General features: G+C 36.4%; 2 protein-coding genes across 5 annotated transcripts; both read right to left on the reverse strand.

The window, feature by feature from the left end:
- Nucleotides 1–2290: 2290 nt before the first annotated feature.
- PHLDA1 (pleckstrin homology like domain family A member 1) lies at nucleotides 2291–8944 on the reverse strand. Its single transcript, XM_081311517.1, has 2 exons — nucleotides 7003–8944; nucleotides 2291–6599 (listed from the first exon to the last, which is right to left on the reverse strand). Exon 1 carries the CDS (start codon nucleotides 8187–8189, stop codon nucleotides 7029–7031), a length of 1161 nt encoding a protein of 386 aa, XP_081167643.1. The 5' UTR covers nucleotides 8190–8944; the 3' UTR covers nucleotides 2291–6599; nucleotides 7003–7028.
- An 11759-nt stretch (nucleotides 8945–20703) lies between these two features.
- NAP1L1 (nucleosome assembly protein 1 like 1) lies at nucleotides 20704–53548 on the reverse strand. 4 transcript variants are annotated; one of them, XM_081311222.1, is made up of 16 exons: nucleotides 53396–53548; nucleotides 43546–43582; nucleotides 38769–38854; nucleotides 37245–37347; nucleotides 30319–30460; nucleotides 29988–30068; nucleotides 28740–28868; nucleotides 27817–27888; nucleotides 26735–26874; nucleotides 25776–25921; nucleotides 25661–25680; nucleotides 24012–24134; nucleotides 23254–23283; nucleotides 22696–22746; nucleotides 21657–21700; nucleotides 20704–20966 (listed from the first exon to the last, which is right to left on the reverse strand). In XM_081311222.1, the coding sequence occupies exons 2-15, from the start codon at nucleotides 43560–43562 to the stop codon at nucleotides 21665–21667; spliced, it is 1176 nt and encodes a 391-aa protein (XP_081167348.1). In that variant the 5' UTR covers nucleotides 43563–43582; nucleotides 53396–53548; the 3' UTR covers nucleotides 20704–20966; nucleotides 21657–21664. The 4 variants fall into 4 exon arrangements, with proteins under 4 accessions (XP_081167348.1, XP_081167347.1, XP_081167350.1 ...); XM_081311221.1 differs by having other exon boundaries at nucleotides 21629–21700; nucleotides 53396–53547; XM_081311224.1 differs by lacking the exons at nucleotides 37245–37347; nucleotides 38769–38854 and having other exon boundaries at nucleotides 21629–21700; nucleotides 53396–53547.
- Nucleotides 53549–72089: the final 18541 nt, after the last annotated feature.

The following is a 72089-nucleotide window of genomic DNA, read 5'->3' on the forward strand; positions in this document are numbered from 1 at the left end:
GACACAGGTACTATCATTGCCTGTATTTTTATACATGAAAACTGAGGCTAAATCCCAAAGAATCAAAGGCCAAATGTTTTCTCTGATATTCGGATGCTAATTCACAATAAGGGTGGAGTGGGGATAAAGGTAATTTAGACTAGGCAGAGGGGAGTGAAAGGAGGGGAAGCCGGTATGGGGGTCGGAAGGATAGTTGAATGAATCAGACATCATTACCCTATGTGCATATATGATTACATGACCTGTGTGACTCTCCATCATGTACAACCAGATAAATGAGAAGTTATACTCCGTTTATGTATGATGTGTCAAAATGTATTCTACCATCATGTATAACTAATCAGAACAAACAAATACTTAAAAAAAAAAACCTGAGGCTAAAATAAAGTAAATCACTTGCCCAAGGGAATTCAGCAAATTAGAACACAACTAGCCAACTCTAAAGCAGGGATTCTCAAGCTTGGCATGATTAACATTTGGGGAAGGATACTTCTTTGTCATGGGGTATCAGCCTATACATTGTGGGGTACTTAGCAGCATCCTTGGTGTCTACCTACCAGTTATGAAAAAGAAAAATGTCTCCAAACATTGTCAGATGTCTCCAGGGGACAAAATTGCTACAGGTTGAGACCATGGATCAGTGGCTAAAGCCTTAAGATAATGGTTACATTATGCCATATACTCTAGCCAACATCACCAGTCTTCAGAGAAATGGTGATGAAAGAGACAGACATGGTCATAGACAGGATTCCCTGAGAAACAGGCTGTGAAACTCTGAGATTCAACTCAAGGGGTAGGCAGCAGGGGTATAATATTCTTGAGAATTTCCCCTGTGAGGAAGCAAGAGAATCAGCACTGGGCAGAGGGAGAGTTGAATCCCCATGCCAACTTGTTGAGACGGGTTCCAGCCAATTCCACAGAGAGCCTGAAGCCGGGATGGCTGACTTCAGACAACAGGGTCTGTCCTTTAATCACTCCCTGCAACCCCCCTGGATGTGAGCTACCCACTAGCACCTGGGTGTGATCTAGCGCAAGATTAGCTCTTGGGGAAAGCACTCAGTGAGGACATGACAGCCTCCTAGGCTCCCACATCTGCCTGTCCAGTGGCAACCCAGGAAAGGCACCACAGCTATAGATGAGTATTTTGATTGCATAATTGTAAATGACTTAAAATGTATGAGTGGACCAAGACTGAAAAGTAACAAGTAAATTGTCATTAAAATGGTAGTACTACAAATAATTCATTTTCTCCTTTATCAAAGTTGAATACAAGGAGGGTGTCATCATACCATCCTCTACATCTAGAAACAAGTGCTGAGATCTCAGAAAACACAACTCAAAGCTTCAAAATGCCATATAGATTAGTATGACTATGATTCCAAACCTGCTCATCTGTCCTAAGATGCAGGAAGCTTCCCTCGAGAGCAATGCCAGGTACTGTTCTAAAGCACTTTTATGTGTACTAACCTAAAAAATATCCTCAATAACTCTGAGGTACGTAACTCCATTTTATAAAGAAGGAAATTGAATTCCCAAGAAGTTAAGAAAATCAAGATCTACACAGCAATAAGTGATAGAACTGGGACTTGAATCTACATACTATGACTCTTACCAACCCTGCTTGACCACCTCTTATCCTATATGCATGTATTTCACACAGTGTCCCTGAAGTCCCCTCAACAACAGCATTTTAACTTCTGGTTTTAGTTCTTCTTGAAAAAGAGAGAGAGAGAGGGGCGGGGGAGGGAATAATAAAGCTGTCAATCTAAGACTACACTGAAGGATAAAACAATTGCTTTTAAAATTTCTAGTATTTTAAGATATAAAGGCATTTAATGAATGCCGATAGAGATTGTGAGAATAAAGTGATGCTGTTTTTCTTTAAGGAATGAAGTCCCTCTTCTACTTTCAACACAAAACAGGAAGCTTTATAGATGCCAGTTTGAAGGGTGATTCTCCTGTTGTCAAAGATTTAACCTCCCCAAAGATGTAAGGTTCAAGAGAAAATTGTGTTCAAGTTGATTCATTACGGATCTTGTCTCATCCTCTGGGAAGTATGGGAAATTCAACTCAAATTCATTAACAGTCAAAAATTAATTTCAACAAAAGATAGGTGAACTTTTATATTCAAAAAAATCCCAATTAGTTAAAAAAAATAATTTCTAACTTCAAAAGGTCTTTTTCTTCCCAGAATGACCATGACCTTTATGACAGTCAAGCCCTCTAGAACCTTTGTCCAATAGGAACAAGTTTAGTTCCCAGGGAACCAGGCCTTTAAAAGGTCCACAGGCCAGCTGACCGAATAGATGCTTTATTTGAAATGGAATGCATTTTGATAATATGAAAAATAAATCACATCTATTCAAAATCACTTGAGACACATTTACACAAATTCCAACCACACTATTAAGTTTGCAGTGTGACAGTTTGTAAAACATTTGGTACATGGTAGTACTTGCTTTCCAGAAGCTATTGTTCATGTGTTCTGAAACTTGGAGTAGAAAACTGACAGCTGACTGTGGAATGTAACAAAGACTTTTATCTTTCTTGGAAAACATGCTTCTCCACTGTCCAATCACCAGCAAGCCAGCTTCAGAGCACTGGGGAGTTGTATGCAAATACTTCTAATGACTAGGAGTCCTTCTGTTTCCTTCATTGTACAAGAATGCACCACCCTACCTGTTTTTGGTTTTTTCTTTTTTTATTGTCTTTGTGGTGCTTGGGATGGAACCCACTTCTAGACAAGTGTTTTACTGCTGAGCAACAGCCCCAGCCTCAAGTATGCCCTAAGAAAACTCCGATGGATCCTACTCCATTTGGCATATATCCTAACAACAAAGTCACAGATCACTTTGTCACTCAATCCCACATAACTGGATTGGATATTCAACATTGCAGATCCAAAACATCACTCTTCAAAACTGTGTCAAGAATTTAGAAAAGAGTTCCTAAAACCTATTCAACATATTTCCACAATTAAAACATTTTAGGTTGCTTTAGGTTAACAGGTGTATTTCTCTAGAAGGAATCACACTGATGGCTGCAATATCATGATACATAATTTCCAAGTTTTAAATTTATTCTGCTGATGGTATGTATTGATAAAGCAAAAATGAATTAGGTTTTCTCTCTCTCTCTCTCTCTCTCTCTCTCTCTCTCTCACACACACACACACACACACACACACACACACACGCACAAAGCAACTGCTTGCAGACCTCTCCTCATCCCACAAAGTTCTATGGTCGTGGAATTGCTGCGTGCTTGCTCAAGTCTTAGACCCTTCTAAGCCTGCTACTATCATATGGTTAACACCTGCAGCTAGATGATACCACATCACTTTCTGGGGAGGAGGCAGAAAACAAATGATGTATTTGACCAGGCAGAAAAGTTGTTTAGTGTTAGGGCATTTTTAGAGAAACACAGAGAACTTCATGTATGAGAGCAAACAATGGATTTTTCAACTTAAGCCAGACTTCGTAAGAGTATTTACATATAAGGAGAGCTCCTTTAAGCAATACATAGTTTCGGTTTTTCTTTTTCTTTCCTTTTTTTTTTCTTGCCATCATTAGAAGTGAAATGATACAAGTTAGCTTGACTCATACATGATTAGAGAATCTCAGCTTGCTCAATGAGGAAAAATGTTCATTTTGAAAGGGCTCTTTTATAGATGTTTATTCACTGACCTCAACACTCCCTGTAGGGCATAGGCAGATCTAAGTGGATTTCTGCTAAGAAAGAATGAAGGAGCTTCATGATGCTTAGCCTGTCCCTGAATTTGTTGTTCTCAGGGAACTTGAGAGCTAGTGAAGGAAGCACTCGGCAAGGCAAGAGAAACCACCTCCTGGGTGCTCAGGAGTTACATATTTTTTTCTTTTTTCAATCATTTGTCCCTACAAATGGTAACTAGCTGCATTGTAGGCTGGGTGCCAATAAGAGTTCAAGGACAAAAGTTCAATTTCCAGATGGGACACTACTTTTTTAACTTTTCACATTTGATGTTTGTTTGTGTTTGGGAGGGTGGTTCTATTGGACCTGCCCTTTTGTTCTTTTTCTTGGGTTAGCTGAAAGTATTTTTTTGAATCTTTTTCCATGAAGCTGACTTGTCAGGCTTCACAGTACCATAGGTGGTTGTATCATTTCCTTCCAGGTAGGACAGAGCCACTGAGATATCAAATGATGTATATTTATATTTTTGTTTAGTTTTGTTGAACATGCATGTTATTTTGCTCTGGAAAAATTATTAAGCCAGAAGAGTTTCAAAGTGTTAAAACAATAAAAACCGTCCTACTTCTGCTAGTTTCTGAAATTTCACAGTTAAATGCTAAGAGGGATTGATTCTAACTACACTGCCATAATGATGGTCAAGTCAATATAAATCTCACAGTAGACCAAGGGACAAGGGCTATGGAAGAACAATAAACTATGATTCTGGCAGTACCACTAAGAGCCATGGCTATTGTAGGGGGAAAACTGGTGCAGCCAAGAGAAAACTGGAGCATATTTTTTTTCAACAATGAGATTATCTAGCTCTGTACATAAGCTAACAACATACAAATGCCTTTTAAAAAACCTACATCAATCTTAATTTTCAAAGTATTTGATACAAATGTTTATAACACAATTATTTAGAAGAAAAATCCTCCATTTGAAACAGAGCTGTGGATTAATTGGGGTTATTATGATCTACATGTATTAAAACTACAGTATTATTAGGCATTTCCTAAGTCAGATCAAACTGAATTTAAGAAATCTTTTGACCTTGTCTCTCTGAGCTGTCCCATATACCTATAATGTCTTTAAATCTTGACAGTACATTTTCACAACTTCAACCTAAACAGCCCCTAGAAGTGGGAGTTCACTTATGTTTTGTTGTGTGCTATTTGTATAAGTTTTAATTTTCCCCTGTAACTTCTTGGGTAAGAGTTATTATCTCAAAGTTGCATCATTTAAAATTCATTGAAATTCCTTTCTAAATAGAAGGAGAATAAAGACATCTCCAGCATACAATTCTATTTTCATTTCTTGACTGTATAATTTAGCAGTGGTCTACAATGACCATTCCAATTTAAATGCTGGAAAAATACTGACCAAGACACTGTGAAAAAGACACTGGAAAACAGAGACCCATTTTGAAAGCCATGCAGATAGGAAGTGATTTTTAGCCCCAAGAGGATTTGGTACCATCTACGGCTCTTTCTAAGTAGCATCTGCCCTGGTGGATTCTGACCATCCTTTTGATTTAACACAGAAGGAGGTTTGTTCTACCTTTAAAAGCACATCCCCTTTCCCCCACCCCCCTCAGACTCCTAAACAAATGGCTGCTAAAACAAGACTGGGGTTGTTTTCTTACTGAAATCCATTGTTTATCCAGTCCTTCCTTTTTCAATTCTGAGTTTAGCTAACCTAAGAAAACATATAACCCTCTAATTTCTCACAGAACAATAAAAACAGTTGGTTCTTCTAATCAACATTATTTTCTGTATGAAAATAAAAAAATATGACTTCTAGTCCTTTGATATATTTACAAACTATATTTTAAACTATGAGATTCTTAGTGTGCTTGTAGAACAAACTGAAAGGATAAGAAAATGTGGTTCAATTCAAGTGTGCAAAGCTCTTGGTGAAGGGTACTTCAGTATGGACAGGAGCACAAATACTTTTAAACAAGTTGAATGATCCCACACACACACCCTCCCAACCACACTACATTTTCTAACTGAAACATCTAATGCATTCATATTCAGAAAGCACAATTAAAAGGACTGTTTTTGTTTTGCTTTTTTGGTGCTGGAGATTGAACTCAGAGCCTGGCACTCTACCACTGAGTACACCCTCCAACCCTCAAAAAGAACCCTTATTAAACCTTCACACACAGATTATATAAGCTCCTACAGCGGACCCAGCCCTACCACATATTTAAGACATGACCATTCTGCCATCAATTAGGTTAAGTTCTAGATATTTTGAAATCAGATGTCATTACTACTGATTCCCGAAAGCATTATCTTGATCATTGGATTTTCATAATTACACAATTCTGAGCTCTTAGCTTTTTAAAAAATTCTGTTCTACATATACTATATGTCTAAGGAAGAAACCTCAAAAAAAAAAGTAATATCAGAGTTTAATTTCAACAATGAAAGTGTCAGACCTCCTGAATGCCCTGGGAATATTGACTGTATTCTTAATGTTTTCCTCTCCACCATCCTTTTTATCTTTTCTAAGATTAGAACTTACTAGGGAATAGGTTTTTGGGAAAATGACCTACATTCAGAAATGTCTTAGGGCAAGTATTTAAAAAAACTAATAAATAACCATAAACCAAAATACATTAAAATAAAATTACAGTACATCATAGCTTCTAGACAGTCCACTAAATTAGAAGATCCTTTTAAAGGTTCATAAATAAAGTCTTCTTGACTCAAAATCGATCCCTGCGTTGTGATGAAGAATATGCAGAAAACTAAGAGGAATTGCAAGTTATCAGGTGATGTCCAAACTACTTGGTCTGGTGCAGGGTGGGGAGACTGTTTTGTTTTTGATCCAAGTGAAGACAATAGAAATCTGCTCGTCCCACTTCCTCAAGTCCTCAAAACCTGGAAAGAAATGACACCGAATGAAGTATGTTGCTCGGAATTCTTCAAGACCCAGTTTTCTTCAGGTAAGTCCAGGGGACAAAGCACACTCAGAAAGATAGTCAGATCGCTCCCAGAGTGCCAGACACACAGTTGACACTGGAGCGCACAACACCCAAGGAGGAGTCAGGTTGGGCATGGAGGCGGACCGCCTGCCTCCCTGCGTGGCCTGAACAACCCCCACCCACCAATCCTCCCCTCTCTGCCAGGCCCTTCCTGGATCCAGCTTAATGTCTTCTTTACATCTCCCCCAAAACTTGGAATGATTTCTCATTTTCCCACCTAACAGCCAAACCAGTGAACAAGTTCCTCTCAACACCCCCGAGATCCCACTCCTCTGTGGCCCAAGTTGCGAAGACCTTACCTTGTCTGGCCCAAGTACTGCCCCCTTCAGGCAGAGTTGGAGGTGCTGCGGAGAAGCCGGTGGCCAAGTGGCTGCGAGTGCTGTTGCGGGTGCGTTTGTTGGTGCGGATGTTGTGGTTGGTGAGGATGAGGGTGCGGGTGTGGATGCTGATGAGGATGCGAGTACGGATGAAGCTGCTGAGGCTTGGGTTGGGGCTGAGACTGGAGTTGGAGTTGGGGTTGGGGCAGGGGTAGGGGTTGGGATTGGGGTTGGGGCTGGGGCTGGGATTGAGGCTGGGGCTGAATCTGCGGCTGCGGGGGCTGCTGCTGGACCAGGTGCTGCTGCTTCTGCCGCGTGGACTTGACGGCTAGGATGGCCTGACGATTCTTGTACTGCACCATCTGCAGGGTGATCTCGGCGTTCCAACCTTGGTCCTGCGGGCACCGAAAGTCAATCTCCTTGCCCTCCGCCATCACCACAGTGAAATACATATACTTGCCCTTGCGCTCCACGCAGTCTACGGTCTTCATGTTGGAAAAGTGCAATTCCTTGAGCTTGACCGGGGGCTCAAGGCTGGCGACAGCGGGGCCACTGGGTTGCGACGGCTCAGCCGTCCCCTGCCCGGGCTGTTGCTGCTGTTGGTGTTGCAGCTGCTTGGGCGGGATAAGTAGCAGCCCCTCCTCAGTGAGGATGCAGCACTTTTTCTTCCAGAGCTGCAGCAACCCGTCGCTGCGCTTCTCCAGTACGCCCTCCTTCAGTGCCTTGCACCCGCTGCTCTCCAGCATCCTCCCGGCATAAGGGGGGCCACCGCTTGGCTCGGCCTCTCCTCTTCCTGCCGCCCGGGCTGGGGGCAGCAGTAGCAGCCGCGCGCCGTCCTCGCCCCAACGGCTCCCACGGCCGCCTGCCCGGAGCGCGCAGAGGAGGCTAACACGCAGGAGGCAGAGCGGCGGTGGCGGTTCTGAGTCCCGGCAAAAGGGCAACCGCGTCCTGATACGCCACAAGGTCCTGGAGCTGTGAGCTGCCTGGCTTTTGCCGTCCTCTTGCGAGCGCTCACTGAAGGGCACTGGCCGGGCCCCCTCGCGGCGCTTTTGAATGGGCCATCCTCCCCACCCCCGAGTGACACCCAGCGGAAAAGGCGGCTCCTGGCGCCCGCACCGCGGGGGAAAGCCCAGCTCCGAGAGGCGCTCGGCTGCCGGCGCACGCCTCATTAACTTGGGGCCTTCCCAAAGCCGGCCGCGAACACGCCCCCTGCTTCCCTTGCTCCGCCTCTCAACACCCACTTGCTTCAGCGCTTCCTCGCCTGGAAGGCAGCAGGAGCCGAGCCCGGAAACTCCTCTACTCCGCCCTAGGCGCCCCAGCTGCCTAGCGACTGATGCCAACGCCCAAATTGCGCTGAAAGGCCATCCCCTCTGTCCCGCCTTTCCCTGGCCCACGGGTCCCTCTGCTAACAGCCTCAGAAAGTGAGGATGTGGCGGCGGAAGGCGGGTAACAGCTACCAAGCAGTGCCGGGAATACAAAGCCCTCTACCCTGGGGAACCAGCCCTAGGGTTTAGCGCCTTACTCTTGAGATCCCGCAGAACCAGTTTCTTGGTGAGGAGCAGGAGACTGAAAACAAAACTGACCCCAACACACCGTGAAGTATTGCCGAAGCGTCTGCCCCAGACCCGTATGTAGTGTACAAAGGCCCAATAGGGCATCGTACTTTTTTGTTCAGTCATTAAATAGTTCTTGGAATAAATGTGTTAAAGCAATAGGGCTACCGCCTCTTTATTTTAGTAAGGGCAGGAAAAGGTGGATGCATTTGCGAAGGCAGCATTTTCCCTTCCTTCTCTCTCGACCCCAGACAGACAAGTAGTAGCTAATCTCCCCTATTCAGAACACAAGCTTTCTCCGTTCCTTGACCATTCAGCCAGCAACATCTCAGAATAGTTACTCAAACAACTACAAAGAGGAGAAAATGTTCCCTGAGATCCCACACTTCTGAGGTACAGCTTGATCTTACAAACGACGACTGGCCCTTCTGGTCCCTTTGTACAAAGGCCTAATAGGTCAGATCTATCTGGAATCTCTGTGAACAGAGAAGGTAATGTCCTACCGGACCCCAGCTCCCTCAGCTCCTACTGCTTCTTGAGAAGTGTATAAACCGAGATCTAGCCTCTGTTAGGGAAACTCATCAAATAAACAGGGAGCGCCAACTATGCACCTGAGGAAGATAATTTCGCAAAAAAGAAAAATGAAGGCGGGAGCGGGGGCTAACAGGTCCAAGTTAGCTAGGGTAAGAGAAATGGCTACTTCTGTGGCCAAAGTAGAAGGGGTAGTTTAGCTCCGCTTCTAGTCACATGGTTATAACAAAGAATTCAAGAATAAAGAAGCTTGCAAAGCTGAGCAAATCATAATTCTTTATGTGTTAAGAAATTCGAACAAATTGAGAGACAATCAGAACAAAGGATGTTTTAAATGAAGGAAAGTCCTGAATCTTAATCTTAAAAAAACACTTGTATTGGAACATGGTTCTGCACCCATTAAATTGCACTTGACCAGATCTCAGGGCTTTCACATAATTGATTTAGAAGCCTTTAAAGGAGAAGGGCAATTACTGAAATTTTGTAAAGATTTCTAATAATATGTTAAGATTTACAATTCTATATATCAATGACAAACACTATATCTAACATCTCAATTTGTTTCATTCTTTGTGGGACAACTGAGCATTCCAGAGAATTTCTACATGACCAGCTGTTTATCCTTTTAACAGAATGACATTCTTTAGCTCATTTAGAAAAGATATGTCCTTTAAATCTACAATCTCTGAGGGCAGGTGTCATTGACAAAGACATTTCATAAGGAAAAACATAAACTTGACTGAGTAAAAAATGAGATGTAATCTGAAACCCAAGCCATTTTTTAAGGAGAAAACTCCAGTGTTTGGTGTTAACCTTCTGCAACTTATGAATTTTCCATTGGCTATTTCACAATTACAAGTACCCAGTTAATATTATAGAACTAATTTTATTAGGTCAAATGAGTCTATAATGTGCTCTAACCACATGCATAATTGGAAAGAAGAACCTTGTATATTGGTGACAACTTTCCTCTTATTTCATCACTACCAACTCAACTTTTTTCCTTCTTTGTTTAGTACTGGGGATTGAGCCTAGGAGTGCTTTACTACTGAGCTACATTCCCAGCAAGGCCAAGGCCCACCCTTTGAGACAGGGTCTTGCTGGTTTACATCAGTTGCCCATCGGCAGCAAAGGACAGTGTTCATTTTTACCCCATGGATAAAGTTCTCTACTTCAGTGGCATCATTCTCAACTTTGTTCGTCCTGTCTGGTCACTATCTCCTAAGTTGTTCCTCTTCTCGCAAGTCTTTGAATATTGAAATACCCCAGATCCTAGTCCTTGGTTCTCTTATTTATACTCATTCCCTCTATCTAAATCAAATCAGACTCATCACATGCCCCAAAGTCCCAAATTTATATCCCAAATTGTATAAGCAACATCCAGTTGCTATTGTCAAAGAATAAAACAGACTACTAAAGTTTAACAAAAAAAAATTAATATGCCAGGCAAGGGAACACTTAGGAAGAACATTCACTGAGTCATTCACTAAAGAATGAGGGAAGCTTAATTCATAAAGCTTTTTACCAAAAAGAAAAACATAAAATTCAAAACATTCTATCTAGAAGGAAGAGGAATCAACAGATTTACACACAATTGAAACAGATTCCTGGCTGGGTATATAGGCTGAGGCAGAAGGATCTCAAGTTCAAGGCCAGCCTCAGCAACATAGCAAGACTGTCTCAAAATGTAAAAGTCCTAGGGCTTGGGTTCCATCTCCAGCACCTCACCCCCTGAAAAGATTCCTAGATGAAACTGGTTCAAAAAGGTCTGGAGAACCAGGATCGCTAAGTTTACGGTATTAAAACAGCTTTAGCTGATTAGAATGGCTATATGTGAAAAACTGCCTTCAGTTTGGATGGATTTCAGGCCAGCACTACTACAAGTTTGAATTGTTTTTCTTTTTTCTCTCTTTAATATTAACTGGGTACTTACTGTAGAGCTCAACATATGATCTTCCAACATGTTTTATCTACAGCCCCCTTCTCAGGTGATGGTGATCAATCTGTACAGCTGATCAAGTCAAAAACCTTGGACCAGGTTTGCCCTTACCCCAGGCCAAGAGGAGCCCTAGGCTTTTTAAGTATTATGTACTTCAGAGTAGTCAAAATGGCATGTCCATCTGGAATACATATTCTACACTCCAGGCACTTGGGACTCCAAATGACCTCCAAACTGTTCCAGGAAATGCAGTTACCACTGAGTACATGGACAGTTCTATTACACAGGCAACAGTGTCCCCCGAAACATGCAGGAGGCTTTTTGAAACCATTCACAGCTTAGGGGGGGAACAAATGAAAAATGGGACATGGGCTGAGAATCAGATCTGCTTATAAGTTACATTCTGGTGAAAATTCAAACCTGGCTTTCCAGATTTTTATAAAGGTACGTTTGTCAAGATTGGACATATTTTTATTTAACAAAATGCTTAAATATTAAATACATGATACCTGCTTTATACTCTTACCTCAGGACTGCAAATGTGTTAGAAGCATGTCCACCTTCCAGTAATCTTTTCTCTCAATCTACATTTACACAGCAAATTCCATTGGTTGTACTTCAAAACCATATTTGGATCTGATTTCATCTCCTCCATAGATTACTATAATGGCCTACTAATTTTTCTCCTTGAGTTTATCATTGTCTTACAATGTACTTTAAACACAGGAGTCATCCCAAGCACAAGACTTTACTCAAATGTCAGCTCCTCAATGTGGCCTATCCTAATCACTTAAAATTGCAACCACCTGATTCCCATATAGTATTACCTTCTAACATATTACTGAATGATGATCATTGCATATTTGTTTCCTTTTTTTTTTTTTTTTGAATATATACTCATCAGTTTCTGATGTGTTCCAATCACTTGGAACAATTTTTGGCACACGGGTGCTCATCACAAAGAGAAATTGTTTAGAAGCCTAGCATAAGATCACTTTATGCTTTTGATAAGCCTTACAAGGCATCCTACTTTAAATGTTACCCCCCCCCCAAAAAAAAAAAACCAAAAAAACCTTCCGAACTTGCCATACCAATATATATTTGGTATATTTTTTAAATGGCCTACTAAGCCCATTATCTTAAATGCTACTATATTCCCTAGATGCTATCTAAATATACCCCACAAAACTGTGAAAAATACTAAGAAGTATCTACTGTTGTCCAGTAAGAGTAATTGAAAGGAAGAAAAACTAAATTAGTACTTGACAACTAACCAAATATTTGCTTAGAAGTCCATTTACCAACATGGTTAGATGTAGAACTTGCAAAGTTAGATTTGGATAGAATAAAGATTGAAATAGTTAAAAGCAGCCAGGCATGGTGGAACAAGCCTGTAATCCCATGAGTTCCAGAGGCTGAAGCAGAAGGAGTCCAAATTCAAAGCCAGCCTCAGCAACTTTTCAAGACCTTAAGCAACTTAGACGACCCTGTCTCATAAAAAGCCTAAAAACCAGTATTCTATAAAATCAGGTCAACCAATCTCACATTCTGAATACAACTTAAAGACTTATTTATAATGAACCACCATTTACTTCATCTTCCAAAATATAGATTAATTCCCAAAATGCCTTGGGTGGAAGGTAACCTTTAACATTATCTAGACTTCTTAGATATATTTGGTTGACTGCTTATCTAGCTCACTAGTTGATGAACTAACGCCTCCTAGTGACCAATTTGTGCAATACAGCTGAACATAAGGAAGGCTGGTGCTCATTTTTAAGATGCTATCATAAGCTACTTATGTCAATTAGCTTTCTCTACATTTCTGTCTTGCCAATAGCCTAATTCTGATTTACATAGTCTCAAAGGGCCCCAAAACTTGGTTCATAGGATTATATACATTGCCCCCCTACTTAGATACTGTTAAGTTACAATTACTTCCCATTGTGGAACATCCTAATTCCTTACCCTTGCATGGAAAGCCCTCACAGAATGAATTCCACTTGCCCCTTAGTTTTTAATCCTTCCACTCAATTTTAAGTGAGCACCAGTCATACATCTACTTGTTTACTGCTTTACTTTCCCAAATCCTTCAGACTTCTTGAGATTCTTCCAAAATTGTACTTCACTTCAAATTCCAATTGGTAATCAGATTTTAATATGTATCTAATTCACTGGCTAAGATCTCAGCTGAGTGTTTTCACCACTGTACATTGACAGCACTTAAAATGAGGTGTCTAAATGCTTTCTGAATGAAGATATATTACTCAAAACAGGGCAGATAGGCTTAAGATATTTTATTCAGGACAGTTAACAGCTGAGGAGTCTGGTGATGTAGAAGACACTTATGGCAGTGTTTATTTTGAAGTAACATGAAAATACGGGAGCAAACGGAGCAGGGTTTTGGCTCTTTTTGCATTAAATTCAAAACATGGTATGTTAGAGAGGCAGTAACTCAGTGATACACAAAAATGAAAAATACTATGATCTCACAAAACTCCAACCACTTGAGTTCAAAACTGTCACATCAAGGTCTTTCAGGCTTGGCAAGCAGAGAGGCATCAGACATTCTACAATAACACTGGAAGCATTAGTAAACATTTTAGTCTGAACATTGCCTTGGCCAAATAATATCCATCACTCTGCCCTTCATCTAAGAGATTATGACCACCTAATTTCCTTTCCTAGGTCTGCTTCTACTTTGCAATTTTAGTATCTGACAGATGGTCACTTAGGCAAATCTTCCCATTGAAGGGACTTGATTCCAAGGATGACTCCCTCTTTTGTCATCTTCTTTTCATTAGAACACAGAACGTAGCTTGAAGAAACAACAAACTTTAATTTGGTCATTATTGATTCTCTGGAAATAAAAACAAAGTAGATGGACAAATGTCTTTTGGGGCAATAAAGGACATAAAGCCGTGCTTACAGACAATTACTCCCAAAAGCCTAAGGATGAAGGAAAAGAGATAGCTTATCAGCTTACTTGGGTGGTATAAATGATCAAGTTACTTTTAGTAACAATTTGCTGACCAAGAATCAGAAGGTGGAGGTGCACAACAGATGACAGGAAAACAAAGATCCAACAGAAGGGATTAAGAAAATATATCTGTGGGGTAGCAGGTCCAGAAAGGTAAAAGATTATTTTTAACCAAAAATACAAATAAAGAAATCTTTCTGCAGCAAGTTTCTATACTGCCACTGAACAAATAAAGTTTAAAAAAGTCACAATCCCTAATTTTAAGTAAATGACTACTGAGTGACAATATCTCTAATAGATCAAAAACTTTAAAACCTGTAATAACCTCATTTGTGTAGCCATGGCTCTGAGAAAATAATGTGAGAGAAATTGTGGATAAAAACTAGATCTCTTGTCCTAACTCATCTTTGGGGGCTTTATCCATGATTTTCCTTTCTTAGGCCTGTTTACTTACTTCTGGAATGTAGATATTTATAGGTTCATGTAGATATTTATAGGTTCCCAGATAGCCTTGATCAAATAATCCTTTTCTAAATTTTACTCAACCTTTGTGGCAAATGTCTGTCATTGTAACATCCATTTTCCTATGAGATTCTGCTCTAGGCAGTAAGCACGCCCTTGTCTACTGTAATCACCAGCCCTCCTGTAGCACTATAAGCATAAATCACAGGCTTTCCTTTAAAGGAAGAATACCAATAGACTTTTGCCCCTGCTGCTTTGTACAGCACCTGGATATAACATTTAGAGCCCCAGCAGACATGGATGATAAAGCAACTTGCCAAGGACAGAAGCTTCTCTCAAAACTTAAGCTCTCACATGAGTTCTGAAAGAACACTCTAAACCACTGTTATTTTTATTATAAAACACACACACACAAAGCTCTACTGATGTGTAGATTAACTCTGATCTTTAAAATACTTCACATTTTAAAAGCTCTAGTAAAAAGAAATCATCTTTTTCAGTATCTTATCCTTCCTCCAGCAGGCAGCAGTCTTTTCCCATTAAATCTGGGTGGGCTTCTGACTCATCCAAAAGAATAGAGAATTTATAAGACCACCCCAAGAGGGTGACAAAGGGTTAAATGTCTGGCCTGCTAGGTCTTGGAACAGACACCAAGCTAAGACCATACACTGGTCAAGTTCTTACCATATGGCTGCTTAGGTGTCAGCTAGCTTTAATGACCTATGCATGAAGAATATTCAGATGATTCCAATTTCTAATCTTCAAAAGCTATCCCAGTTGAAGCTCAATAGAGCAATAACGAACTACATAAAACTGGTCAGCCAAAACAATTGTCCTAAACCATGAGGTCTGGGGGGTAATTTTGTTATAATATGTCCTCTACATTCTCACAGCTGTTTATAAAATATTCACAATTTAGCTTTGTTGGTTTTACTGGTTTTCTCAAAAATATACAACATGTAGAAATGATAACTACAGAAGACTTCCAGAATATCTTGGTTAACCAAGGAGACTCAACTATTAACAAATTACTTAATTTGCTACATGGATCCAATATAGGAATATGGCTAGTACACTGCCAAGAGTCCAGATGAACAAACCTTCCATGTTCAAGCTCAGTGATGTAAAATTGGGAGATCCATTAGTAAGCAAGCATCTCTGGAATATGTCATGAACTGGTAGAGTCAGTTCAGAACTGAAGAACCAAAAAAGGTAGGTACTGAATCAAAGAAAAAAATTATATGTCAAAATAATAAAACATATGGGCAAAAGCCCGGTGGTAGAAAGTGAAAGGAAATGTAGACAAACTGCTCAAACTGTGCAAATGCAGGTTGGATGGGCTGAGTGGTTGCCTTCCAATTCACTCTAAAGGTTCTAGGTTCAACAAGCCAGCTAATAACAGAAACAGACTAGGCCTCCACTTTTAAAACTTGTAAGACTGGCATAATAAAAGTCTAAAATTCCATCTGATGTCAAGATAGATACACATCTCAGAAAAAATCCTCAATGTCCAGGAACACTGGCAAATATTAGGGTGAAGATAGGCTAATAATAAAAGCATGAAACATGAGAAATCGAGTCAGATTTCATTTAGTTTTTAACCTAGATTGTTTCTGGATACCACCCAATGGTCAAAGAAAATATTCCAATATTTAAAAACAGGTATTTTTAAAAAGGAATGAAATGAGATTTTCCAAACTTAAAAGCTGAGTTAAATGCTACAAATTTTTTTTTTTTTTTTACTTTCTTATTTTTCCACAGCAAACATGAAAAAACCTTTTCAAAATAGGGGCATAAGTTTAGATGTAGCATCAGCATATCAAGACACCTGTTACCTAAGCAAGACCTTTAAAAACAGTAATAAACAAAAAAACCTCAACTAGTTCTGAAATTCTCTCCAAAGTCAATTTACAAAGTGATTTCAACAAAATTCTAAGCATTATCATGTTTAGAAACCACATTTACTAAATTCTCACATAGATGGATAGATCAGGTTCCAAAAGTACTTTAGACATTTGTTCAGGGACTTAAGGTTTTAAATCTAAAATTCCATCTTTCCCATTTTTATTCATCATGTTTTATTCCTATAGAATAACTTCATCTATAATATCTTATTGGATCAGTCAATTTCACTTGTTTGAAGGTAGTTACAAGTATAGACTTGATAAGACTAGGACAAATATTAAGTATTCGATTGAATTTCAAAGCATTTGATGTACAATTTCTAAGTTTTTCATCTGAAAGGGGCTAGAAACACCCCAGAAACAAGCACATCCAGGACTTGCATTCTAAATAACATTGTCCACTGTAAGAACAGATTCTTAAAGAAATGGCACATTCCAGGACTGGGAAAGAAAAAGCCAATGATGCTCCTAAAATCTTTCTTAGCCATAAAGTACGCACATATTCAAAACCCGATGTATCAAAAGCACACAGGATACCAATCGTTGAATCTGGGACAATAAAAACATCAAAATTAATTGTGATAGTATAAGACTTGCCAATTTTGATTAACTGCTAATTAAAATAAGCCTCCATACCAAGGAAAAAAAAATACAGTGTTGAGGAGGTAAATGGTTTATTATGTCTGCAGCTTTCTGTCAAACACGTCAGGAAATAAATAGTATATATCCATGCATATGAGAATACTCAACAAAAGTTAAGAATATACAAGAATTCTTTCAACTATTATAATTTCAAAGTTAGAGGAAAAGTAATTCACATCATTAATCAAAGAGAACCTAAAATATCAAAATCTGGAACTTGACTAAGGAGATTCACAGCACTGGAATCCCACCTTGTTCACAACTTCTTCACCCCTTCCTTATATCCATTTACCTACTTTTCAATTTCTTATATATGACTCTGGGGTCATATATAACTTGGGGTAGACTTCGAATGTTCTTGCCTTCCAATGGAAGGATTACACAATCATCACATTTTTGATTCCTCCACCTGAACTGCACTTTACAAAATTCTACTCATTCTTGAAATCTCTGCTAAAAACACTTACACAATTTTTGAGTATTCTAGCAAAAACCAGAATAACCTCATTAAATTTTTTAAAGCAACAACTCGCTAACTTTATCATGGAAATGTCATTAAATCTGTTAACTTCTGGCAGTTGCATTTTGAAGTGCTTATTGCCAATTCCTCCTCCTCCTTTTAGGTGTAAAACATGAGAAATTAAAAAGCATTGGTTTTATTTTAAGCAATACTACAGAGTTCTGAAATAATAAAAATCAAAACAGGTAATTAAAAGATCAACAAAAGCTATGAATGCTATTTCTAATATGAAAAATTTGTAAATAAGATGACTTATTTCCTGCCAGCAATTTATTTCTAAATTGTTATGCCCTTGTGTCTTTTTTTAAAATACCGTTTTATTTATTTTTATGTGGTGCTGAGGATCGAACGCAGTACCTCACAAGTGCTAGGTGAGCAATCTACCACTAAGCCACAACCCCAGCCCCTGCCCTTGTTTTATACCAAAGAATTTTAGTGATTAAACTTATTTAACTGATAAATTTGAAAGTACAGCAGAATGTCAAATGGAAGAAATACAAGATACACAGTATACTAAGTACATAAATTAAAAACTTCCTATGGATGAACACTCCTCGTTAAAGAAAGTAATTTCATACACTAAGAATGTTCCCATTTCTCCAAAATTACATGGTGGTCAGGTGAATCTTAATCAGTCCAAGAACCTTTTTTTTTTTTTTAAATCTAGTTTATATTTTAATATCTGGATTTTTAATTCAGTATACATCTATTAAGTTAATTTCAGTATTATTTCACCATTATCACTTACATTTACTTAGTGCTTTTAAGTGGCAAATTACCTAATTATGAACACTAATTTTTCAAAACAAAATTGCGCTCAAGTATATTACAATGCAGATTTTTAAAAAAACTGAATTACATATATATTTCTCTTTTCTAAAGTTCCTACAAAGAACTTATACTTAACTATTTGTTCCATAATTTTAAAATAACATTTGGCTTGGCTTAGTAAAAAATAAAAGGCTAAAAACCTTTCTAAGACTAAATCCATGAATGGACTCAAACTTTAAACCAAGCCTTGAAATCACAGCAAAGGACATTTTCATTAGTTTAACATTTCTGCATGGCATAAGGTTTTCACAATCTAGTTTTTATCTTCATTTTTAATAATGCAAATAGTCAGCAACTCAAGATAAATCCACAAATTCATACTGTCTTACAAGCAGCAGTAATATCATCACTGTTAATCCAGTTATCTCAGGGGCCTTATCATACATCATTTATATGTTAACCTAAATTCACAGAAAAATAAAAAAATATTTCTACCAAAGATGTCTCCCTTTCATGTTTGTTGTTAAACGAGCTCGAAAGGAAATAGAGGTAGAATCCCATTTTTCTTAGGTACCAACTCACCAATTCCAACAATTAAGATATTTTCACATCTAGATAAGAGTATTACAAATACTGCTTCACTAAACTTATATAAAAGAATAAGAAATTACACAGATGTGACTTTCAGACATCCAGGTTAAACTAACGACTAATCAATTCTTTCTCTGCTTGTCATACTTGAATGACCATAAAATGACAGGTCTTATAAGCTTTTTAATAAGTGACTATATGGGATTTTACCATTTCTAATAGGAAAAAAAAAAAGAGAGAGAGAACTAACTTGATAGTGAATTGGTTAGTGGAAACCAAAAATTAAGCACATAAAAAGAAACTCTGAAGTGTCTCAAAAGTATCTGTAGCTACATTTTCAATAAAATCTGTCAGAATTATGGAATTCCTTTCTAGTTTTCAAATTAACTCTATCTAACAGGTCTAGGGAGGTGGCTCTGTTACAGATTTACAGGTCACAGCAGACTAAGCACAGAACAGCCTGATCTAGATATCTGTTTTCAAATGTTTAAAAAAGTATATTCTTGTGTTTTTAAAAAATCCAAATATCACCAGTATATTTTATAAAATTAATTCCAAGTTTTATTAAGGATTTCAAATTACATATTTCAAATTTCTAGAATGGAATAGAACCACTTTGGAACTGAAAAAATGGCATAAATGAACACTGACATTCCCTGAAACTCCAATTTTATAAAGAAAACAATTCCTGTGCAGACCACACCCATTATTTAACAAGATGAAGTATTACTATCTTTTCACTTTGGCATAGCTGTTTCCTAAAGGAATAAAACAAAAATAGTGATTTTGTTGCTTCTTTCAATTCATTAAAAATGGGATTCTATCTTTAGATCAAAATTTTTAAATTCAGAAAAAGCTTGTGTTTAGATTATGGTTAAAAAAAAGTACAGACTAAGTCAAAGCAATCAAAATCATTTTGAAAATGAAGGAAAAAAACTATTATAATTGGTTAAGGATTTCCAGTAGTTAGTTAAAAATCTCAGGAATAGGCATGGATAATTCTATACAAATAATAAAATGTCTTCACATTCTAAAACCTTAATACTAAATTTTCAAAAGAAAACTATTACTTCTAAAAGTGAACTTAATGTAATTTTATTAACAGCAGAAACTCAAACCCTCCTGTTGTTACAATTCATTTAGTTCACCCTCACTGTCAGACCAAAAGTTCACCCCCCAAAATTAACAGTAATAAGCCTGAGGTATTTTAAATGTGGCTCTATAGTCTCAAATTTAATTGCATTCCCCTTCCCCAAATGGTCTTATTACCACTTTAGTCCCATGATCTCTATAGTATTTTGTTACAGTATGGTCATCTGATACCCTGGAAAAAAAATCCTTGGACCTACTGAATAGTTCACTCATCCCATCCAATTTTCATTAAAATAGGGGCCATGCACAGATCTGAAAGAGTGTTGTCTGGCCAGATCCAGACAGAAGAGAAGTGTTTTCACTTCATTTTCCAGTTAATTATGGAAGCCTGGTATGAAAAAAAAAAAAATGCCGAATATCACACTTGTGGTACAAAACAGGCCCAAATTTTTAAGCTTTTAAAAAGGCTGAGAAACAGTTCATGAAATTTAACTTAATATGCCTTAACACATCTGTGAGGTAGTTAAGTAAACAGTACTACCCATTTTAATACACAGTAAACAGAAGCATGGGTAAATGACATACTAAAGCAATAAGAATTAGAATAAACCATACAGGCTTAGGGCTTTGGTTCTAGCCCAAAGGAAATGAAATTTAACTTTTTTGCTTTTTAAAACTATATCACATCATTAAGAGTCTTTTCCCCCCTTCCACTTGCTTATGAAGCTGCATGCTTTCCTTCAATAATAATGGTAAAACTGGGCACAACCCTTAATCCAAGCCTCTGGGTCTAACCTGAATTAGTACAAAATTAAGACATTATCTTGTGAGAACTAAAATTATATTTGACATTTTTATTTTAGGCTGCAAAAACAAAAACAAGCAAACAAACAACAAAAACTTGAAATAGGCTCGTCAAATGATGTAAATTCATCCTTTCCAGGAAAGCAGAAGGTAGATCCTACCACAAAGAAAAGATGCTTAGTTAATGGAAGTTAAAATTACAAGTACACTTTATCAGGTTAATAACCTTCTGAAAATTATTTTATTCACCTCCCTGTGATAACCAATAACCAAATTATGAGTTAAGTTTCCTTAAAATTAACTACACTTCATTAATAATCCTAACAGTTAACGAGTTTAGTCTTACTGGAAATTCTTAACCATGTTTGTTATGGGTTTTTTTCTTCTCTCAAATGATGAGTTATTAGTAAAAATTCACTACATTTCTGTAACAAATAAATGAAAAGCACAACTTTGCAAGCAGACTTACTTAAAGTCACTCTTACTACCAGCTGAAAACTACTTTGGTTCATCAGGAAAAAAAATTAGCAAACAAAAAACATTTAGCTTAATTTAACAGTTGTTAATTTTTATAGTTGTACTCCAATAGCTACATGATACAAATATTCCAGAAGAACCAAACTGCAGCAATGAATGAACATGCGTGAGAATTTGTGCATTCAACAGATATGACAGAAAAGCTATAGTTAAAATGCTAGGTAGAACAAATTTGTCTTTAAAATATCAATTCCTTTCCTTTAAAAAAAAATTATTGAGTCTACCAAGAAAATACAAAAACATAAGGCTGTAAGTAAATAATAGTTGTGTATAGGCTATTACAGTGCAGGTTATCCTCAAGGCCACATACATCCTGCTTCACTGTTGCTTGCACTCTGCTGGGTTTTGATCCTTCTGTTAAAGGAAAACAACAAGTCAATCTAATTTCTACCTGCTTTAATGCATTTTAAATAGTAATAAACTACCTTATCACAGCATCTCACTTTTGTAAAAAATTTGCCAAATAAAAAAAAAAGGCATAGGACAACTATGGCAAGTTATATTTTCAAATATTAGCAAATTGTTGAAATGCTAAAATAAACTCCAAATTTCACATTGCAGAATTAACTCAATGAGACACACTAAATAATAATCTTAAAAATATAACCAATTTGTCAATCATATTATCATTTTTTTTGCCTTTTTTTGTATTTGAAGATTCTAATTCCATTCATATTTACATATTAAGATCCATTTACACCTATCAAGATTTATTTAACTTGATTTTAAATTAGCCTCTTGCTTGCTTATGTTGAAGTGCTCTACAAACACTTTTTAACATCAAGCAAATGAATGAACAGATCCTACATTTTAAATAATCTCTGGTAATTTACTATTTATTATTTGGGATATGACAAATTCAATTCCTAGGAATGAAGGACTCGAACTTTCAGAAACTAAGAATAGTGGTGGTTGAAAGAATCTAACAAATAGTACTGGTCGCCATTTTCCAAGCATTCTTGCACTCAGATCTCTTAAAATTGACCTTTGTTTATAAGATTTTCTTTGGAGGGAAAACATATAAAAACACATTAAATTTTAACACTTAAAAACTGAAAAATAAATAAAAGCCCCAAGTAATGTGCCATTAAAATAAAATTTTAGGGTTTACTTGGCAGAAAAGTATAAAAAAAAATACAAAGAACCAAAAACAATGCTTCTCAGGGAAAAGTGCTCTGAAGTTTTATGTGAACCATATGAAATGACAGCGGGAATTAGAAAAGGGGAAAAATAAAAGTTACACAGACAATGGGGTTTTATATTATTGACTGTAATGAAGAAAAGTAAACTTCATAATCTTACTTTAGCCTGCCACAAATTAAACAGAAAACACCACTAATTCTGCTCACCTTCGAGTCATAGTCTGGATCATTTTCCTCATCTCCTTCTTCTTCCCCTTCCTATATTAAAGTTCAAAATGCATCCATGAAGTAGGTATATAGTAGGAGAAACTGGCTCATAACGTAGGGAAAATTTAATACAAGTTACTCTATGGGTCAACAGATTTTCATGATTACAGAGTTTGGTGATAATGCAATTTAATCTGAAAGCTTCTATTATGAAAAATTTCCCAACACAACTTGAGACATCCAGACAGCTTTTATTGAAAAGATTTACTGCAGCCAACGTTGAAAAAGTTTACTGCAGCTTTTGACTTCTTCAAAGAGCTGATAACCCTGCAGCAGAACAAAATTATTTGAAATAAAAAAAAAATGTTGCTGAGTTTTACAATTTATTTATTGAAACCTTATACATACATTGTTTGGCTGTAGAATTCTAAAATCATACTTTCCAAAATTTATCCCAAATCACATAATGATTATATAGCAAAGAAATACATAAATCACTCAATTTGCTTCTCAATGTCTTAAACACAGAGAATTGTTTGCTCATTTGGTAAACATTACCTCATCCGCTTCTTCACCTTCTTCATCATACTGAAAAGAGAAAACGGGATTAAATGTGGATGAATAAAACACTTGAGAATACCATCAGTAACAGCCATCATTTTCAACACCTTTTATATCTAAAAGGGGGGAGAGCTTTCTCTTACAGTGAATGATTAAGCTAATCATATATTAGCTTTGGGAAATCAGTTTGGTGCTATCAGACAATTATTACTGTAATTACTAGCCTGTATTGAGGTGTGAAATACATTGCCAAAAAAAAAAAAAAAAGCCTAAAACCTATTAGCAAAAAAAAAAAAAAAAAAAAAAAAAAAAAATCCAGAACATTAAAGGGCAGCCTAATTTTTATCTGTTAGCATCATGTAATATTTTCTTAGAGAAAAATTCTGTTATCTTAAAACACCAAAGAAGTCCTAGCTGTTCTACATGGAAAAGGCAAGAACAATATTTTTAAAACTCAGGAGAGGCTGAGGCAGGAGGATCTGAAGTTCCAAGCCAGCCTTGAAAACCCTCAGCAACTTAGCAAGACCCTGACTCAAAACATAATAAAAAGGGATATAACTCTGAGATAGAGTGCCCTGGGTTAAATCCCCAGTACCAAAAAAACAAAACTAGGAAAAGATCTATAGGATAATCAGTTATTAGCCTCATTTTGAATTATTCTATATCCCTTTAAAAAAATTAAACCTAATTTCCTGCTAATTCTGACTCTCATACCCACACCAAACTATTTCATTGCAGGACTCAAATTTACTCACATCATCATCATCATCTTCAATAGCTTCTCCAGTGAAGTATAACACTGATCTCGGGATTATACGCTCACGTAAAAAGTGACCAATTTCAAAGTCTGCAGCAAGAATAGCTTCAGCATCATCATCCTATTTTTTTTTTTTAAGAAAAGCACAAAATTTAAGAATAAGCTGTAACTTAGTTCGGCATATGTAAGATTCAAGAATTTAAATAATAACAAAATCAGTGGTAGAGCAATTGCCCAGCATGTGTAAAGTCCTGGGTTTAATCCTGAGCACCACATTTTTTTTTAAAGGCCAACTTTATTTTCTACTTTCTAAAAAATACTTTAAAATTAAATAATTTAAATTAGCTTATAAGTAGTCATCTACATGTGCTACGTTTATAGAATTTTAATAAAAACTAAAATAAGTTAGCAGACTAGTGTTCATGCTAAGAATAGTTATGGCAAATAGAATTTAAAATTGGTTATCACTTAGTTCTTTTCTGGTTCAAACATAAAATGTAAAAGCAACTCTTGAGTTTTTCCTTTGGAAATATTACTGAAAAACTAAGAAAAAAAATCTCATGTTTTCGTAAGTAACAACATTAAGTATATGATAAATAAAAGGACATAAGAGACCACAGAATATCACTTAACACTTCCTAAGGGACAGTACCCAAGCAGCTGTAAGGTTTTAAGTCATTATTGCAAATGAGGAGTTACAGAGTCCTACTTAATAAAGACAATAAACCAAGTCAAGTCAATCTAGGATTTCTATGTAATAGCAAAACACAATACAGAAATGACTGACATGATTGAGAAAATTTCTTAGATCTCATTTACATTTAGATACTTACCAATGAATTAAAAGAAAAAGTTTATTAAGCCATCAAGATAACACACCCTGATAAACAAAAATGTACTGGGAAGGGGCAGACATGGAGGACTATGAAGAAATCCTAAATGGAGATTTCTTATAAGACTGGTTTTGCCATCAATATTTAGAAATATACTGATTGAAACTGCACTTGAAGACAAACTTCAGGTCATCAACTGATATAAAAATAGTGTGAAGCTCTTTTAATGCTCCTAAGTAGTTCTTACTAAAATTCACACACTGATTTACATTCCCATCGTTTGTCCTATAAAGGATGTTTTTAATAGGCCAGTTAATATTCTTTTCAGACAGAAATACTTTTTGCCATTTGCAATATGGCTTATGCCTCAGTCAAGAGTGTTCCAGTTCTAAAGTATTCAAATTAACATAATATTTACTTTCCCACAAACATAAAACTATTTAAAACTATCTCAATTAATTTAAATTCAAACACATGGTCAACAGAAAAGCAAATTCAAAACATTAACTGGCCTACCCTCCTGTAAGGACTTATTCACGGTTTTCATTAGATCATTTTGTACACATTTTTGGTTTTTAGCCACAGGCCACATATAGTCACCATATGAAATCATATATCCATTGGCATAACAAACAAAAAAATTTTCATAGTAGAATGCATTCTGCTTTCATTAAGAGTTTTAAAAATTAAAGCCCTAATAGAAAAAAACTGTCTAAAACAAATGCTAGCAGTGACCACACTGTCCACTTTTGAAGACCAATGCTTTACTTTTATATGTATATGTAATAAACAGCTCAATAAAAATTCAACTTACCAGATCTCCACTGTCAGGAACTGAAAATTTGAGAAAAAGAAATGCAAATGAGTAAGAAACTAAACAAATTTCATAATAAAATAGTCGCCAATATCAAAACTGAACCTCTACTTACCTTCAGGAGGGGCAAAAAAATTAAAGAAAGAATCATTGGAAACTGTTTTAGTCACGGTACGAACTGTCCCTCGTCCCTTGTGTTTCTGCTTCTTCTTAATAGTTTTCAAAGTGACATTCTTTCCTTTTTTCCAATCTATCTGGCACCTAACAAAACAAAGGAGGAAACAGCACACTTTGAATTTTTTAGAACTGTTCTATTTTAATATCAAATTTGAGAGAAGATAATTGGCTTATTAAATACTTTCTATAGCAGCATAATGAGAGACATTTTATTTCTAAACATTTTTTAAATATACTTATAATTAGCAAAAACACAGTATAATAAAGATAATAGTGCACTCCTCTGCAGAGAAATGTGTTGCTGTCATGGCAAAAAAAATCATAGGAAAATTGGACAAAACATTGTACTGAAATGTTTGGCAATAAATAACACACATATGTATGCATCAAGTACACACAATAGAAATACCAAGTATCACAAATAATAAGTACAACAAAGAGATATAACGTTATTATGGTCTGGATGTGAGATGTCCCCCAAAAGCTCATGTAAGACAATGCAAGAAAGCTTAGAGGAGAATGGTTGGTTTTGAGAGCCCTAACCCAATCAGTGAATTAATCCCCTGGTGCAATTAACTGGGTGGAAGGTGAAAACCAATACAGTGTGGCTGGGGGAGGTAGGTCCCTAGGGATGTGCCTTTGGGGCATATATTTCATATCTGGTAAGTGGAGTCTCTCTGCTTTCTGATTGTGATGTGAGCTGCTCCCCTCCTCAGTGATGTTCTGCCTGTCTTCAAGCCCCAAGGAATGGTGTTAGCTGTCTACAGACTGAGACCTCGGAAACTGAGAGTCCTAAAAACTTTTCCTCCTATAAAGCTGTTCTTGTCAGGTTTTGAGTCACAGCATTGAAAATCGCTAACTAAAACAAACACTGTGAAAGTAGTAAAATTAACTTACCCTGTACAACCCATAATTTCGGGTCCATCAAAAGAAAAGGGATCAGAATCATCTGGTTCTGACCTCATCCTGTATGTCTTTGTCAACACTTCATTTGTGAAATATTCATTGGGTTCAAAGTGAAATTCTAAGATAAAACTCTTAAAAAAAAAAAAAAAGCATAAAAATTAATTTAACTCTTACACTGTGAATTTCAGTGCATAAGTAAATAGCTTAATCTATGGTTTAGTGTATTTTTTTGGGGGGTGGGGGTACTCGAGATAGAACTCAGGGGCACTCAACCTCTGAGCCACATCCCCCACCCTATTTTGTATTTTCATTTAGAGACAGGGTCTCATTGAGTTGCTTAGCACCTTGCTTTTGCTGAGGCTGGCTTTGAACTCGCAATACTCCTGCCTACTCCTGAACCACTGGGATTACAGGCATGCGCCACAGCACCCAGCTTAATCTATGGTTTTTAATAAGCATATACAAAATTTTAAATGTTTTCCTAATTTTGAAACATGTTAAAAGCAAAACAAGGCACAAATAAAATGAATATAGTTTCAATTTACAACTATCACACTTAAGTAAACGGTCTGACCAAGTCCCCCTTTTTTCTAAACCTCTCCCAAAACAGGCTTTTAAATGAGACTAGAATTTGACACAAGCAAAAGCTCAACCTTAACAATCTATAGACTATAGTTATAATATTGCCAATTTTTAGGAGAGATTGTTAGCTAATCTTTTCTCGAGGAGGAGTAGGGACCCTCTAATATCATACATTTTATGAAATTCCTATGCACATGATTTTTAATGACTAAGAATTTACTTATTAATATTACCTTGCCATTATTTTTTTAATCCACTTTAATCCAGGATCATTAACTGTATTTTAAAAACAAGTGGAAATTCATAGGATGGGAAAGGAAAACAGCATAAACAATGGCAATATCCAAATATTTAATACAATTAAGAGTAACAAGTTATCAGTTCCGTCTCACTTCCATCTCTAACTCTTGAATGGCACCTAATTTTAAAAACTTTCTTTTATCTACCTGTTAGCATGTTACAAAATTGAAAATATTTCAAAGTTCTTTTACCATAGGCTGGCCAGCATCTGAGAACTTCACTTTAATATCTTTCAAGTGCTTCAGAATAGGTTCGTCATGTTCCTAAAAATTAAAATAATAAAAAAAAAATGAGTATCTAACATGGCATTTCTGAATCCATGTTCTGTTACTACATGAACCCTAGCTAGGATGTAATATCTTTCACAGCAAAGTTTTATATGACAATTATAAACCTTAGGACTCTCCAGATTATGGCCTATACTGAAGTCACTTTATACTATAGTTCTATATCCACTGGTATAGAAAAAGTGACTAAACAGAGACAAATCATCATACAAGCTGAATAGTCTAAAAAATACAATACCAAATCTAAAATAAGGCATCTCTACTTTAAAAATGTTTCTTGATTATAACTGCTGCCTTTTCCTTTTCTTTTTGTTAAAGTATAAATGCAGTAAGCAATCATTATATTGAGACCATTTTTTTCTTCACAAGACTTCCAACAACCAAAAGACATGGCAACAAGTACTATAATACAGATGGTAGGGGTTCAAAGAAATGCTTGAGAAGCAATATCTCCCAAAAAAGTAATATCTGTATTGGTTTTCCAGAGAATAAGAATGCAAATTTCACTTGAAATTGTTCTGATTTCAGACTGAAAGGTCTTGACAGCAATACAATTGCAATTAAGATTCCCTCCCATTTGCTATCTCAAAATTAAGCAAAATAAAGAAGGTATGAGAAAGTGCCCGGTCAATACTGACCAATTATTAATGAGATCTCTTTCATTATCTAATATTTGAAAGATTACACTCATCAAAACTGTAATTTTCCTTCTATGGATGACTGCTACTTCAAAAAAACAAGCCTTTAAAGAGAACAATCACCAGAACCATATAAAATTCAAAGGTTTACCCGGGCAGGTAAACTGGTATTTTTATGACTAAAATTACCTGAACCATGTCACTGAGCAAGTCAACATTCTTAAAAACAGTCAACCAAAATTCAGGAATTCCTTTAGGGTCTTCTTTTTCTTCATCTTTTTTCTCATCTTCTATCTTGGCCTTTTCTTTCAGCTCCTCCTTGATAAGTGATAGTATATATATATATATATATTATTGAATACCTAAAGTGGTATGTATACACAGTGGAATATTATTCAGCATTAAAAGAATAAAATCATGGCATTTGCAGGTAAATGGATAAAGCTGGAGAATATAATGCTAAGTGAAATTAGCCAATCCCAAAAAACCAAATGATTTCTCTGATTTAAGGATGGTAATCCATAATATGCTGCAGGGAGTGGGGTGGGCGTGGGGGGATATGAAGATTAAATAAACTCTAGATAGGGCAAAGGGGAAAAAGGGAGGGAGGGGTGGGAAAGATGGTGGAATATGATGGTCATCATTACCCTAAGTACATATATGAAGAAATAAAGGATGTGACTCTACTTTGTGTACAAGCAGAGATATGAAAACTTGTTGTCTTTACAAGTAATATGAATTGTAATGCATTCTACTGTCATATATAACATTCTCTTTAACTTACAGTGAACTAGATACTGAAATAATAAATCTATTATCACCAATAGTTAACTTTTAGTCAATGAACTTCTAGTTTTATTGTGTAAAGACTGCTATTTATCCATTCTAAACCTTAATTTCAACAAAATAACAGCTACCACACCTCTCCCAAAAAAAAAAAAAAAAAAAAAAAACTATTAGAATCAGGAAAACCATTTTAGGAAGATAAATGAAAAACAAAGACTTTAAAAATAGAGTAAAAAGGAAAAGCTAACAAAATAGTAACTTGTCTAATGCCTTACCTTGACATGTTCTTAAAATATTATATTCTCTTTATCAATTAACATTTAAAATAGCTATGCTAGAGAAAAGCAGGGTCAAAAAAACACAACACTGGATTGGTGTCAGTTCTGTCATTATCTGTTGCAAGTTACTTAAGTTTCCAATAGAAAAATGGAAACAGTCTTTTGTCTGTCATCACAAAGTTCAAAAGAACACACTATAAATCTATAAGCTTGAAATACTGCAAAAACACAAGGAAAAAATGATATTGGGTACAGCTGGTGCCAGGTTGAAGTGGTTCATCCACAATATGCATTTTATAAAAGAAAACATTTCCTAACAATTCTAATATTTCTGACAACTGTAAAAATATACTAAAAGAAAGTTGGTACTAACCGAAATTTCCTCTTCTTCATCTGGTTTCCATTCACATTCTTCTTCTGTAGGTTCATAAATTGCATTAATGATCTCAAATCGCTTTAAAAAAAAAAAAAAAGCTTTCATAAACACACTTGTAACAAGTAAAACTAATGGTTTCTCACTAAGGACTCTTATAGATTTAATTAACAAACATACCACAACCTTAACTGTTACTATTGATGGTTTCCCCAAGTACCTCTAACACCCACTTTAGTAAGCTGTACAAAGACTAACCCACCTCCAAGAGTGTTTATATTTCCAGAGCTTGTACTAATTTTAAATAAAGTAGTAAAGAGAGAACTATTACCTTATCAAATAGAGGCTGATAGAGAACAGCATACTTCCTTTCAAGATCATGAACTTCCTCATAGAATTTGGCTTCTATCTGTGCACATTTAACTTGAAGGTTTTTGAGAGCATTCACTCGTCTTTTAACTACCCTAGGCAAGCTGAAAGGTCACATACAAGTTACATAGCATCATAGTAACACACAAATCACACTTCTTTAATCATCATGAAATTGAAGCAAAGGAGTCAGTGAATGAATAAGTTCCTATTTGAAGTAAAAGTATATTAAAAGAAATTAAACCTAAAAGATAAGTATATTGACCCTAGACTATATAAAACCAGGTAAAGTAAGTTTGTATTATAAATCATATTGTCAACCCTAACGTCTTTAAATTGTAATCAAGTTCAGAGCTGGACTTGTCATTGAAGGCAACTGAAATGATTAACAATGACTACTTGAATTTTTTTTTTTTCTCATATCTGTCTCACTTGTACCAATTTGGGGAAAGCACAGAATATTTACTTTAAAGAAAAGAATATAGTATTACTTTCTATTTAATTAAATTATCAACAGAGGGCATAAACTTTTAACAGATCTAATGAGAAACAATTCATATACGATATCCTATGGGCCACTGATTTTTAAAGTTATACTTAGGTTATAAATCAAATTTATGAACCCCTCTACTACCCAAAGAAATGTCACTCAAAATTTACCTAATTTCAGGGAATCTATGCAACAGATGCAGAATCCAAGTTAAAATTTACTACCACAAACAAATTTTTGTGGATCAAACAATTCTCATACTTAACCACTACTTTAGTTAAGATTATTAGAAACAAAAAATACTGAAAGATAAATTTTCTATTTTATAATTAAAAGTTAAAAACAATATTCTGTCAATATGGTAAACTACCATGGGCTTCTGGCTTTCTCTCCTACCCCAAAATTGCCTCTAGAAATTTTGCCACCAAAGAGAAAACTACTATTGCAGGTGCCCATGCACACAGACACATATACATACACACACACTCTATAAGTCACTTCTGAGTAATATCAAAGGCTATTTAACTGGTATAGGGTGATAAGGTGGTTTGCAATCTGGGGAGGGGATGGCTAGAGTATGTAGCATTGAAGATAGGCAGAAAAAATCATTTTTGCAAAGAAAAATTTAAAATCTCTGCTCTTGCCTTGCAATACTGTCTTGTATCATTCAAAAGAGCCCAATGCCAGAGTTCCTAGAGTGTCAGTCAAAGCCAGACTACTTCACTCCTTTACCTATCTATCTAGGTATAATAGATCAGACACCAAAGGAGACTGCTTCTCCCCCAAGCAAACCAGAATAATTGCCTGGAATTGTCAACCAACTCTGAGTCTTAGGCTCCAAGTGCATTCAAGTTATCCCCTCTCCTAGAAAATGCCATAGACTACTTCTGACCTTCATTCTTCCCACCAATGTTTATTTTGAGTAAATGACACTACCCAAGATGCCTGAGCCCAAAAGCAAAAAAAAAAAAAAAAAAAAAAAAGTTCATGAGGTTGAAAAGTTCTCTCAGAAGACAGCATTAAGTAAAATTGAAAAGATATGAGTTATGGATGACAAAAAAGTAGCAATCTGCATTTGGGGTAAAATTGGGGGTTCATAACCCACTTCAATCTAATGTATGAAATATGATATGTCAAGAGCTTTGTAATGTTGTGAACAACCAATAAAAAAAAAGAAGAAAAAACTGGGGAAAAAAAAAATAATAATAAAATATTCAAAATAAAAAAAATAAAATGAAGTAGTAATAAAGATGCTCTTATACCTATTGTAATTACCTTAATGCATTACAATATTTAATATCTCTAGATATTCTTCTACATCATCCAAAAACAGTAGTTACGTAATATTACATGGATACAGTGTGATGTATTTAACCAGATCATTATGGCAAATCAGGGTTGTTTTGATTTTCTAAATTAGAGACAATTCTTCCATTAACATCTTTACATACCTTGATGATTATTTTCTTAGAAATTTCTAGAAGTAAAGAGACTGAATTTACAAAGGGACAATGACCAGACAATATACACAGACACAGGGCTCTGACCCACCATCTGTGGCCCCCAGCCCAGGAATTGAGCAGGCTCTCTCTAGGCACCAGCCCAGGAAGCCATCAGGACACCCAGAGGTCAGGCTTGTGGGAAGGCAGACACCACTGCTCACAGAGTATCCTGAAAGCCCAGCATGTGGTGGTGGTCAGCTGCAGGTAGCTTGGACCTGATCAACAACTGCAATGTCCCTAAGGTCCCCCTTTGCAACCTAAGAGCAACCAGAGGGCGTGGAACACAGGGTCCCAACCAGCCACAGAGGCCGTGCCACCTCTGCTCATCTGCCTCCAGATTCTTGGGACCAAGGGTCCCCATCAGGCCTGCAGGAAGCCTCCCTTTCCCACTCCAAGAGGATCCGCTCTGCCTGGGGGCACGTTTCTACACCGAAGGGTGGCGTCTGGCAAAAAAAAAAAAAAAAAAAAAAAAAGTAGCAACAGCTAAACAGTAGGGGGTTGACTATTACAAGAAATGATTACAATTTCCCTTTTCTTGAGAAAATCCTTACTCATCAGTGGTATTTATTAATATCAAAAATAAAAGAAAATTATAAAGGTGTTCAATAGAAAAAAGCAAATAATCATCAAAAGGAGTCAGACTGATAATGCTAGGTTTCATAAGAAACATTATGAGAAAAAACTTAATTGTAATTAAAAAAATTTTTAGTTGTAGATGGACAATACCTTTGTTTAATTTATTTATTTATATGTGGTGCTGAGTATCAAACCCAGTGCCTCACACATGCTAGGCAAGTGCTCTACCACTGAGCCACAACCCCAGCCCTAATTTTTAAAAGTTTTAAGAACTATCAATCTAAAATTTTATGGCCAAATTATTCACATATGAAAGCAATTTAAATCAGGCTTGAAGGCCATACATACATATATTAAAGAAAATTCTTGAGAAGGTAAAACAAGAACACAGGTAATTCCATAAGATATAGGTGATCAACCAGCTTAAATTTTTATATTAACAGTAAATTTAATAAACAAACAGGGGTACAAAAACCTAGGTATTAAGTTATGATACATTACTATAACTTAAAACAGAATGTATTAACTTCAAAACCATCAGAAGACAGCCTGATGGAAAGTATAGGAGGATGATAAAAAGAAATAAGTACAAAAAAATTTAAAAATAGAGAAAAATGTCAGTGGTAAATTCAAAGAGAATGTAATTTTCAAGAAGCATGAAGTTGAACTTACTCACAAAGAAGCAAATATCCATACAAGAAGACAAAAAAGAAATGTCAGTCTTAAAAAAATAAATAAATAAAAGAAAGCTGAGATAGCTATCATAATATTAAGGGGGGGGGAACAGAATTTATGGCAAGGAAAAAAAAAGCTAAGTACAAGTGAATACCTCAGTACAAAAGAACAAGATATATACATTACAAACAGCAAATATCTAATAATACAGCTTCAAAATGTACCAACCCAAAACTGACAGGATTATAGAAAAAAAAAACAGATAAACTAGAGATCTTTAACATATTGTTCCAAGAAACTTAGATTAAGCAGGTACTCAATAAGCAGAAACGATGAGAACCTGAACAATAAAATAAGCCTGAGCTATTAATTTCAGCATGTCTTCATACCCGACAAATATAAAAGTGTTAAGGCAATAAAAGAGATTTTTACAAATCAAATAAACCAAACTGTAAAAAGGAATAGAGCAAACTAAACAAATACATGTTAACATTAAAGCCAGAAATCAATAAGAGTAATATAATTTTGATTAAACAAAAATATGTAAAAGGAAATGAAAAGCAAAACTAAGGTTTTAAGAAACATTACCAAGACCAACACAACTAGTGAAACAAATTGAAAAGCAAAATGAAAAGATTATAAAAAGGAAAATAATACTTTTCAAAATTTATCATAAACTATACTAGTCAATTTAAAACCCAGATAAAATACATACCAGTTTAGAAGATAAAACTCTTAATAGACACAAAAAAGAATGTGAATAAACTATGTTAAAAGGAAAAAATGGTGGCCCAGGGGCTAGGGTTGTAGCTCAGTGATAGAGCACTTGCCTAGCCCGTAAGGCACTGGGTTCAATCCTCAGCACCACATAAAAATAAATAAATAAAATAAAGGTATAATAATACCTATCTATATGTCTATAACCAAAAATGGTGGCCTCAAATTCCAAGAGCTCTAATCCCCAAACTCCAAAAGCCCCAAGTATAATTTAGAAGAGTTGTACCAAATGTTCAAGGAAGAATGAATTCCTATTTTACTAAGGTGTTTCAAATCACAGAATTAAAAAAGTAATTGCAGCTGCATTCATTTATTAGGGAGTTTGAGTCTTGACTCCAAAGCCTGATAAATATTATCACTCTGTGAAAGTTTCTTTGTGGAAGCACAAATATACATCCATGCACACATATGAACACAAGCTATTTCACTAATGAATAAAAACAGAATTATAACTATACAGCAATGTAACACATGATAATTAAGTTTATTCCAGGAAGATGGCTAGTTTGATATCTAAAATATGTATTACCAAAACATACATTATTATATACTGAACAGATTCCAGGAAAAAGCATTTGAATGAACACAGGAAAGGATGGATTAAATAAATAGAAACTGAAGACTGAAGATGTAGCTCAGAGGTAGAGCACCTATATAGTATGTGCAAGGGCCCTGGCTTCAATTACCTGTGACAAACTTAAGGGGGGGGGGGGGGGGCTGAATATAATGGAGTTTTTATATTAATTCCCAATATGACTAGAAATAAGATAAAGATGCTCATCTGTAATGCTAATGTTTAATACAGTATTTAAAGACAGAAGAATACAGTATGATCTAAGGTAGAAGATTTGAGCTAAAACTGCCATTATTTGCAGATAAGCTCTTTTGTCAGGCCTGGTGGGAGAACATAATTACAAAAACAAATTCAGTAATGTTACTGGATAGAAGATCAACATTAAAACAACAATAATAAAAAAATCGATAGCATGCCTCTGTATATCAGGAACAGTCAGCCAAAACTACAACAAAATAAAATTTAAGGAAGCAACACATTTAAAATACACAGAAATGTCTGAAAAAAAAAAAACCTCTCTGATAAAGTGAAATTATAAGACCCAGAATACAATATAAATATGCAATATTAAAGATACACTTCTCTTATTAATCTACAAATTGTAATTCCTATCAAAATTTTAGTGTTTTTAAATTTTTAAAATTTTGGGAATTCTGATGAACTTAATTGTCAAATATGTGGTAATGTTGTGTCAATTTTATGATTATGTTTGGGGATGGGGAAAGATGGAAAGAAGCAACTTGCCTTGTCAGATAAGAAGATATACTATAAAGTCAGAGTAATGAAGTTATGAAAATGACGAAAGAATACACAAAAAGACTCATGAAACAAGAGAGTGTAGAATATTGTGTCTGGGGGTGGGAGGGTATGTAAGGAAGCAACTTGTCCTACTAGATATTAAGACATGACTACACTGTGAAAATAACAAAAAGACAGAAAGACCAATGAAAGGAAGTGCTGCTCAAAGACAAATGCAAGCGTTTATAAGAACGTGAAATGCAATAAATGTGGAGGGGTACACAAGTGAAATGGGGGAAAGAAGTTATAGTTTAGTGTTCTAAAACCTAGCCCCCTGGGGTAGGGCACGGATGTGTACTCACACCAAATACAAAGGTGGCTTCTAGAGAGATCAAAGACCTAAATGTCAAAGGTAAAACTATTAGTGAATAGGAAATGTGGAAGGAACTACAAAAGACTTCTATACATTTCAAAACTCGAAGCCACAGGCAAAAATTTAAAAAATAATTAAGGATTTGTTTAATGGAAGACTCCAAAGATAAAACTTAATAGAAATTATACAAAATATTGTTTATAATACCTAAAGCCAATATGGGAATAACAGCATCTAGAATACAAAAGGAATTCTACGAAACAAGACAGTAACCCCAATAGGAAAATGGACAAAGGGTGCAAATAGGAAATCTAAAAGTCTCACTATCTTTATAAAAAGCAGCTCAAAATTCATGAACAATCAGAAAATACAACAAAGTGAGCCCATAACTCTTAATTTGGTTTAAAAATAAAAATTTAAAAAACCCTATAAATCTGGATGATGCCAACTGTTGGCAGAGACACAAAGATAAAGCAATCCTCATGCACGGGGCACAGTATTTCTGGAAATCATGCTAGAAATACCGAAAGCTTGCATCTCCTACAGTACTAATGATCCCACTATACATAATGTACACATCCCAAAGAAAATATGCACGATTTCTTTAAAGGAGATGCACAGGATGCCTATCACAATTGAATCTGTGTTGATGAAGAGAAGTCCATCAAAAGGTTCAAAAAACAAACAAACAAAAAACAGTGGACACATACCACAGAGAACCAAACATTTAGAAGCTAGTAGGTAGTGATATACTAGATACTACCTACTTATGTACTAGATACATAAGACCCATATTCAATATAACTGGATCTTAAAATCATAAAGCTGAGTTGTAAGTTTAATAAGATATTCAGGATATTGTTAATTATTATGTCACTAATGAAATATAAGAAATGATCCTTCTAAATCTATGCACTTCTAACAAACCACTAAACAAATCTCAGAAATGGTTAAGATCAGTGTATCTCCTGTGGACTTAAACTAAAACAAACTTTAAAAGATCAACTCTAAATGGGTGGTTCTAAAGCAAAATTCTAAACTTCCAATAATCCTATACTAGGTACTAGTAGACATTAGGTTTCCACTATTGCATACATAAATCTTAGATGGTTTAAAAAAACAGATATACCTGCAATGCTGATTATAGAAAAGATAAATAAGGAGGATGAAAAAGAACTTGTACCTTTCAATGTATCCTGTTGGTGTTTCTACCAGACCATCAAGTCTTTCTTGAAGAGCTGCAAGAATCTGAGGATTTTGCATCATCTGAACAGTCAGCTGACGCGCTTTAAAAAAAAGGGGGGGGGGCATTGAAAGAAGGCTTTTATAAAAATGTATTAAGCTTTTTTAACAGGATAGTCCAATCGTGAAGTTTTCCTAATTGGCCTATATATAAAATGCTTGTGTAATAAGAAATGGGCAGGGTAAGCTAAAGAAAACACACTGTAGGAAAACCCAATGTTCAGGAAAGCTCAGAACAATATTCTCTCTCATTTCCTATTCTTCCTAGTACCTTGTTTCACCCACCTTGTACTTTGGAAAGCTCAAAGCTTCATCCAGATGCCTATCTAATACTGTTGACAGTCCTTTGAAGGCATACAACACGTCAAAAACAAATATAGTGACAGCCTGGGATAAAGATGGAGGAATGACCTGGATGTTCATATTTGTGTAATATACTTGTGTGTATACAAAGGAAGTTAATAGTTGAAACAGTCAAAGGTATAACTGAAGCCAAACAAGATTTGATTATTATTGTATTTTTTAAAAATTATTCAGTCCAAATCTAAGCCAAATTTATGCAAAACAAATAATATTGCTCTTTCTGTATTTACCTATATAGATATTATACAAAATTGCCATTAATTTTTCCCAATTATGTTCCAGAAGGTCAAATTACTTCTGATATTAATTAAATCACTGGATAACATACAGTAACTAAAAGGCATTTTAGAAACATCAATAACGTCCACTGAGGACTCAAGTCTCGTATCTGTTTAAAAAAAACATTGAAAGATGAAAGCTATAAGTTCTACAATCCTGTCACAATTTACTTTCATCTCTTGTTTAAAAATGAAAACATGAGTCATCTGGTGCTTCAATATTTTTGGCCCAGATAACAGGGTATACCTAGAGCAGCACAATTCCCTACTACTGCCACTCGTTTTAAAATTATGTGCTAAAGTAAATTTTGAATGATTTTTATCTACATTTAATGAACTACTTTCTTCTTGTTTGGAAGAGTTGAGTTTTAGAAAGGCATACATACTGCATGTTTTCTATATTAAACACTAAACATATTAAAGCACTAGCAAAGTCCCCCCAACCACACCACCTGAAACATTTCTAAATTCAGATAAAATCCACACAGCTCTTTAGTACAGCCATACTATGTGCTGCCCCAGCAGTAAAGGATTTGATGAGTGATTTTTGATGAGTCATTACATTCATTCCTGACTACCTCTTTTGTTTCTCCCCACATCCTCCCTCCCTCCCTCTTACACACACACACACACACACACACACACACACACACACTCCCTCCCTCCCTCTCAAACAAAGTTACTGAACTGAAGTATGGATTAGTTGGCAAAGGACAACGTAGAAGGGCCCCATTTTTTTTTTTTTAATGAAATGGTACTTATTACTCTCCTCTAGAAGTCCACTGCCAGCCACCACTGGCTCCTAAAGTAATTTAAAATAATACCTTTGATTTTTGTTTCTTCACCAGTTTCTTCTTCTTCTACTTCTTCAACATCATCCAAATCTTGATCAAGTTCAGACTGTTCTTTGCTACAATATCATAGTATCACACCATGGTTCAAATGTACCAATTATAAAAAAAATTATAAAAAAACTTAAATTCATTTTCTAAATCAATATGCTTTCTTTCAAAGATGATAGGAAATTCAAAAGGTAATTCAGTTTCTTAACTTCATAGGTAAGAACTAACTGGAAGTACATAAACTTTCATTTAAAAGCATCTAACCAATTATAAAGTTTAGGGAAATGTGTTGGTGATATAGTAGTGAGCACAACTGCCTTCCAATTATAAAGTACATACTTCCATCTTTAAAAATGTAGTTTGGTCAATCTGAGGGGAATGTCCTTTCAGGTGGCATATGCTTTTGACCTAACATCATCTACTGAGTTCATTCTTCCTAGTATGAGCATCCTCAGTTTATATAGGAAGCAAAACACAAAGTCTACCATTTTCTAGCCTACCTTGTAGCTAAATATGGCAATATGACTGTTTTGGCAGTAAGATAAAAAAAGCAGAAGTAGAATAGAACTTAGGAAGAATCCTTAGAGAATAGTAGATAGCTAGGAAGTCCTTTTTTTAATCTCACTTCTTTCCTTCCCCCCTAGAATATGGATTTGATTGCTACAGTTCCAGCAGCCACACAGAATGATGAACACCCAGAAAATGTAAGCCACCAAGATAAGTATAAAGGAGTTGGGAAAAATAGAAGGACCTTGAGTCCTTGATGGCTGGTGGAGCAACCATACCAACCTGTAGTCACTATCTTTGGACTTTTCTCCTTTTTCTTTACTTCACAGTAGAGATGGAGAAGAAATGTTAAGATATCTAAGCCTACTTCTCACTTAGAGTAAAATCAGGAGGATCTCATTGAGAGAAGGTAAAAAGATAGCATCCTTCTCATTAAGTCTTAAAGAATCACCAAAAATCTAGTTTTTGAACATGAGATTATATCTAGCATTAAAAAGGGGGATAAAGATACCTAAAATCAATAACAGAGTCATGATACAAGTCTTTGAATTTGAATTTTAATATTTGGATTAGAGATTTAGCTGCTTCATGTCTAAACAGCATTTGAAAAATTATTTTTCATACAGGAACAAATACTAACTCTCATACAGGCACAAGTATAGAAAAGGTGGTAAGCTAACAAAATCTAGGGCCCAGTCAACTAAAGAAAGAAATGCAGCCCTTAGAAATGATGATTCATGTAATTTGTTTTACTTTGTACAAAGTACTCGGTTTATACTTAGTAAAACATTGCAGAAATAGTCGAGCATGGTATAAACCTAAGTGTATACTTGCCTAAGAGTTTAGAGTCACAGGCTAAGCTAAAGACAACATGGAGCAGCCATATATCTTCAATCATCTACTGAACATCCACATCTTAAGGCTTTAAACACAGGTGCCCACAAACTATGTCAGATGCCCAATTCAGCCCACTTTCATTTGGGTGGGTGGGTACTGGGGATTAAACCCAAGGGGCACTTTACCACTATATCCCCAGTCCTTTGTGATTAAGACAGGATCTTACTAAGTTGCTAAGACTAGCCTACAACCTGTGATCCTCCTGCCTCAGCCTCCCAAATTGCTTGGATTACAAACATGCACCACCGCCAAGCCTGGCTCTCCCACTTCTATTTTTACCAAAGGAATTTTTATTGAAACACAGACAAACTAATTCACTTATGTATCACCATAGTCGCTTTCATACTACATGACATGAGTTGGGTATTTACGAGAAATCACATGGCCTAAAAATGTCTAAAACATTTTCTTTTGGTCCCTTTACAGAGAAAAGCTCACTGACTCCTACTTTAAAGAACAAAATGCCCTTTCTCTCAGTCACTGAGGGCTAAGAGGTATCTAAAATTAAATAATAGGGGAGAAAGAAATCAAGGCACCATAACCAATTTATTATTTTTCTAAAAATTTACAAACTGAGGGCTCCCAGGTTAATAAGGTAGTACTGCACAAACTCATATGATAATTCTGAATTCTCCAAAATGTCCATTAGCATTATGAAAAAGGGTTTCAACAGACAGAAAGACAAGGAGACAATAGCAGCAAAACTCTGGAAGCCAGAAAAGAGACAACAGATAATCAACCTCACTTGAGAAATAAAATGTTAACAGTGGAAAAAGCTAAGAACAACCCAAATACAGAGTTTTCAAAAAACAAGAACTGGTAGCATCAACTATACTCCTATAACTAGGGCTTAAGGCTGAAGATGACTAAAACAAGAGAGGACTGGGTAAAAACTAATAAGCAGTTAAATCCCTAGATTTTCTACCCCACCCTTGTAGAAATATGGAAGTTTCATCTCTGAAAGATGGAACTTCTAAACTGGGAGACAGACACAATTTAGAGTACCTAAGATACATGACTGCTTGCTAACATAACAGAATGGAAGCCAAGCCTATACCCAGACACTACAGATGGAGAAATCACTACTGACCGGGGGTGGGGGGGCGGTGAGATTTTGGGGGCTTCTCAAAATAAATACCCATTCTAATGATGCTACTTTAAAATTGCAAAATCAATAAGCCCTCCTACCCAACCTTCAAATTTTCTAATCATCTTTTTAATGTCTTTCCCACTGCCCCTACCCCTAATCCCTCAACTTAATGCCAATCTTAATGAGCAGATAACCAAATACTAACTCAAATATATTTGAGGAAATCTCTTATATCTCTTACATTATTGAGACTAAAACAAATGGGTGAAAGAAAATTAAAGAGCAAATAGATTATACAGAGGGAAGAAACATCCAGAGAAAAGATACTACCATCAATGAAATGGAACTGGATGGTTAAAAAAAAAATCAGGAACAAAAAGCAAATGAACTTTTAGAAACTAAATACAATAGAGATTTAAAATCTAAGACTGGAAAAACAAGGTTTCTTTAGTTCTGTCCAGAAAGAACAAAGAAACTAAGATGAAAAATAAAATGAGGTGATTAGAAGACCTATCAAACATATGACATCTACCAGGATATGCAGAAGGAGAAAACAGAAACAAGCCCCCCAAAAGGTGAAGAATATTCCTTAGAACTAAAAGCTACTGAATAAAAAAGGGTCAAGAATATTCCTTAGAACTAAAAGCTACTGAACTGCTGGATTGAAAGGGTCCACCACTGACTGTCTAACACAAAGAGATAGAATAAGCAAAACAATGAGAAAATTTTCAAAACTCCAAAGCCATAATAGCTTCCAGAAATATTATTTCAAAAATATCACATGCAAATAATCAAGAATTAACTTTTAACTTCAACACAACATGCAAGCAAGGTAACAATAACAATGGAGTAGCACCTTCAAAATTCTGATGAAAAATAATTCCTACCTTAAAATTCTAATTATCAAGCATAAAGTAGAAGTCATTTTCAATCATATCGTGTATCAAAATAATCTACTTCCCTTGCACTCTTCCAAGAAAGTACTAAAGAACCATAAGAAAATTAAAGAAAAAGTGTAGAATATAGCAAACTCAAAGAGAAAGAAATGGAAACACCAGGAAGATAGTATGACAACCTTACAACCAGGGTTAAGAAATCCAGATGAGAGCAGTGTCTTTGAGACACAATCACTTTGAGAGACAATATCATTAAAAAGCCTGCTGCCTCTATTTTTTTTTATGCTAAAGACAGTACATAGACATGGGAATACTTGCTCAAATTCTCCAGTGTACTTGCATGTTGTTGGTCCTGAAGTAAAATTATCTGCCCTTCTACCACTATGCACTAATGCCTAAAAACAGCAACAAATAACCCCATCATTTTCCTCACCCCCAAGTGTTCTTTTTAACCTATATGAACTGGCAAGCTACTATGAAATCAAAGGCAACAGATGTTGGGCAGCTCATCCTTTTCCATTCTCCCTGATTATATTTCTGCAAGACATCCATCCACTCACACTAGAAAACTACCACACAACTTAAAACTGTTTCCCAAGATACGTACTTCAAAGTGCATAGCACCTTGCCCTATAGTTTTTCCCAAAATGGAAACCAGAAAAGCTTAAGCCAGACTATGACCCAAATAGTCTCTTGTTTTTACTGTCCTATCTTGGAGCCTTTAACTAACAGTAGTTAATACTGTTTTACTTAACTAAGTTTGGCTTGCTATTCAGCTCTTCAAAATTAAATATTGATTAACAATTTATCAGTAGTAAAACTCTAAAAAAAGAAAAGCAAAGAAATAAATTAGACAAAAGCCAGATAGTGTTTACATACCTAAAGAGGAAAGGTGGGAAATGCAAGTTAGAAAGGGCAAAAGGGGCTTCTAATAATAATGTTCTAAAATTTACTTGTGCTTATGTCTTTTTGTTTAAATTCTATATATACATTTTATATACATCTTGTACCTATAGTGTATCTTCCTTTTATATACATCTTGTAAACACTGTAATATGCCCATTGTAATAAAAGTAGGAAAATCTCTAGGAAATACACATATGGTAAAAACTCTGCAAGTACTTATGCCCTATTATAGTTCTCAGCACTTTCCTAAGAATACACACTGACAAATGATTTACCATAAAAGTGATTATACATACTGTGTTTTTTCGTTGATGTGATGTACCTAACTTTCATAATAGCAAGTATCAAGCTTTAGTCATTACCATACATTTTCATAATATATATAATGTATACAGAAGTTAACTACAATACAATACAAAGTGATGCCAAATCTCTCAAAAAGTATCAACTATTTGCCACTTACTTGTCAATGTCTGCCATGTTGTAGGAACTTCAAATACCTATGGAGAGAAACATCAGTGTTAAAATATTTTTTCAGGAGAATATTGCTTAAAACAAACATGTCAGAGTAGGCTTTTAGAATCTGATATAAAAATTATTATATTAACATCATCAGTAAAGAATTCCTATTTGCTGGAATAGTGTTACCAAAGTCTTTTGTTCAAATTCTTTTAATCATAAATGTTAAATTTTTGCTGAACTTTTAGGCTATTCAGGACATCTTTGAACAAATCCACTTCGCTTTTAACAGTATTTTTTTTTTTTATCAAATTCAAGTTAAAAAAATATTTGCTACCTATTGTACTTATGCTCCTGGAGGTATTAAAAAAATAAAGGTTTAGTAATCTCTGCATCACACATCAGCCCTTTAAAACGATTACACATTAATTGTAAAGATCTAGGTTCCAACCTATTATGTCAGACAAACCTTCTGTATCTCATCTCACATGACTGATGTATAACCATTCCCACCATCCCCTGCAACAACCTCCCCTGGTAATGCTGATACACTGTTAATTAACACTCTGATTACCAAATCTAAGTAAGTTTACTGGAAAGATTGATTAAATGACTTAAATTCCTAAGGCTTAGAGAATATTTCTGAGAGAGGGAAGAAAACCTTAAGGTAAATGTGTTATACTTAAGTGAAAAATGGCTGAATGTTAAGTCATCCAGATCACTGAAAAAAAAACCTAAACCAAGTTTAGACAGAATTCCGCATTAAAAAAATCAAGTTTTCACCTTTCAGCCTTAGGATTAATTCCACAAAATCTTATAAGATGAACTACTCTCATAACAGCATGCTTAAATATTACTTAAGAGTATTTAAGGTTCTGATTTTTAAGTCAAGTGGTAATATTTGAGGAGTATTACTGATCTAGTATCTGTCCTTTAATTATAAAGAAAATATTTCTTCCTAATATATATTTAGTATACCTTCCTTTTGTTTAAAAATATTTCCTTAAATATTTCCTAGTAGTACTGACAAATTTCTCCAGTGATAGGGCAATTAGCATATATCTACAAAATGTTTAGCAAACTACTGATGAAACCGAATTCAAAAATTAAGAAAAATATTGAATCTTCAAAGAAATGTATTTGGGATTCTAAGTGTCTATCAAATCATTGAGAATTTTCTTTCAACACAGGGAAAAATTTAATAAATATTCTTTCTTAAATCTGAGTTATGTTCTCATAAACTAGTACTTTTCTGGACAGTTATTCCTGGTTAAAGGAATATCAAAAGCAAAGTTTAAATATATCCATCTCCAGCCTTATTTACTTATAAGAATGTTCCATAAAGAACTACTGAGCGGGCTGGGGATGTGGCTCAAGTGGTAGCGCGCTCGCCTGGCATGCGTGCGGCCCGGGTTTGATCCTCAGCACCACATACAAAGATGCTATGTCCACCGAAAACTAAAAAAAAATTAAATTTTCTCTCTTTAAAAAAAAAGAACTACTGAGCATCTAAGGCCTTGTTTTTCATATTCACCTTCAAGATCCCTCCAAAGCCCCAGTGAACAAATCCTATACATCTTGAACAACTGGTTAAATAATTCTTTGTTGTACAAACTCCTATATAGTTCTATTTCTTTCCATCCCAAGATGTCTCAAGTATATAATTACACATTAGTGTAAGCTAAGGTCTCTCCCAACTTTTCAGATGAGACTCATTACAGAAATTTATATGCTTTTACCAATCACTATTCTTCAGAGTAATATACACAACTTATATGTTATAAATTTATTAGCATGGAATGCACATAAGGAAATGCTTTATAGTGAAAATGGAAGCAATTCTCAAGAGCTGATATGGAAATGTAAGATATAAGATATATGGCAAAATCCCATTAGGACATGAATAAAATATAAGTATGCTCATACATGTACATACTTTTATAATATAAACAAAACCTTTACATACATTTTATTGGTGCTGAGGAATTGAATCCAGATCACATGCTAAACACATAACTATGATTGAACCACACCACCAGCCCCTTAAATAAAACCTTTTTTCTACATCAGAAACCTGAAAGTAGTTACTATAAAACATGAGAAATGAGAATTTTTTAAAATTTTTCTTTTTAGTTATATATGACAATAAAGTATAATTTGACTATAAAAACATAGAATACATTTTGTTCTAATTAGGATCCCAGTCTTGTCATAGTACATGATATGGAGATTTACCATGGTGAGAACTTATTTTTCCATTTTGGATTACTTGGTTTTCCAGTGAAGAAGTTTACATAAATCAGTAATATTTTTCAATTTCCTGGGTTGGAAACATTAACATATTGTCTAATAAACCTAGCAATTGGAATATGGAAAAATATATGGGGAAAAACTCAGAATTTCCGATTTAAATTTTTAGGCCATTTTAACATGTTCACAGAACTACCTTCAATGTCCAGTTTTCAGCAATATCTCTAGATTCTGAACTTTTGAAATAGAACTTTTTAATGAAGATCCAAACTGCCCATTCAGGAAAATTAGATTTTTTGCTTGTGTACATTCATAAAACTGGGCCTAATTTCAGTTAAATCATTATGGTTTACACTACCGTTGAAGCAATCAACAGGGAAACAACTTCTGGCTTCATTTCATCATATATAAAAAGTTAAAAAAAATTCCCTCATTGGATTGAATTTATTTCAAGGAATATAGTCCACTCATATGTACAGCTTTATATTTTTATCAGCATTTAAAAATGTTTTCATCCTATTACAAAAAAAAAAATTCAAGGAACAAATCCATGTTAAAACTTTAACCAGAGTTTGATACCTGGTAATTACTCTAAAGAACACATGCTATTTTCATCTAATCCATTTTTAATTATACCATTGAACAGTTCTCCAAAATAATAAGCTGGGATGATAGTTAAAAAAAATAGATTATTTTAGTCTTGACAAATATACCATGGTAACTTTAAGATACTAATATTAGGAGAAAATGGGAAAGGGGCATACAGAAACTCTCTGACCTATGTTTAAAAATTTCTTGTAAACCTAAAATTAAAAGTTAAAAGAAGAAAAAAACCAGTAGGTCCAATGGAGTGCCCCACCCCCGCCAAAATCTTCATTTTTAACCCCTACCCCTTGCAGCTTCTGAGGCAGGTGGCTCAGATAATCAGATTACACTGAAAAATACAGGTTTATATTAATACCTACATTGCTTTTTTTAATATGGTTAACATTATATCAAACAATGTTGGACATAAAACTGCACTCCAAAATCTGTGAAAAACTTTTCATTCCTGATAATGACAAGCTATATTATGCAGATTAATACTGCCAATAAAAAATAATTAAAAGCAAAGAACAAATTTATTAAAATCTTAATAGCACTGAAACATTAATAATATAATACAGAATTACTACTGGTCAAAAAATGAAGGTAAAATAGGAAAATACTTTTGCCCTGAGGTCAACTGCCATTATCAGCAAATATGAACTCTGGTTTTAATTTGAAATCAAAATTTTGAGCCTATCCTATGAGGAATCTTTATAATAACTTTCTGAAAATAAGCAGCAACCCCAAAGTGCTATGTCTTCAGAGATTATAAGCCAACTCTCTTAAACAAATGGCCCAAATTCATTTCATCTGTGTTGCTGCTCCAAACTCCAAGATAGCGTCAAGTATCCTGGCAGTATACTCACAGGCACTTGCTTATCAAAAGCACCTGCATTCTAGATCTCTAATAATTCATACAAGTAATTTCCAAAGGCAACCAGAACAACCTAAAGGAATACAACAGAAACCAGCCCTACAAAGACTTAAGTATTATTGTCAATTAGACAATAAACAAACTGTAGACGAAGGCCAAAAAACAACCAGTCTTACTAAGTCTAAAAATATAGTATCGGGAACTGTAGGTATAGTTCCAGAATCAAGTGCTTGCCTGGCATGTGCAAGACTATGGGTTCATTGGAAAGGAAGAAAGAGGAAAGGAAGAAAAAACAGTATCTGCAAGAAATAGACATGTATTAAGTTAACAGCAGATTTGGAAAAGAACTTAATATACCAAATTAAAAGGGTTGCCTTAGTAGATTAAACAAAATTGAGAATTAAGCGAGCTAAAGAAAGCAAAGAAGAACTATTCTAAAACAGAGCAAGAGACTAAAGAATGGAAGTACTGAAATGAAAAGACATTTTAGGATATAACAAAGTCTAAAAAAGATTTCATGCCTGTAATAACAGAGGCTTGAAAGGATGAGGCAGGAAGATCACCAAGTTTATCAGCAGCTTAGCAAGGCCCTAAGCAACTTGGTGAGATCCTGTCCCAAATAATAAAAAGGGCTGAGGATGTGGCTCAGTGGTTAATTAAGTACCTTGAGTTCAATCTCTCATAGGGAAGAAAAAAAAAAAAAAAACTTCAAGTTCTAGGAGGAAAAGATAGGATAGGATACAATACATGAACAAATTAATAGCTAAGCACTTTCCAGAACTGATGAAACAGACACCAACTCACAGATTCAGGGAGTTTTATCAATTCTACTCAAGATAAATAAAAAAGAAAACCATACTTAGATAAATAAGTAAAAAAGCAAGATCCCAAAGACAAAGAAGTCACCTAAGAAAGTACACAAAAGATTAATTTCAAAGGCATAGCTGACAGCTGGCTTCTCTTCAATATCAGATACCAAAAGATAATAGAATTCACAACTTTCTGAAAATAACTGATGATCTTACAATACTATATGCAAACAAAGTAATCTATAAGAATGAAAACAAAGCAAATACTTCACTTAACAATACCTCCCTCCAAGCACTATCACGAAATATTCTGTAGTATAATCTTCATATAGAAGGCAAGTGATTCCAGATGGATACTTGAAAATACATTAAGGAAAAAAGATTATCTGTGTATATCTACATGAAGATTGTGTCTGTTTTAGAGATGAGGACCCATTAGGTTCCCAGGCTCAAAACTCTTGGGCTCAAGCAATCTTCCTGCCTCAGCCTCCCTAGCACTATGACTATAGGCACACACCACTATGTCCAGCTAAATAAGGATTTTGAAAGAAATAAAATTACCATTGTGAGTGTTAAAACATTAAAATTATCACACTATTTGAAGTCAGTGATGTGAATAAGCACTCCAATGTTTGGTAAGTATGCAAATAGTAATTTCCAGAATGACTACCAAAAGATTAGAAAACAGCATATATAACTTCCAAAATAAAGTAATGAAAACACACGCTTTTAAAATAAACCTGAAAAGTTGGGCACAGTACTGCACATCAGTAATCCCAGCAACTCCACAGGCTGAGGCAGGAGGATTCCAAATTCTAGGCCAGCCTAATCAAGGTAGGAAGACTCTGTCTCAAAATAAAAAAATAAAAAGGGCTGGGGTAGAGGTTAGTGGTAAAATGTCCCTGGGTTCAATTTTCAGTACCAAAAAATAAAGAAAAGTAAAATACTCCTGTAAACTTCAGAGTAATTACATTAAATGTAAAAGTAAATGTTCCTATCAAAGATTCTAAGGCCATGCATGGGGTCACACCTTGATCCCAGTGACTTAGGACACTGAGGTGGGAGAATCACCCAGATCGACTCCATTCTTGGTGACTTAGCAAGACCCTCTCACAATTTTTTTTAAAAAGGAGGCTGGGGATGTAGCTTGGTAGTAGAGCACCACTGGGTTCAATCCCCAGTACACAAAAGAAAAAAAATTTCCTAAGACTGCCTTCAAGAAAATTCAGTGTCCTTCTATGGATAAGAAATTCATCATCTAGTTTCAAAACTCAGTATGAACCTAATATATTAACATCAGAAAAAAACAAACTTCAAGAGTATTACTAAATATAAAAAGGCCACTTTTTCCAAAATGGTTCAATTTATAATCCAATATATAATGTACAGAAGATCTTAATGGAAAGGCATGGTGATTCCAAACAGTATTCCTGAAAGTAAATCTTAATCTTGAAAATTCTAATATGAAGAAAATCTTTCATTAGAAGACAGGCCATTGACTAAATCAGGCCACAAAACCTGATCATTTTGTGGTCTTTTTAATAACCAGATGTCCAGACACCTACTACCAACTTCTTACCATTCTGGTAATCCTTATTCTGAGTAAATTGCCCATACTATCAATGAATACGAAGAAAGCCAACATTTATGAAAACACATTTGGCCACTCTGTAAGGAATTATAGGCTTTCCTCCTACTTTGGAAATAAAATATTAAGTGCCTTGCTTAGCAACACAATCCTGAAGTAGTTAGGTTTTAAAACCTGACTTTGAAAACAAAAGCCCATTCCACTATTCTAAAAACCTGGGTACTTTCCAATCAGCCTGTTACATAGATTATTCACTAAACTAAATCATTATTCCTTTACAAAAAATGACTACTTCATGATGAAACAGCCAATCACTAAAAAACAAAAATGGTTTAAAGCCAAAGAAGGAAACAATAATACCCCAGGATATAGTTTTCCCTTTACCTCAGACCTCATTCCAAATGAACTTTAAGCAAAAATTTTTAGATAGCACTGCATTTGGCTACAACACAACCCCTCAGCTTAAACAGCTTATTTTTTTACACTCAGTTTCTTCATTTCAGTGCTATCAATAGTCAACCGAGAACTTTGTATTAGACTCCCAAGCAAAATGAATTCCTAATTGAGAACACTGTTATCTTCTGTCCAAAAATATCTATAGAGTATCATCTAATCCAATAACAGGGAAACATCCTAGGACCCAGGACACTTGGTCAAAACTCATCCTCTACTTACAAAATTTATCCTCATGGTACTTCCAAAGTTACATGTAGTGCAGCATACATAACTTGCGTACATATGGCCCAACTACATGGAAGAACACCTCATAACTATACAATGCTGTAGCTTTTCCCTAGAGCACTGGAGAATCCAAAATATAGCAGAACAGTTTAAGGGACATCCTTCAAAAACCACTACAAAAATCACCTCATTTTAAGTCATCATTGATTGCTCAGTTATGTAACCCTGGATAGTTTCTTTAACCATGACATACTGTTTCCTTGTTAAAATATTAGTACTACCTACCTTTAAGAGCACCAAATGTGAAATACTCACAAAAGAATTTTAAAACAAGGCTTGAATAATCACCCTGTAACTGCTGTTTTATTATTTTTCCATTGTACTTTTGTATTCTTACTTTATTTTAAAAAATGATTATCACAGGCCACGTTGGGGGAGAGGGTGGCTATCAACAGGCACAAACTTTGCAGCAAGCAAAGTATTCAAATAGGCAGCAATAAATGGCAGAATTGGTAACTCAAGGAAGGTACAGAAGCCACTTTCCATGACACCAGTAATGTGCTCTAATGCTGTTGATGCACTGAAAAACTTAACAAAGAGAGATGTAAAGCAACTATTCCCACCTTCTAACCACCACTCTTATTCAGATGAAATGAGTTTAAATGGGACTTAAATATTTACTCAAAGTATTAGCCAAATCTACAAATGATTTCAGGTTTGATTAAACCTTAGGACTCCACTATACTGGAGAAAATGAGGGGCTCATTCTTTAATCTTTTAATTATATTGAGAATTTACAACCAAGCAAAATACTAAAGTAACAAAATTTTGTTTTGACATCCTCAGACCTTTATAAATCAAGCATTCTGCTTCTTTTAGCCCCTTCTATAGAAAGACCACTTGTTTTGGAATATTTTAAGAATTTATAATCAAATTAATCACCTGGGGCCAATATGGGCAAATTGAATAATAAAATAAGCTATGGCATTTAGATCACATTACTTCTGCTAGGAGTGTACCAAAAAAAAAAAAAAAAAAACCTTGTGTAAGGACAGTCATGTGCCTCATTTAGTATTAACTTAGTAATTCATTCAATTAATGGGTATAATATAAAAAGCAGATATTTCACAATAGATAAAATTTACAAAGATTTGCACACAAGTATGGTGAAGTTTCTCATTTCATTACTTTAACCAACAACTGGCTTGAAAAGAACATTTTAAAATCACAAAAGATTAAGTCTTCTAAGTACACCTGCTTATGTTAGCTCCAGTCTTAAAAGTACAACTGCACGGTTTAGATTTAGAACATGTATTTCCACTTTAGCAACTTCAAACAAGCTTGAGACACTAAAATCCCTAAAGAGCACTGAAAACCTCATTTCCTCCAGTTTTAAATAAATTACATATATGTGTATGATTTTTCTCTTATCTAAAGGTAGAACTATTACTTCTAAGATAAGGCGCATTAATCTAAGCTGACAAGAAAACAGGACATGGGCTGGGGGTGTAGCTCAGGGGTGGAACTCTTGCCTACCATGCACAAAACCCTGGGTTCAATCCCCAGCATGCAAAAAAAAAAAGAGGACACAGACACTACTTTCAAAAGATGTTTTGATGGTATTTTCAAAAATAGCAAATTTTCTTTTACACCTCTCCTGAAAATTTGCAACCGATTTAAATTCTGAGATTTTCAAAGTATAGTGTTTCTGGAACTCATCAGACCAGTAATAGTTTAAACCAGGGACTCCTTGAGGACAGCCTGTGCCTGCTTGAGTGATCCTTTGTACTAGCCCTCCCCCACAGGACCTCAGTGGCCGCCTCCTTTAATTGCCAAGAGATTTTTACTGAAATGGGGCACATTGACAAGGTAGCAGGTACTCACTTGGGTTGGTCAGTTTATATTAACCCGCCACCCCATTCACCTTAAAAATAGCTAGTGAAGTATCCTATTCTGGGAACCTCATTAAAGGAAATAATGTCGGAAAGCCTGTGAGAATCTAAACTATAACAAGCCAAACCCTTTATCGTCTTAGAAACGTTTAAAGGTTTAGATAGATGAGGATCAATCCTTCCCCTTCCCCACTCCTCAAAAACAAAGGTGGGTGTAGACACCCACCTTCCTATCTTAAGTTCTAACTGTATCTGGGACACACGATACTATCTTTTGTTAATAACAGCTAAAATAAGCGCTTTACACGCATAAAATCCTGGCAGTGTATCAGCTAACATTCGAAATTTCCTCTGTACCAATAAAAAAGATTTAAGACCAAAGAGAAACAGTTAAGAGTTGGAAACCCAGGGGACGGGGACTTATGAGCTCATCATTCCTTTTCATACCCTACCAACTCTACAACTTTCACTGAAAGTAAGAATAGCACCCCCCCACACACACACTCCCACCCGCTGCAAGGGTCTCCAATCTTGGCCAGGAGGCGGCCACGCAGCCCCCTCACCACGTGTCGAAGGAAGCCGCCGGGGGTTTCCCCGCCCCGCGCGGCCACCGCCCCCAATGGGCGGAGAGCCCCGCAGCCTCCCCGCCCCCCTGCCTCGGGCCTGGTCCCTCAGCGGCCCCTCCCTCCCTCCCGTCGGAATTCGCAGCCTTCCCGGTTCTTTCCATCCCCCAGCGACCTCCCTCGGGGTATTACTTTCGGGGGAAAGACAGAGGCGTCGAGGTGGCGGGCTCCACACTGGCCCGGCCCGCATTCCCAGCGCCTCCCGCTCCTTGCCGCGCGGCAGCCGACTCCTCTAAAATACCCGGGCGTCGCCGCGGCCTCGCTCCCGTCCGCGCGCAGAAGCCGGTGGGGCCCCGAGAAACCTTAGGCACGGCAGGGCGCGCCGACCCCCCGCGTCTCCTCAGCGGCCCCTGAAAAAAGCACCGGTCGGTCCTGGGCCCCTCTCAGGCTGCCGTGTCCAGACTCCGCAGACCACTCCGGCCTCACCTGACGACCCCGAGGCCCAGGGCAGCCAGCAGCCACTGCTCTCGCTCCACCGTCCCTCCCCTCCGTGAAGGCCACCCGACCAACTCCACGTTCCCCGTTCCCTTTCAGGCCCCCATCCGTTACCGGCAGCTAGTACGGGGAGCCAGGCGATCGGAGCTGCGCAGGCAGTGACTCAGGGAGGCAGCGGAGACTGGAGGAGCGGGAGGCGGCGCCGAGAGCAGATGGCGCTAAAAAAGACCCGAGAGCCCGCCGCTCGCGCTCATATACAATTAGCGTCAGCACGTAGGGCCCGCTCCGCCGCCCTCCCCCAGGCCTCGTCGTCTCCTGGCAACACGGGCGGGAGGCGGGCCCGGGCCTGGTTGCCTAGTAACAGAACCGTCCTTCCTCTGCGGAGGTCTCCAACCAGCGGGGTGGGCTCTTCCTCAGCGTCCAGCTTGGGCTCCTTGGGTTCCCGCCACGGTCTATCCGCCTCCCTCTCCTGGCTTCGCTGAAAAAGAAACCGTAACCCCATTCGTAGTCGGGCAGGGCCCTGACCCTCACGTCTTACCCCTGGCCCACCTTGGGGGGCGAGGGGGTGTAGGCAATGAGGATGGTGGCCAGCAGCCCAACGCTGCGCTCGCGCTGCCCTTGACGTTGATCTCTTCTTGGTTCCCATGCCTGTCCTGGCCTAATTCCTTCAACTCCCAGGCCTCTGGAAACCATTTTCCTTCCTCACCTAAGAACTACCGTTCTTTCCTCCTGACTACTTTGGCGGCATCTTCTGCCGGTTTTACTTGTCCTTAGAGTGTGTCCACGCCTTCTAGGGGTGCCCTTCGTCTCTCTCTCTTACCTAATGAGCAGTCCCGTATTTCTGCTTATCATTTGATGGATGAAATTAGCATGTGTTCTCAGCTTACTTTATAATGAGACCATTCAGTATGTCCGCTGTGTCATCTTTCTAAAAAAAGTAAACCCTATGTAAATCCTAACTTACAAAACCTCTTGGCTAATTTTCAGTTGACATTGGATTGTCTAATAACTTTCAGTGGTTCTCAAAGTGTAGACTGAGTGTCCCCAGGTCCTTCAAAGAGGACGGTCAGAACTATTTCTATAATAATACTAGGACATTGGTAAACAGTATTCATAGGACATTGTTTACCATTTACACTCACACTCTCTCAAGCCTATGGCAGAGTTTTCCAGAGGCTCCCCGACATGTGACAAGGAAACATTGAAATAGAAGCAGACAGGAGAATCCAGTCATCTGCTGTAAAACCATATATGAAAGAGCTTTACAGAAATGTGAAACAACAATGCCACTCGTTTTGTTGTATTTCATACAGAAGATTTTTCCTTGTTGCCATTGATTGCTTTATTATTGTTTTGAATTGAAAAACTTCAAATTTTCTAAATGTTAATTTCTAATATGATAAATATAATTATAATGCACATAAAAATTCTTCGGAATTCTCAATTTTTAAGAGTGTAAAGGGAAAAGTTTGAGAACCTCTTCTCTAAATGTTGCTTCAGACTGCCTAGAATCTTCTATATGAATCCTCACATTTAGTAATTATGTGTTCCATTAAAGTACCCAGCTTTTTCTGGGTACCCCCCAATCTTAATGAAATTGGTTCTTTTCCCCGCTCTACAGATGCCTTGGTTTACTTGTTTCTTTTGGTTTTTCATACATGATTATCTTGTTTTTCTAGACTTCTTCCCTACTCAATATTGATATAAAGCCAACAAAGATTGTGATGGCATGGGTAATGGCACTTCAGGAAGAACCCACTATACATGAACAAGATAGACCCATGCTCAATAGTATATGGCACTGACTCATTTCAATAGGAGCCTCAAGAGTGTTACATTCTGTTGGGAGTGGTGGCACTTGCCTGTAATCCCAGTGGCTCAGGAGGCTGAGGCAGGAGGATGGAGAGTTCAAAGCCAGCCTCAGAAACAACGAATCACTAAGCAACCTAGTGAGATCCAGTCTCTAAATAAAATATAGAACAGGGCTGGGGATGTAGCTCAGTGGCCTAGTGCCCCTGTGTTCAATCCTGGTACTGCCCCCCCACCCCTCAAAAAAAGTGTTATATTCTAATTAAAGCTATGCCCAATGCAAGATAATTAGCATATTAAAATGAACTAAACTTTCCATAACCTTTATAGTGATAGAATTTCTGAGATAAAATTGAGATGTTAGCCTGGAATGTTATCTCATTCCAGGAAGCCTCACCAATTTCATGGCTAATTAGCAACTTGTTAATAAAAAAGAAGGTTAGGGGCTTGGGGTGTAGCTCAGTATTAGAATGTGCACTTAGCATGTATAAAGTCCTGGGTTCAATGACCAGTACCAAAAGGTAAAAAATGAACATCTTTGAGATCATAATGAATTACAAAAACAAGTTATATGGTATAATTTGAAGATGATTAGAGTGCACATTATTGGGAGAATTGATAGTAAAATGTGGTGGATGTACATCATATAGTATTAAGTATCAGAAAACTGAATGTAAAATGGTTAATACTACACAGATGAATCTTTAAAATGAATTGCTCAAATTGGGGGAAAAAAAGCTTACTGGTACAAAATGTTGGAAAAGACGTAATACAATGGGAACTCTAATTCATTACGGGGGGGGGGGGGGGGGGGGGGGAATGCAAAATAATCCAGTCACTTTAGAAGACAGTTTGGCAGTTTCTTATGAAGTTGAATATACATTCACCATGTGAACCAATAATTTTACTCCTAGCCAAGTGAGTTGAAAAGATGTATACACACACACACACACACACACACACACAACGAAACAATAATAACAGGACATGAATGTTGATAGCAGTTTTTTTATTAACTGCCAAAATCAAAAATGAAAATGTCTTTCTACAGGTAAATTGATAAGCAGTAGTATATCCATACCATGGGATACTAATCAACAATTAAAAGGAATGAGATACTAATTCACTCAACAACATGGATGGATCTCAATTAAGTTTTGCTAAGTGAAAGAAGCCAGCCTATATATTATGATTTTGTTTATATAATACATGGAAAAGGCAAACCTCTAGGGATAGAAAACTTCTATTGGCAGAGGTTGGGGGAGAGGTGAAGAACTGACTCCAGAAGGGTTGCAGAAGGGACTTTTTAAAGTAATGAAATTGTTTCATATTCTATAGGTAGTAGAGAACATAACTTTATGTTTGTCAAAATCTATTTGCTGTTTTGGAATTTTAAAAAATCAACCAGATATTGGAGAATTATAGGATGGAAATAGACTGACAAATTAAGTATATTACAAATGTATATTTTATTGAAGGGGTAAGTGAAAAGGAAGTTGACTTTGGAAAATAAAGTTTGGATGTTCATTGGATAGAGGCAAAAAGAGCTATATGTAAACATCCTATTATAGTTGGTAAATATCTCATTAGGTAAGCATTAGAAAATATGAATTAACTTTATAGGTATACTAGGACATCTGTATTGGTTTGCTAGGGCTACTATAACAAAATACTAAACTGGGGACTTAAGCAACTGTAATTTATTTTCTGCATAGATCTAGAGGCGAGAAATCTGAAATCGAGTTGTGAACAACTAGTTGGTCCCTTCAGGGGGCTATGAGGGAAGGATCTGTATCAGGCCTCCCTCTTTGGCTGGTAGATGGTCATCTTTTCCCTTTATATGTGTGTCTGTGTCAAAATTCCTTTTTGATAAGGATATCAGTAGGATTAGGGCCCACTATAATTATCTCATTTTAACTAGGTTATCTCTATAATAAAGACTCTATCTCCAAATGAAGTCAAATTATGAGGTACTGGGGATTAGGATTTCAACACATGAGTTTTAGGGTGACATAATTCAACCCATAGTATTAGGGTCAAGCAAATAAGTAAACAATTGTAGATATCGGGAGCCAGGCCCTTCACTATCCTAGAAAATGTCACAAATATACAGGGGTACCCTGTGGTACTAGATTGAGTCAGAGATATTAGTACAAATTTATGTTTATAGACAGATAGATGATTGTTGGAGTGATAGAGATATGTATCTATATATAACTTAATAAACCTATACCCATTTCCTAGTTCTGTCCACTAAGCCTAGAAGCATTGGTACACTCATAACAAGAAGCATACTCAGCACATAAATCTTGTCTTCTAAATACTATTTGCCAGTTAAAGGAGGCGAAAATACCAGGTGAGTCTGGAACATTTTATAGTGTTAGAAATAAAAAATTAGGGCAAGAGGAGAGAGAGGAGAGAGAGATGGAAGCTTGTCAAAAGGACACAGGAGCCATCTGAAAGAGCTGGAGCAGTTTCATCAACAAAATAATAATAATGTTGGATTATAACCCAAAGAAGTAAACAAATATTCATGAATTCATAATTATATAAAAATCATTGCATAAATATTCTCTTACTATCTCTTTATCATAGATGAGGAAATTGAAGTTCACACGGCCTGATAGTGGCAGAGCCAGACTGAATTACAAGGATCTTAGCATCAGAATCTCTGCATGAAACTACATCCTTTCCATTTAAATGGATAAGATGTAGTCCTAGGATTCAAGGAATTCATTTCAAGAGAAATGAGCATGTGATGTAAACAAACATTATAACTCAGTGTAATTGCTTAAAATAAGGGTCAGGCCATCAGAGAAGACTGTGCAGAAGTGACACTGAAAACAAATATTGAAAGAGAAATAAGAACATATTTTGCGACAATAGATCAGGCATTCCTGGTCAGCACCCCTCCCCCCCACACACACAACAACAACACCAGCCATAGGGAAGAAGATGGGATCTAGCTGTTCAAGGTCATGTGGAAAACACAGAACTGCACAAATAATGATGCCTGCCTTTACCTGGGCACGAATTTCACAGACAAACTTTGGCCAAGTCATCATGAAAGGAGTTGGTATCAAGTGTCTATCAATCCATTTTGGGCCTATTCATCCTCATACTTTCGGGTGTCAAGACCACACCTTTGTTAGAAGTATCACTATTTATTTAGCAGTTCTAAGGATTGAAACTAAGAGTAACCACTGAACTGTCCCCAATCCTTTTTATCTTTTATTCTGAGAGTCTAAGTTGCCTAGGTTGGCCTTGAACTTATGATCCTCTTTCCTTAGCCTCCCAAGTAGCTGGGATTACAGGTGTGAGCCACCATGCCAGTCTTCATTTTTCTTTCAATAACTAGGTTTTTCACTTCTTAGTAATGAAAATTTCACACAATTAAAGATGTATTCTTAAAAACTTGAGTTAACCTGGATGAGCCAGGTTAACTCTTAAGTTTTTAAATCTTATGAAATCATCTCTTTTAGAAATATTTGGGGGAGGTATGTTTTTAAAAAATCCATAAAACAGTAACTAAAACAGTAGAAGTTGAAGCCACAAACACCATAGTTTACTACGTGCTGGGCACTGTTCTGTCACCTATACATTTTAGCTCTCACAATAACCCTGTGAAGTAGTTACTAGTAATATCTTTATTTATAGATAATTAACTGAGGTACAGAAAGGCTTAGTAACTTACACAAAGTTGTAATCAGTTTTAGTAACTTGTGAATTCAGTAAAATCCAGTAATTTCAGTCTTAACAGAAAGGAATGATACTACTTGTTTTTGTTTTGATTCATTTCTTAATTCAACAAATGGTCTAGTATGGCCTAGATAGATGATCACAAACCCTAACACCTACAGGGCTAGACTGGAAACATACTGAGAATTCAACCAGGTGTGTACAATAGTGGGAATTGGTAAACATTGTGAACAACAGGATGTGAGGGATTGAACCTAGGGCCTTACCCATGTTAGGCAAGTGCTCTACTACATGGCACATCCCCAATCCCATAGGCCTCTTTTTAAGGGGGTAGCTACTCCTCAGATCCAATTGTAGTCACAGAGTCAATATTATCAGATTTTCCAAGTTTTAAAGAAAAGTTGGAAAAGCAGATTTTGATATGAATCTTCCAATTTGGAAGATAGAGTGCATAAAATGAGTTCAATTCTGGACATGTTGCATTTGCAGTTAGAAGCCAAGTCTCTAGCAATTAGAAACCGAATATGTGATTCAGGTAAATAATTTGGGAGTAAAGGAGAGATCTAGAAATCTTCAGCACATAGTTGATAAAGCTGCCCATGGAAAAGGTTTCAATTAAGAGACAAATATGAGGACCAGGAGCCCAGCATTTATATCATTAACAACACAGGAAGAGCCAGGAGGGAAGACCTGGAGTAAGAGGATAGTAAAGGACAGCAGTGTTTGAGATGCAAATGAGGAAGGGGAATGGGTCTTCCTTAGTTGAGAAGAAATAGTAGGAGTTCAAAGAACAAATTTTTATGACTTTCTTGTATCTAAAATTCAGCTAACACATTTTACTGCTAATTACTTTGATGACTCGAAATTTAAAAGTATTTTACTTCCATTTTTCCAACTTTAGTGACATCTTATTAGCATAACAATTATCATTCCATTTCTCTTAGGGCATTTTGAAATGTCCAAAATACAGAAATTTGTCAGAACCACCTATAACAAAAACTGATTTTTGTGAGAAAGTAATACCTACTTAGGTGTATAATTACATAGAAAAATTTTTCACATCCACAGGTTAACACTCGACTCACACATCAAAATTTATTTGTAACTTAGACACAACTTTATAGTTAATTTAAGACACTTCTATCAGCAAGGAAGGTTAAAAAATAAAAACAAACAACATGTGAACAAAAACCAATCTTCTCGAGTTCCAAGGTAACCAGTACATAAAGTCCATTTTCCCTGAGTTTGGAACTAGTTGAGAGAGCAATCAGGAGGCAGACAAATAGAGATCCAATTATCATCTTTCTTACAGATAAGGCAGGTTGGAGAACATGGCTTTATAGGTGCAGAGGGCTGGACTTGCTAAGACTTCTCTTACTAATACAAGCCCATCACTATCCTGGTAAGGCAGAATGTAGAATGGTTCTGAAGAAAAAGGAACCCAAAAAGAGACTGGGCTTTGCCTGCCCAGTTCTTTTCCCCAAACTCCCCAATCACTTACTCCATCTGCCCTAGAGTTAAACAATTGAGAGGGGAAAATTAAAGCAGGTTTTACTGGTTGAGGAAGTCCTTAACACCAGGGACATGGAGGAGGTTTGGTAGCGCTCCCTGTGCCTCATCTCCTTCACAGTTTCTTTTATCCCCAGGGTCACATTCCCATGGCTAGTACAGAACTAAACCTGTGCTCCAGACAAATCATTGTGATTTTAGAACAGTGATTTTCATACTAATCTGGGAGGCTATGCCTCAGAGGTTTATGGTTAAATGAGATAAAATAATTAAAATTAATTCTTTGAGTAGAGGCAACAATGAAATAGCCGCCCCCCCCCCCACTCAAAAAAAAAAAAAAAAAGATTCAGGAGAAGGTAGAACATGGCTACAACAATGTTACCAACCCACTCTTCCTATCCTAGTAGTCTCACTGTCAAACCAGTTTAGCAAGTCTTGCCTGTATACCACCTAGAGGATCAAATGAGATATTTCACAAATGAATTGTGATACAGTTAGTATTTGGGATGAAACTACTATTTCAGTACTTTTAAATAGGAAAATCAGATTATTTTTCTGAATATTTACATTTTATAAGAAGATGCTTTGGAAGCCAGCTGGTAGAGATTGAAATCCCATAGTCCTCCACTTCCTACCTAATCTTTCTGAATCTCATTCTGAATAAGTAAAAATTATATGCTATTTACCTAATAACATTTTGGAAGACAACAAAATGCATACCACATACGACATTCAGTGTTGGCTACTTTCTTTTTTTTTTTCCCTAGGTCTAAGGACTGACCCTACCTGCTTTTACTGAACCATTAAGAAGTTAGATTTTTTGCCGGCTATGGTGGCGCATGCCTGTAATACCAGCGGTTCAGGAGGCTGAGGCAGGAGGATCAAAAGTTCAAAGCCAGCTTCAGCAATTGTGAGGCACTAAGAAAGTCAGTGAGACCCTGTCTCTAATAAAATACAAAATAGGGTGGGGGATGTGGCTCAGTGGTCAAATACCCCTGAGTTCAATCCCCAGTACCCCCCCCAAAAAAAAAGAAATTAGATTTTTTTATTGATTTGGTGTTTTTGTTAATGCTAAACTGATGACCTAACTAAACAAAAATCCCATGACTCAGCGTTATTTAAGAAATTAGTAGCCATCTTTGATACCCCTTATGATATTGTGATTTATGCTAAGAAATATATAATTTTTGTTTTTCTTCCCCAGTTCCTAGCACGCAGCTGCTAAGACCCCCTATAATTTTCTAAGCAATTGGGGTGCTGGAAGAATCTTTTGTTCTGATATTTGGTCTTTGATCCTAGTACCTGACAGTTCCTAATCCCTTAGAATTTCCTGGGTGACAAGACTATCACTTGCTCTAATGATGTCACTCTGTGAGTTTCTCAATAGAAATTGGTCACTAAGAAAGTCCCAGCCATGATTAGAAACTTGGAACTTTAGGTCTACTGCCCCATACTCCAGGAAGGAAGAGGGGCTACAGTTGAGTTGGTGCCAATATGGGGAAGCCTCCAAAGATACCCCTGAACTATAGGATTGGAGAGATTCCAAACTGACATCACACTGGAGTGGCCCCCAAGATGGCTGCCTGGAAAAGGATGTTCTGCTCCCCTTCTGCCAGACCTTACTTCACATATGTCTTTGGCTATTCATCTGCATCCTCTTATTATATCCTTTAATAATCTAATAAACTTGTGAATGTAAGAAAATGCTTCCCTGAGTTCTGTGAGTCATCCTATAAAATTAGGACCCCAGGAGAAGGTCATGTGTATCCTGAATTGGAGTTTGATATTCAGTATCTAATGTCTGTGCATAAATACACGTTCGTCATTCATGCATTCATTCACTTGACAAAATTTTGCTAAACAATTGCTATGTTTAGATGCTGAATTTTGTAATGCTGGGGATACAATTGTATAATCTAATTGAGGATATATTGTTATATATGCCTTATATATAGTATAGTAAAAGGAAGAATGTACTATTTTTAAAAAGTACTATTCTATGAAAGTAAAATAACCTAGGATATCAATTTCCTTGTCTATGAAGTGGAAATAATAATATTTATTCTATAGGACTGTTAAAATTACTAAATAAGATGATATAGTTGAAATTGGAAGAATTATCCCCATACAACCACAGCCCAGTCAGCCTGGGAAAAATACCCTTTGACAGAGTTTATTATTTACCCACCAAAATTCACTCTCCTCTTCCTCCTTCCTGGGTACATGATTGTCTTCTTAGACAACATTCCTTAGCCTTTCACACATTGAGATGTATGTGTTGCTAAGCTATTACAATTTGGATCTAAAATGTCCCTCAAAAGTTCATGTGTTGATCTCAATGCAGCAGTACTCAGAGGTGGGTCCTTGGGGAAGTGATTGGATCACAAGGGCTCTAATCTCACCAGTGGATTCATCCATTGATGAATTAATAGCTTAAGGGATTATTAGTAGGTTTAGAAATTTCAGGAGGTGGGGTTCTAGTCAAAGTACCTTTGAATGGCATAACTCAGGCTACCTGTCACGATGTTGTGCCTCACAACAACCCACAGCAATGGGACCAAGCAACTATGGACTAAAATCTCTGAAAGCATGAGTAGAAATAAATTGTTCCTCCTTTAAGTTGTTTTATTCTCAAGTATTTTGTTACAGTAACTAAAAGCTGACACATAAGTCTTGCCAATAGAGTATGAGCAGAAATTATGTGTGCTGCTTCTAGGGTTCAATTTTAAAGCATTTCAAATGCCTGCTCCATGTTCCCACTGTTTTTCCAGCTATATCATACAGAGTGGTTTGGTGGCTAGCAGTCTTCAACAATGCAGAGGAAGACAAGCCCCATGAGGTGATAAACAACATAACGAAAAGGTTCCTAAATAGTCTCACAGAATAAAGCTGCCTTTTAGACCTAGGCTACCTTCTTTATGATGGTTATATGGTGAGACACAAACTCTCTACTGTTTAGGATGCTGTAGTTGGGGTCTCTGTTGCAGCTGTCTGGCCCCATCCAAGCTGATACAGCCATGACCTAAAAATTCAGCTGGACCTTCACAAGTTTCCAGATGTGTCTTCATGCAACCAGGGGTATGGCCATAAGAAGTATGTGGCTCAGTGATGAGTCTGCTTCTCAGCAAACCCAGGCAAGTGAAACTGGAGAATGGGAGGTAAAAAGATGAAGGAAAGGAATTTATACTGCTCTATAATTCATCATAAATCTTTGATTCTAAAGTGAGTGAGGCAGCATTACAAATTAAGGGGCAGTTGGGGGGAAATGTTACTCTTCCTCTTTACAAATTTATTGGATGGTTTAGTCTTCAAGAACTAGTATTCTTTTGGTCAGGCAGTATAACAATAATACAGATGGTCCCTGACTTATGATGGTTTATGATTTTTCAACTTTATGATGGCATAAAAGCCTGAGTATTCCATGTAAACCATACTAGGAATTTTGAATTTTGATCTTTTCCTGGGCTAGCAGTATGAAGTACTACACTCTGTCTGGATGCTGGGCAGCAGTAGGGAGTCTCAGTTCCCAGCTACCCATGTGATCACTAGGTGAAACAACAGATATTCTACATCATACTTTGTTGCTAAGCTATGGTGTTCAGTAGGTTAGATGTATTACATGAATTTTTGAGGTATGATGTTTTTGTCAATGTATAACCCCATTTACATGGAAGACATATTTTGCCTGTGTGTGTGTGTGCGTGTGTGTGTGTGTTCTGAGAGATACAAAGAAGCAAAGACAGAGAGAGAAGAGGAACTCCAGAACTAATTGATATGCTCCAAATAAGGAAGGAAAAATAAAGAGGAGGTTCTAGAACTCCTGATAGGAAATCTCAAAAGTTACTGGATTTATCAGTCTGCACACATATCTGCCTGACTTTCAGAAAGTGGATTGCTAGTTCTTTCTCCTGGGACACCCTACAACCTCATCCCATAGACTTCCACACTGTTCTATGGATCTTGCAGTGATGAAGGCCATGATAGCCCCAGAGCAATCCCCTTGAATAGCTTAAATGTGGGGAAAGGAATAATGATACTGGACTAGGCCTGGTGAGTGGAAGGAATGGGTAGACCTAGAAGAAGGGAAGAAGGTGAGGAACTAGAAATAGCGCAGTCTAGAGCTGTCCTATCCAATATAGTAGCCACTAACCACATGGACTATTGAAGTTTTGAAATGTGCTAGTCTGTATTAAGATATACTAGAAGTGTAAAATCCACTTAGATTTCAGAGAACACAAATAATTAAAGATATTTAATTAGTAATTTTTGATATAAATTATACATTGAAATGTTAATATTTTGGATATATGGGGCTAAAAATATATTGTTAAAGTTAATTTCATTGGTTCCTTTTTCCTTTTTTTAAAAAAACATAGCTCCTGAAAATTTTTAAATTATATTAAAATTTTAATGTACTTTACATTTCTTTTTCTTTTTTATATTTTTATTTTTTTAGTTTTTCTGCGGACACAACATCTTTATTTGTATGTGGTGCTGTGATCGAACCCGGGCCGCACGCATGCCAGGCGAGTGCGCTACCGCTTGAGCCACATCCCCAGCCCCTGTACTTTACATTTCTGTTGGACAGTCCTCAGTCCTGGACTAGACCAGGGGTCATCACAATGTAGACCACAGGCCAAACTCAGCCCAATGTCTATTTTATTTTATTGTTACTGTGGATTGAGCCCTAGGGTGCTCTACTACTGAATTACACCCAAAACCTTTTATTTTTTACCTTTCTTTTTAATTTATTTTTGAGACAGGATCTCACTAAGTTGCCAAGGATGGCCTTGAATTTGGAATTCTCCTGTCTCAGCCTCCTGCATTACTGGGATTATGGGCATGTGCCACTGTGACCAGTTTTTTTTTTTTTAATATTCATTTTTAGTTTTAAGTGGACACAATATCTTTATTTTTTTTATTTTTATGTGGTGCTGAGAATCAAATCTAGTGCCTCACGCATGCTAGGCGAGCACACTACCACTTGAGCCACATCCCCAGCCCGCTGTGCCCAGTTTTAATGCCTACTTTTGTAAATAAAGTTTTATTGCAAAATAGCCACACACATTTGTTTGTATATCATTTGAGGTTATTTTCCCCACTATTCAACAATGGCAGAGTTGAATTGCTGGAAAAGAGACCATATGGCTACAAAGCCTGTTTAGCATATGGCACTTTATGGAAAAAGTATGCAATTTCTGGTTTAGACTAAAAGAATAGTTTTATAAAACATAGTTTAAAAATACTTTCCCTCATATGGGCATAGTGTTATGCACCTGTAATCCCAGCTATCCAGTAGGATGAGGCAGAAGGATCACAAGTTCAAGGCCAGCTTGCCAACTTAGAGAGACCCTGCCTCAAAATAAATGAATATATGTATAAATGGGGCTAGGGATGGAGCTCTGTGGTAGTGTGCCTCTGAGTTCAATCCCCAATACTGCTAAGAAAAAAAATTATTTTCCCTAACTCCTATGATTCCTTTTAGTAATGGTGATTTTAGATAAAGCCTGAGACAACTAAGCTGGCTTTAATGTGATGTAAGGAAGAATAAATCTGAGACAATAAAAAAATGTGAGAAATACCTCCTTCATTTTTTTGAAGGCATTGGTCCAGAGGCAGCTGCTCTCAAAGAATTTTGGGTGGAGATCAACATCAAAGAGTGTGTGTGTGTGTGTGTGTGTGTGTGTGAGAGAGAGAGAGAGAGAGAGAGAGAGAGAGAGAGAGAGAAGCAGCAGAAGGAGGAGGAGGAAGAGGAGGAGTGGGGGTGGGGAGAAAGAGAAGTGGTGAGAGTCTTGTTTGAATTTAAAATGATGGGAAGTTCCCATGCTGACACAAAGTTCAAAGGCAAAACCTCTGAAAGTAAACTTTCTATTCTTTGTAGTATAGGGCCTCAGTGTGGATAGCAACTGGGGTGAGTGTGGAGGTTACACTTTTGCCTAATGAGTTACATACCACAGGCAAAAAGGGTTTCCTGGCTAAAAGGTGGAGAGCTGTGGGTTTGTAATCCCATCTCTGCCTTTTCCTAACTGTGTTAGTCAACTCTGCATCACTGTAACCAAAATACCTGACAAAGAACAACTTAATAGAGGAAAGGTTTATTTTGGCTCACAGTTTCAGAGGTCTAGTCAATGGACAGCCAACTCCATTGCTCTGGGCCCAAGGTAAGGCAGAACATCATGACTATAGGGTGCAGTGGAGGGAAGCTGCTCACCTCATGGCAGCCAGGAAGCAGAGAGAGAAAGGGGAAGGGACTGCAGGGAAGGTGAACTTTTCTAGGGTTCCCAGTGACCCCCTAGCTTACAGTTGCTACCCAGTTAGGATGGAAAGATTACAGCTCCATAACATAACCATTTCACCTCTGAATACTCCTGCATTAACACAGGAGCTCTTGGAGGATACCTCATAACCAAACCATAATAGTAACAGTACTGCTCAAGAGCTGGAAAGATGAAATGATATCTTAAGTTTCTCACACAGTGCCTAGGACATGTCAAGAATTCAGGAAAAAAAAAGATTTCAGAAATATATTATTGCTTTATTTAATGAACAAAATGCAGATCAATTTATAGAGAAAGAAGTAGAAATCAGATTAATTTTTTAAAATAATAGGTTTGGAGAAAACTGAAAAAGTAGTTAGAAAGAAATATCATTTCTTTGTTTTTGTTTCTAAGTCTTGTCTGACTTCATAATAAATTAAATGAGGCTGTGTAATAAGAAGTGATTCCTCTACCATTGGGTGATGCTTTTGATTTCTTTCTTGAGGTCTTGCTTTCCTCCTGCCTGAAACACCTGAATCTGCAGAATAGGTGTTAGGATGAGGACTAGCCCTACACAAAATGAAATGTTACTTCAGCATTGCCAGAAGATTGCAACTATCTGAAATTCTCTCTCTTCTACTGGCCTATGGTGGGAGGATATTCCAGTTCTTGGGTCTGAAACCTGCTCCCACATCTTTTCAATAGAACTATTCTAAGAGTTAGGCAATGTAACTGACTCTAGAAGGTCACTGCTATAAAATATACAAGAAGGGAAGGAGACCTGGATGTTTATTTTTACTGGGTATGTTTTGGGGGTTTGGGGGGGTTGTTTTCCTGCTATTGTAACTTGAAATATTTCCAATTTCCAGTTAAATTGTTCAGGCCTGGGATATTACTATTGCCTGTGGAGGTGGTAGCAGTCAGTGGTGGTGGTGGTGGTGATGGTGGTGGTGATTGTTTATGTGTGACCATTACTGCTACAACCATGCACTAGCCGACAGTTTGTTTTAACTCTTTTTTCTAGACATAAAATGCAGAGTCCTCACCCTAAATGATAAAGGGGTGCTCAGCCTCAGTACTTTTCATATGCCCCAGTGTGTGAAACATATTCCCCAGAAACACATCAACTTCCCCCAATATTTATGAATTTCTCACCTTACAGGGACCAGCAGGAAACAAGCTTCTAGAATATTTTGAGATTGATAACTGCAAAATTAAGACCAATAAGTAAGATCTGCATTTGATAGCAGCCCACATGGGGCCTTTTAGTTGATAATGTTCCATCCACAGTTCTCACTCCTCTCTCCCCCTTTTGTGTTCTCCAAAGATAGAGTTAGGATAGATTCTACCCAGCCTCTGGGCAAACTCCTGAGCTCTGAGGATTTTTCTGCTACTGTGATCAGACTTTTTGAAGATCCTTCCCCTTTAATGATATGTCAATCAAAAGGTTGGTTGAAGCCAAACTTTTCCACCTTTCGGGGAACTGAGACGAGGGACGTCTTGGTCAAAATCTCTTTGTATCATATCTTGAAAAACAAATTGGTATAATTTTTTAAAAATGTTTCTATACCAAATTATAATCAATTAAAACTACTAAAAGCTCTTCTTAAAACACTGAGTTAGATAATAGCAAGCATTTATTGAGCTCTTATCACATAATATACACTATTTCAAATATTTCACATATGCCTCACCTAATATTCACAGAAACCCTTTGAGGCAGCTCCTCAATTCCCATTTTATAGATGAGGAAATTGAATAGTTTGCTGAAGTTCACACAGGTAGTAAGTGTGAGTCTAGCTCAAAATATCCAAAGTGGTTCATACATAAGAAGCACTATTATTGTGTTCTAATAGAGAAGCTGCAGAATATGGTTTTGGAATTAGAACAGGTTTTAAATTTCTATTTCTATCTTTTACCATCCAAATTATTGGAAACAAGTAAGTTCATCATGCTGAACTTTACTTTTCTCATCTGCATTTTGAAAATAATACCTCCCTCTTGGGACCATTGTGTAGATTTAATGAGAAAACCTGAAGCTTGCCTAGTAGAAAACTTGGAAATGTAGCATTATTTTGGGAATCAGAGACTATTCTCAGCTGTCAGAACAAAATTACTTTTGACATGACATTATTTGTCAAAATTGCTTTTGACAAGGCAAGAGGAATTATGAAAGTATGGATTTCCATTGATAGTTGGACATATTACTTCTTTCAACTCTACCACCTTAGAAGGATCTTAATATTTTGTATGATTCCAGGAATCAACCCAAATTGGCAGTCAGAAATTTTAATCAAACTAGAATAGTAATGTTCAATAAAACTTTCAGCAATGATGGAAATGTCCTGTAATCTCACTGTTTAATACGATAGCCACTAGCCACCTGTGAGCACTTGAAATGTAGCTAGTGTGACCAAAAAACTGAAAATCTAGTTTTATTCAATTTAACTTTAATTTTAGGTATCTGCGTATGGTTGGTGGCTACTGAATACACAATATTATTTTTTAGATCCCCCTAGTTTTAATTAATATTGTTAGCTATCAATTATTGAGCACTTACTCATTACCTGGAGGATAATGTAAATTATCTCACTTAATTCACACAGATCTATGACTAAGAAATAGCATAGCACTTTACAGATTTAGAAAACCAAGTCTCAGTAAATTCCTCATATCACAAAGCCTGGAAATGGTACACCTAGTATAAAAATCCAGATCTATCTGACAGAAAGCTTAAACAATTAAACACAAAATTACACTAATAATTGTTATCAGTATACTTGGGTTATATAATCTATTATCTGCAAAAATATCCTCATCAAGGGCTGTGGATATAGTGCTTGCCAATCATGTGAGGGGCCCTGGGTTCCATTCCTACTACCACACACATAAAAAAAAAAAAAAACATTCTCATTAGTTATATATAAACTTTTAGGGAGAGCCCATAAAATATATTCCTTCAAATAGCATTTGTTTTTTTCTGCAAAACTGCAGATAAGGTCATTTCTCTTATTCAGCACTTTTGAGTTCAGTTCAAGAAAACTGTCTCTTCATGTGCGTGCTATTTTTAGTTAGAACAAAAATCATATAGCTCAGTATATTTTCCCTTGAGCTTTAATTGCCAAGAAACTGCCAAATCTATTGCTCAGCCATCACAGTGAACTTATCTCAGGTGTCTACTGACATAATTTGTTTACTAAAACATATGGTTATTATATTTTATGAGGTCTATCGTGTGCCAGGGACTATAGTAATGGGCATGGTGTGCAGGGGGTACAGAATATACTGTTGAAAATGATAGCAATTTCCTAAGGCAGCCCACAGTTGGATAAGGGGAGGAGATTTATAATGTGACAAGAGCCATAAAAGGTAAATGAATGATGGCATAATCTGACCAGGCAATAGGCCTAGCTTAATGGGTTACTTAATAGGAAGAAACTCTGAAAGCAAACTTTGTGATCTAATCAGGAATTCTATTATGTGCTGATATCACTGCATATAATTTCATTATAAGTACATCATGAAAAATAAAAATAAATAAGAAGCATAAAATTCCTTTTAATTACCAGGGATTGTACTCAATAATTATACTCATTTTTCTTTCACTAGAACTCTCATCTTTAAAATTCCTCTGAAAAATACATAAAGCAACTTAAATATAATAAAAATGGAAACTGAGTTGAAATGATGTCTCTGTTTTTGGCATCTGTGTTATTAATTTGAAGTAGACAAAGACTAATAAGGTCCTAGCCTTCCGTTAAGAAGATTAAGAAGCAAAAATCATGTCTTTGTGAAATACTTAATTCTTGCCTCAGGAAGTTATACCCAAAAGATAACTAAGAAAAACTAGTTTCTCTGGTCTTTGAAGGCTTTAGTCCATTGTCATCATTAAAAACTAAGACAAAAAGTACATTAGGGGTATTTCTAGTCTAGAAATCACAATTTATACAAACGAATTTTAATGCTTAACTTTCTAGGTAGAGTTCCCCTAAAAGGGGGTAAATGTAAATAGCAGATACAGAAGTCAGCACATTAACAGTAATAGAAATCTGATTACAAAGAAGGCTTCCATTTCTTTCACAATATTGATGCTGTAATTTGTATGTGTCCCCCAAAAGTTGACGTGTTGGAAATTGAATCCTCAAATGTACATGCTAATGGTTTTTGTAGGTGGGGCTTTGGGGGAGATATTTAGTATTAAATGAGGTCATGAGAATGATTCCCCCATGATGATATAACTTTTTTTTTAAATACTAGGGATTGGACACAGGCTTCTTCTCTCTCCCCTCTTATCACATTGCCTGCCATTCACAATTCACAAAGGTATGACTTGTACAGCTTGTGTTATGGTTTTTCAACATTAGGTAAAAAGGCTTTAATGATCTAGTCCTACAACCTAAACAATATTCATTCTATCATTTTGATTGAAAAAGTGTTTTGCATAATAGGTTCTCAACAATTCTTTGTATAAATACAAATACATTTAGCATTGCAAACAACCAAATTGCACTTTGGGGCTGGCTCTTGTTTGCAGGTTGAGTGCTCCCCATGTGTTGAAGGCATTTTTTAATGTAGCTCTCTTCAGGACTGAACAAGATTTGTGCATGATGACCATGATAGTTGGTGAATTTTTTTTTCCTGAATTCACAAAACCATTCTACTGAAAGTGAAAGAATTAAACACCCCTACCTTGGACAGGCTAGAGGAAGACAATCTTGTCTATACTGAATCAGAGAGGCTCTTAATAAGCAGCTTTGGGGTCCTGTAGCTGAATTTGGGAGCAGAGACTCAGAGACTTGAATGAATTGTGCTCCTCAATGGAGGAAACTGAACAGTGCTTATGGAGCCTATAGGTTTTGCTGTTGCAGCTCCAAGAAGGTGCAATGTGTATGGAGGGAGGTTAGTTAAGAGATAAAGTGGGCTGAGCAGTAAGACTGATCCCAAATTGTAAAAAGATCTAACACGTTTTTAAATGATTCGCCTGTCTTAGGGTAAAAAACAGGAGATGTCATTGAGACCTATGGTGAGGAGCTAGGTTTGTAGCTCAGTGGTGGAGCACTTGCCTTGCATTTGTGAGGCACTGGTTGGATCCTCAGCACCACATAAAAATAAATAAATAAATAAATAAATAAAGGTATTGTGCCCATCTCAATTTTTAAAAATTAAAAAAAAAAAAAAGATCTATGATTAACAGTTCAGGAATGGTTCCTCAGGTACAAATTGCCACTGACACCCAGAGAACCAAAGACAATTGGGGCTCTTTTAGATAGAACATGTTCTTGGCTTTGGAATGGTCTCTGAGTCTAGATCCTGGAAATGTAGTAAAAGCACAGAAACAGGTAAAAACTGTCTCTAGAAGAGGCATTCAGAAAGTCCAGCAAAAGAATCCCTGTCCGATTAAACTGGGAGAGAGAGTAATGCCTAGAAATATTAGCCAAGAAGTGTTTTGTTTTTTGTTTTGTTTTTTCAGTACTGGGGATAGAACTCTTGAATGCGCTATCACTGAGCTACATTCCAGCCCCTTTTATTTTTTA

Source organism: Spermophilus citellus, assembly GCF_964194105.1.
Source record: "Spermophilus citellus genome assembly, chromosome: 10".
Lineage (NCBI taxonomy): Eukaryota > Metazoa > Chordata > Mammalia > Rodentia > Sciuridae > Spermophilus > Spermophilus citellus.

Excerpts from the sequence above, each read along its gene's own strand:
- PHLDA1 (XM_081311517.1), bottom strand. The coding sequence starts at position 8,189 with ATGAGGCGTGCGCCGGCAGCCGAGCGCCTCTCGGAGCTGGGCTTTCCC.
- NAP1L1 (XM_081311222.1), bottom strand. Across the intron at positions 37,348-38,768 it reads TGAAGAAACAAAAATCAAAG|CGCGTCAGCTGACTGTTCAG; the intron begins GTATTATTTTAA and ends TTTTTTTTAAAG. Across the intron at positions 23,284-24,011 it reads TTGAAGATGATGATGATGAT|TATGATGAAGAAGGTGAAGA; the intron begins GTGAGTAAATTT and ends TTCTCTTTTCAG.